This window comes from Actinia tenebrosa, unplaced genomic scaffold (genome assembly GCF_029948245.1).
Source record: "Actinia tenebrosa isolate PJP-AT-01 unplaced genomic scaffold, QUT_ActTen_1.0 PGA_scaffold9__36_contigs__length_13948895, whole genome shotgun sequence".
NCBI lineage: Eukaryota > Metazoa > Cnidaria > Anthozoa > Actiniaria > Actiniidae > Actinia > Actinia tenebrosa.
In genome coordinates this window covers 4,228,458-4,299,482 of record NW_028292586.1, presented here as the reverse complement: position 1 = coordinate 4,299,482, position 71,025 = coordinate 4,228,458, and the positions used below count along the sequence as shown (strand labels likewise).

At 37.5% G+C, this 71,025-nt stretch overlaps 9 protein-coding genes and 1 long non-coding RNA gene across 21 annotated transcripts in view; 5 read left to right on the top strand and 5 right to left on the bottom strand.

Annotated features, from left to right (window-relative positions):
- The window catches only part of LOC148904543 (uncharacterized), a 7,711-nt gene extending 6,395 nt beyond the window's left edge, over positions 1-1,316 (top strand). For all 11 annotated transcript variants that reach the window (XR_016118791.1, XR_016118788.1, XR_016118790.1 and 8 more), the window contains one exon: positions 469-1,316. Coding sequence is in view for 1 of the 11 variants with exons in the window: in XM_089024654.1 (XP_088880780.1) it covers positions 469-547 (79 nt within the window). In the remaining 10 variants the exon portion in view is untranslated. The remainder of the gene's footprint in view (positions 1-468) is intronic.
- The window catches only part of LOC148904542 (uncharacterized), a 6,517-nt gene extending 1,575 nt beyond the window's left edge, over positions 1-4,942 (bottom strand). Inside the window, exons 1-2 of the mRNA XM_089024652.1 lie at positions 4,729-4,942; positions 2,697-3,357 (exon numbers count right to left, since the gene is read on the bottom strand). Of these exons, the coding sequence (XP_088880778.1) occupies positions 2,697-3,342 (646 nt within the window). The 5' untranslated portion in view covers positions 3,343-3,357; positions 4,729-4,942. The remainder of the gene's footprint in view (positions 1-2,696; positions 3,358-4,728) is intronic.
- A 2,393-nt stretch (positions 4,943-7,335) lies between these two features.
- Positions 7,336-23,569, bottom strand: LOC116287904 (uncharacterized). Of its 2 annotated transcripts, none has more exons than XM_089024836.1 (8): positions 23,500-23,569; positions 21,539-22,298; positions 19,531-19,593; positions 17,481-17,594; positions 17,297-17,359; positions 17,106-17,168; positions 15,133-15,255; positions 7,336-14,350 (listed from the first exon to the last, which is right to left on the bottom strand). In XM_089024836.1, the coding sequence occupies exons 1-8, from the start codon at positions 23,566-23,568 to the stop codon at positions 13,953-13,955; spliced, it is 1,653 nt and encodes a 550-aa protein (XP_088880962.1). In that variant the 5' UTR covers position 23,569; the 3' UTR covers positions 7,336-13,952. The 2 variants fall into 2 exon arrangements, with proteins under 2 accessions (XP_088880962.1, XP_088880963.1); XM_089024837.1 differs by having other exon boundaries at positions 14,288-14,993.
- Positions 14,378-15,282, top strand: LOC148904541 (uncharacterized). Its single transcript, XR_016118833.1, has 2 exons — positions 14,378-14,508; positions 14,643-15,282. It is a non-coding gene; the product is annotated as an uncharacterized LOC148904541 (long non-coding RNA).
- Positions 23,570-33,057: 9,488 nt separating the features above from the next.
- LOC116287898 (uncharacterized) lies at positions 33,058-34,696 on the top strand. The gene has a single exon (XM_031694603.2). It carries the CDS (start codon positions 33,354-33,356, stop codon positions 33,804-33,806), a length of 453 nt encoding a protein of 150 aa, XP_031550463.2. The 5' UTR covers positions 33,058-33,353; the 3' UTR covers positions 33,807-34,696.
- Positions 34,697-35,239: 543 nt separating this feature from the next.
- On the bottom strand, positions 35,240-38,516 carry LOC116287901 (calcium-activated potassium channel subunit beta-2). The gene is made up of 2 exons (XM_031694606.2): positions 37,841-38,516; positions 35,240-36,605 (listed from the first exon to the last, which is right to left on the bottom strand). Exons 1-2 carry the CDS (start codon positions 38,249-38,251, stop codon positions 36,363-36,365), a joined length of 654 nt encoding a protein of 217 aa, XP_031550466.1. The 5' UTR covers positions 38,252-38,516; the 3' UTR covers positions 35,240-36,362.
- Positions 38,517-39,238: 722 nt separating this feature from the next.
- Positions 39,239-61,591, bottom strand: LOC116287899 (uncharacterized). Its single transcript, XM_089025254.1, is given in 3 exon segments — positions 39,239-41,435; positions 41,438-44,374; positions 61,501-61,591. Coding segments are annotated over 2 exon segments (3,735 nt in total). The 5' UTR covers positions 44,331-44,374; positions 61,501-61,591; the 3' UTR covers positions 39,239-40,593.
- LOC148904540 (uncharacterized) lies at positions 45,642-49,182 on the top strand. The gene is made up of 4 exons (XM_089025325.1): positions 45,642-46,625; positions 46,752-46,817; positions 46,893-47,273; positions 47,397-49,182. The coding sequence occupies exons 1-4, from the start codon at positions 46,368-46,370 to the stop codon at positions 49,149-49,151; spliced, it is 2,460 nt and encodes an 819-aa protein (XP_088881451.1). The 5' UTR covers positions 45,642-46,367; the 3' UTR covers positions 49,152-49,182.
- Positions 52,462-55,995, bottom strand: LOC148904539 (uncharacterized). The gene is made up of 4 exons (XM_089024991.1): positions 54,988-55,995; positions 54,796-54,861; positions 54,340-54,720; positions 52,462-54,216 (listed from the first exon to the last, which is right to left on the bottom strand). The coding sequence occupies exons 1-4, from the start codon at positions 55,243-55,245 to the stop codon at positions 52,462-52,464; spliced, it is 2,460 nt and encodes an 819-aa protein (XP_088881117.1). The 5' UTR covers positions 55,246-55,995.
- On the top strand, positions 57,125-60,373 carry LOC148904538 (uncharacterized). The gene has a single exon (XM_089025266.1). It carries the CDS (start codon positions 57,190-57,192, stop codon positions 60,244-60,246), a length of 3,057 nt encoding a protein of 1,018 aa, XP_088881392.1. The 5' UTR covers positions 57,125-57,189; the 3' UTR covers positions 60,247-60,373.
- Positions 61,592-71,025: the final 9,434 nt, after the last annotated feature.

Below are 71,025 nucleotides of genomic sequence, written 5' to 3'. Positions count from 1 at the left end.
GGTGTTTTTTAGCTGTTAGAAATTGTTTAAACTGTTGCGTATCTGTTCTGTTATCGGCTGGCTTGATTCGCTAAGTTTCCTCATCTATACACACTACCGCATCCTATATCTGCCTCGTGACCGCTTACACAAGTGTCGGTTAATAAGTTAATCCAAATCCCCTAAATAACCAAGAGTGAACAGGTTCATTCTTGGTTATTTAGAGGATTTGGATTAACTTATTAACGGACGCTTGTGTGAGGATGCAGTGGTTCCTTACGTACGATTGAACCGTTGGTCACAGCAGTATTTTGAGTATTTTTAGTGTATATAGACAAGGAAACTGAGCAAATCACGCAGAACAGAACAGATAAGCAACAGTTTAAACAGTTTCTAACAGCTAAAACCACCTATATGACGAAGTTTAATGGCTAAAAAAAAACAATGTTTGACCTAGTGCCCTTGTTCTGATTTTTATATCTTTTTCAGGAAAATGATGTCACAAGTTTGGCACCAAACCCAAGTTTATCCTATGACCAAAATGACAGTGTCATTCGAAAGAACTTAACAACACAATCTAAAATTTGAACACATTCCACTTTGAACATATTCCGCTTTATATATCAAAAGATTGATATCATCATCTTATTGTCATCCCTTATGCTAGTTTAAAACCTGGTTTTGGGGGTAAAATTATAAGATGTTGTGCCCATTTGGATGAGGCTCTGGTACCTTTTAGGGGTAATTTGCTATGAGTATCCAAATCCTATATACACCTACTGGTATATTACTGGTATACATGCTACTAGTCCACAATACGCAACAAAAATATGCTGTGAATAAATTTACTATGCGAAAAATTCCCAATATATTTTGCAGTCTTAGGAGTGTGGACTGTGCTTCGGCTGTGACCACGATTTTTGAAATATATGTATGTGAAAGAGCCACCACCTGGGACTCTGAGTTTAAAGGCCCTGTTACACGTTGAAACTTTGAGCTGCAACTTGTATGCGACGGAATTGCGAGACAAGTTTCTCAGGGGTAATTCCATCCTGAAACTTGTTTGCGACATAAGTTTCGGTTGCAAAAACTTTCTCCCAACAAAAGTTTCACACAGCTTGGGTGTTGCACGGTACAATTGCTTCTGAAACTTGTCTTGCAACGCTGTTGCTCACAAGTTTCAGCTAAAAGTTTCAATGTGTAACGGGGCCTTAAGCAGTTTCTCTCATTCTATTAGAGCAGGATCACTAACTTATAAAAATAGTACTCCATGATCATTTTTTGAGTATTACACTGTTATTTCTTGTTAATAAATAAATATTAGAGTTCAGTCTCAACTCACTGCTTTGTAATCGTCCAAAAATATCACACTGCGTCCGTTTGTCAATATTGGGACTCTATTTGCAAGTCATCAAACAGTTAAAAGAAAATCTGGTTTGCACACTACAAACTGGGGACTATTGGCAGTGTGGGGCAAAATGGAGACCCAAATTTTTAAAAAAAGCTCAAAAAAATGTTTTCCGGTCACTGCACCTTTTGAATAGATGTTTTAAGAGCTTTTTGGAATCAAAACGACATTTTCTTTGAAAACAATTTTTTCACACTTATTCACTCGACAATTTGGGGACCTGAACTTTAGAAAGTGTGCTTTTCCAGTTAAAAATAGAGTCAATAATTTGCATTGCTTGATTGAAGATGTTTACATTGATAAAAGTCATATTGTGTACTGTAAAGTTAAAAAACTGATTTTTGTTTTTGCACTTATTAACATGAAAAGTGGGGACCTACTAGTTTGCACACCAAAAATTGCAATCTGAGGACTTGCTTAAATTTCTTTGGAAAAGTGTTTTCTAGCTAAGATAATCCGTTTCCTGACTTTTTCAAAGTGGGGACCTGATTCAAGTCCCCACTTTGTGAACCATCCCCAGATTGTTGGTGTGCATACACATTGAGGTCCCCAGATTGTTATGTGGGTCCATCCACACACACTTGCACACACATTCATTCATTCATTCTTCCGAATGAATGAATGAATGAATGAACAAATGAATGAATGAATGAATGAATGGATGAATGAATGAATGAATGAATGAATGAATGACTAACCACCCAACCAACCGACTAAATAACTGAGACTCAATGACTGATGACAAAAGAAAAAATAAATAAGCTAAATATATTTATGGTGGGATTGAATAAAATTTAGTAAGTCTTTTTTGAATACTGGTTTCTAATACTCCATTATACTGTTCCGTGACCGTTCAGTGACCACAAATAATAGTTCCAAGCTGAGGCTGGAGTTGCAGAGCATGACATAAAGTATAGTTTTGTTGTGCATGGAAACTCCAACCTTGAATTGGAACTATCATTTGTGGTCATTGAACAGAACTTTAAAATGCAGTATTGTTGCCAACTTCCAGAAATGGCTAAAAATCGACAGGGAGGTGGGAGATCTAGAAACAGTGCAAAAAATTTTACGGAGAAGGGAGAGTCGGCATAAATATCAGGGAAAAGGGATAAGATCACTATTATTCAATTTACCGGCAAATTAGTTTGAAGAGGAAGAAATGGTCAAAAAAATTGGAAAGGGAAAGATCAGAGGTGGCATAAAAAATAGAAAGGGGAATATTAAAATGACTGTTTCTCTCTGCTCTATTATATACTAATGATTCATAAAAATACTTAGTAATGTGATTTGATTTACTTATTTACTTTACCTTTTAAAAGGAAACAATACTTATTAATTCTGCCGTTCTCCTTCTTGTAGCATCCAATCACATAGCTTTCATTTGATGAACGAATCAGTAGAACACCCTGCTTTTCCAGCTTGTCAAATTCTTTGTCAAACCAACAATACTTGAATGAAGTCTCGCCTTTTTTGAATCCACAAAAGGAATTCTCCCTAAGTGAAATTTGCCTTGAATTGTTGTGTAAGAGGAGGTCTGAGCTCCATTTTTTAAAAAAAGAAGACTTTTGGAAATTTTTTAATTCTGGACAAGGAATGACAAAATAGTTATCACTGTGGTAATTTTTTAAAATTGTTTTACTGTCCTTCTTATTTACCAAAAACTCTTTTCCTTGTTCCTTTTGATAACGGTGAAGTTTCACCTCAATTTTCGTACTGTTTTCATTCACTTCTCTTCTACATGAGTGGAACCAAGGCACAAAAATGAAATACTCCATTTTACAATTTGTTTCCACTTTAAGAATATTTCTGAGGCTTTTATCTTTCTTTGACAGATGTATAACACAACCCACCAGCTCTGCTATTAGGGTACTTCGATCTATCAGTCCAACTTTGGCTATTCCTTGGGTACCATCTGGTTGCAGATTTCCAGCCATAGTTTCTGCATAGCTCGGCATATTGAGTGAATAAATCTTCAGATGGGTATGCAAATAAGAATACAAATAATTTTACATTGAGGTAATAACATTCTACAGAGTTTATTACAGATCAAAGGCAGATTATGGGATGGTTTGAGCCATGCAATTCAACCAGCCAGGCTTCCCCATTAGACCTCTTTACCTTGAATGTAATGTTTTATAATAAATTTCCCATCTCAGTCCAGGTAACATTCTCTAGAGTATCATTACTTTGTTTAATGGTTGCACATGAGAAGCCACATGAATATAATTTATAGATATATTCTTGAGAATATAATTCTTTGTTTAAGTTGTATCCATAAATTCATGCGTTTTCTCATGCACAACCGTCAAACAAATGAACAATACTCTATATAGCAAATGACACAGTGTGAAATGGGAAAACATTTCACCCAAGGTAAACTGAGAGGTCTATTATATCATATCCACAATCCACGATTTAAAATGAAGCTTCTTCAGTTCTGAATTGTATTGGTCTTCCTGTGTTCAATGCAGAAATGGTTCAGATCACACTAGCTAGGAACCACAGAGGGGGAAGAGGCTAGGGTGTTTTAGTCTCCAAACTTTTTGTTAACATCCACTAAATAATCAATCTACCTTCACCCCCCTTCACAACCCATTTTAATCTTTTGAATATGAGCCTTTTACATTTTCCAATGTACAGTAAGCTACGGCCCTGTACACGGTCCCATACCTCAATGCTAATGAGTCTGAGTAGAGATGAATGGAACATGTCTTAGTCTGCATGTGTTGTTACAAAAATTTCATGGTTTGACTGCTGACCTTCATTCAATAATGTGACAACCCCTTCCCTGACTCCATATTTTTCTAAAAGTAGAGGGGAAGGGACAGCCCTCACCTTTTGCTATTACTAATGACCCTCCCATCTGAATCCCAACCAACCTCCCCCCCCCCCCACCACCCCCACCATATAAAGAACGTGCTCTTCCCTAACAAGCTTTCCTAAAAAATGTACCACCATTTTAAAAACAATTGCTAACTTGTTCTCATGTTTAAAAAATTTATGACGCAAATCTAAGAGTCAACTCTCAACTTTTAGTATATTATTAAATGCATAATTTATCATTCCCCACCTTGTAACTTTTTATAGTCATTGGAACGACAAGTCGACAACGAAAGCTCACTTCTTTCCGTCCCACCTCAAGTAAGTCTTAACAGGATAAGTAGAAAGAAAGAATTCAAAGTTTTTTTCAACCAAAAAGAATAAATCAAACGAGAGAGACGTCTTTTATATCTTTAGTTTTGAACAACCAAGTCACTGACAAGTCTGAGACATGCTTGTCTTTTCGTTCTCTTCGAATCGGCGCGGTTTCCCCGAAATCAATATTATTTTTAAAGGCTTACCTTCTTTGTGCTTTATCAATTGCAAGACAGAATATAAAGTGTTCAAATAGTTGTATTTGAAGATGTGTGAAGGCTAATAAAGTTTTGGTTTCCCAGAAATCTAACGGGCTAGAATCGGTACACACAGGTAACCCAATGATAAATTATGTGCTTGGAATTTGTGAAGTATTTCCGGGCACAAAACACTCTGAACCGGAAATAGTAATCATTGTGAGCCTTAAGTCCATTGTGGCCGGAAGTAGAACTTTTGCACTGGATTAGCATAATTTTTTCTCATTTTAAACATTTATTATAATCTAAGATATTATCAAATAGATTATTTACTTTGACGAAAGAAGAGCAACAACAACAACAACAACAACAATTTATTCGTACTTAATTACAATTACAATGATATCATATATATATGATGCAATTACAATTACAATGATATCATGTATATATGATGCAATTACAATTACAATGATATCATATATATATGATGCAATTACAATTACAATGATATCATATATATATGATGCAATTACAATATTACAATGATATCATATATATATGATGCAATTACAATATTACAATGATATCATATATATATGATGCAATTACAATATTACAATGATATCATATATATATGATGCAATTACAATATTACAATGATATCATATATATATGATGCAATTACAATTACAATGATATCATATATATATATGATGCAATTACAATTACAATGATATCATATATATATGATGCAATTACAATATTACAATGATATCATATATATATGATGCAATTACAATTACAATGATATCATATATATATGATGCAATTACAATTACATGATATCATGTATATATGATGCAATTACAATTACAATGATATCATATATATATATGATGCAATTACAATATTACAATGATATCATATATATATGATGCAATTACAATATTACAATGATATCATACATATATGATGCAATTACAATATTACAATGATATCATATATATATGATGCAATTACAATATTACAATGATATCATATATATATATGATGCAATTACAATTACATGATATCATATATATATGATGCAATTACAATATTACAATGATATCATATATATATGATGCAATTACAATATTACAATGATATCATATATATATGATGGAATTACAATTACAATGATATCATATATATATGATGCAATTACAATATTACAATGATATCATATATATATGATGCAATTACAATTACAATGATATCATATATACATGATGCAATTACAATTACAATGATATCATATATATATGATGCAATTACAATATTACAATGATATCATATATATATGATGCAATTACAATATTACAATGATATCATATATATATGATGCAATTACAATATTACAATGATATCATATATATATGATGCAATTACAATTACAATGATATCATATATATATGATGCAATTACAATTACATGATATCATGTATATATGATGCAATTATAATTACAATGATATCATATATATATGATGCAATTACAATATTACAATGATATCATATATATATGATACAATTACAATATTACAATGATATCATACATATATGATGCAATTACAATATTACAATGATATCATATATATATGATGCAATTACAATATTACAATGATATCATATATATATGATGCAATTACAATATTACAATGATATCATATATATATGATGGAATTACAATTACAATGATATCATATATATATGATGGAATTACAATTACATGATATCATGTATATATGATGCAATTATAATTACAATGATATCATATATATATGATGCAATTACAATATTACAATGATATCATATATATATGATACAATTACAGTATTACAATGATATCATACATATATGATGCAATTACAATATTACAATGATATCATATATATATGATGCAATTACAATATTACAATATCATATATATATGATGCAATTACAATATTACAATGATATCATATATATATGATGCAATTACAATTACAATGATATCATATATATATGATGCAATTACAATTACAATGATATCATATATATATGATGCAATTACAATTACATGATATCATGTATATATGATGCAATTACAATTACAATGATATCATATATATATGATGCAATTACAATTACATGATATCATGTATATATGATGCAATTACAATTACAATGATATCATATATATATGATGCAATTACAATTACAATGATATCATATATATATGATGCAATTACAATTACAATGATATCATATATATATGATGCAATTACAATATTACAATGATATCATATATATATGCCGCTGGTATCTGAACACAGAAATGGGAAATGAAGACAAGCAGAGAAAGAAAGTTGTTTTACGTACTGCATTAGATTTGAATAACATTGGTAACAGCCTACTGGTAGGGACAACAGATCTAGAGGATGGGCTGTCGGGCCCTAGCAACCAAACCTATATACCACACCAAGGCTTTCCCACAAAAATCTCTACTCTATCATATAGGCACTCGGTAGTGCCACCCAATCAAAGAAACACCAAGTGCCTCCCCCCTCCTAATTAATAATACAATGGGATGTAAACATGTACAACTTTATTATAATAATAATAACATCTTTATTTAATGAGGGTGGCACTAAATAGTGTACTACGTACACTAATAAACTTGTGGCCCTCAATATAAAATAATTACAAATTAAAAAATATAAAATATATGTAATAACTATCAACACGAACTTATTAGAGAAATTGACTATAGTATAATAAAACATTACATCAAGATTAATATGAACTATATATAAATTTAACTGTGAAGCTCAGCAACACCACGCTCAGGCGGACGACACAGCTGAACATAAAATATATTTCAGCAACTTTGAAACACCGCCCCATGAACACGACGCTGCCAAACTTCACAGCCAAATTAAATAGGAATCTATATCTATATCATATTACATATTATTATATTATCTATTTATTACAAATTCAGACTAGAAATATACATATGCATAGCACTTACATTATAAGTTGTCATACAACATTTTACACTACAGACTTTTTTATTTTATGTATTCAGCCAAGCATTGAAAAACATTTTCACGTATTACAATTGGATCCAGCCAAGATTGTAAAGCACGTGTAAATGCAAGCTTTGACTTTTTTTTTAGTTTCATTGGCAAATTCTATAGCCAAAAAGCCAGCTTTCAGGCATAAAATTGATTTGAAGAACTAAAAGAAGAATCAATCTGCTTGCATCATTGTCTAATACCTCTATAAATAAAGTCATTCATCAATTACATTAGTTATTGTCACAAAAATAGGTTAAAATATTAATCATCATATTTTTTCTATTTTGCATTCATGAAAGATAACGACACACACACATATATACACCACACAGTCTTTTCAAGTGTTACACAATTGGATCCATCCATTGTAAGGCTTTTGTAAATAGCACAACATGCAGATTCTAAAAACAGCTTAAAGACTCAGACAAACATTTGCAATCTGTTTAACCATATGTTGAGTATTACACAAACCAATCTAATATTATTTTTACTTTGAATAATTTCTTTAGTTAGAATAATAACCCAATTAAACTAAGTTCTACTACAAACAGACTAGGTATGAAAATTATCTGCTAAGAGTAAGTATAAGTTTGTTTGTCTGTGTTTTTGAGATGACAATCATCTGCATGCTTTGCTATTTAAATACAAGCATTGACACCTTTTATTAGTTCATTGGTAAATTCTATACTCAAAAAGCCTGCCTTTTGAATTTACAGGTGATATAGAAAACTAAAAGAAGAATCATATGCTTGCATATATCTGTCTGAATGGTAATTAAATTATATTAAAATAAATATAAATCTTCCAAATTTTGTGTGGTGCTAATACATGTTCTTATTAATGTCTTATTATCAGGACCGTATCTACTACGGATAATTTATTCCTATGGATAATTTCTGGTAATTATATGATTGTACACATTCCTAGGTTTTATATAGCTCCCTTACGTACATCTACATGTTAGTCAAAAATGGAGATACATTGTAGTTAAAGAAAGTAAAATTAGTGTAAAATTTTAAAATGTGGCTATTTTTGTTTGTTTGACTACTCATGTTCTTATTTTCTTTTTTTTTTTGTTCTTTTTCCTTTTTTTTTTTTTTTTTTTTTTTTTTTTTTTGAACAAATAGTAAAACTGTAATCGCCACTACTACCATTTTTCTATAATTTTTTTTCTTTTCGCTTTTATATGGTAATTTAACAATTTATTATCTGATACTTATGCGTGGTATTTCCTCTCGCTTACCATATCATGTTGATCATCATCAACAGTTGGTCAAAATGTCATGTACTCGCAAGGTTTAGTAAAAAAAAAACTTGCAAAAAGTTTGAAAGAAACTGGTATTGCTGTTATGTTCTCTTATTTAATCTTATCACCGCTCTCAACAAAGACGAAAAAGACAAAATTAAGGGTAAAACAAACATCTTAGTATAAATCCACTCTGGCAAACTTTGGGAAACCTCATATAATCACAGCTCAAGCAGTGATTATCCTCTAATAATCACTGATTGCTCAACCAATCACATTGTGTGAAACTCTATATTCAAGTCTAAAATTATACTAATTACTATAATATACATGGAAAATTTACTCAATTCTATATGATTGGCTGAGAGCAGTGCTGTTAACTAATAATACTGCAGAAAAAAATTATTTCCACAGCAGTGAAAATTAAAAATTGTTTATAAATTTTTCATGCATATCATTTTGAGCAATATACATACAGGCTTCTCTTTCAATTTGTTATAGTACACTCAACAAAATTACTCGACTCTGATTGGTCGAGAGGAGTACAATTATAGCGTTAATTACTTAATTACTTGATTACTTCCAGCGCCTAACATGGCAGCCACATATTCTTTGTCTGTATATACGTTATTGTTTTTTATGGTTTGTCGCTGTTATGTAGTCCCTTTTTCTTATATTGATAATTATAACATTAATCGTCATTTGGATCTTGAAAGAAGTAAATCTCTGCACTTTGGTTTAGTGATTAATTCAGTGGTTTCAAGTTCATCTCCCTGGAATGTTTGTCAGTTAACTTCGTTTCGTCTCAAGTCTGGTTTCTACAAGTCTCGTATTGCCGTTGGAAAAATATCTAAGCATGGTTATACTTCATTATCTATTCCTGGTCATGATCCTCCAACTGATATTACTATTTCTATGGATATTCATCGTAATCCTGGCCCTTCTTCGTTTAACTCTGACCTCAAGACTACGGTTCAACGACTTCATATGGTTCATCACACAAATAATTATCATCGTTCATTGGATATGCCTCGTCTTTCTTTACAACATTTAACATCTACACCTGTGTTATCCCATGTCTTTTATGGCCATAACAGAACATCGGTCCTTAATTACAATAAAGAAATCCTGGATTCCACAGCTGGAAATTCAAATCTTAACCGTCAACTGCCGTTAATAACATACTCAAGAGCAAATCTTTTCGAACTTCGCCGTAATACAAAAGCTCCTTCATCTTGCTGCTCCTCTGCTCTTAAGGAATTAAAGCTTTTTCGATTTCGTGGCAAGCGAGGTGGTCATCGTACAGATCGTTCTACAATTTCATCATCACCTGCTTCAACAACAAACATTAAAATTCCTGCATCACTTGAACCTGCTTCAATTTCTACCTCAACTGCAAACTACATGAAATTTTGTCTCTTAAATGCTCGTTCAATAAACAATAAATCTCTTTTAATTAAGGATTATGTTGTTGAAAGAGACATCGATATTCTCGCTATAACTGAAACCTGGCTAAAAAATACTAATTCTGATTTTATTGTGCGTGATATTTGTCCTACTGGTTATTCGTTTTGTCATGTTCCTCGTCAAAATCGTACTGGTGGAAGTGTTGGCATAATGTATAAAAATAGCCTGAAAATCAATCATCATGTAACAATGTCTCACACGTCTTTTGAATTTATGGAAATGCTACTTCATCATCAATCGTCTACTTATCGTATTGTTATTGTTTATCGTCCACCCTCTTCAAATAGCTTGCTATTTAATGATGATTTCACTACTCTCTTGGAACGACTGGTTACATCTTCTGGCAAACTGGTAATTTCTGGAGATTTTAACTTTCACATCAATGACACTAAAGATAATAATGCTAATCGCTTTATGGATTTACTCGATTGTTTTAATCTGACTGTCCTTGATCCTGTTTCACCTACACATAAAAGTAATCACGTTTTGGATCTAATCATTACAAGATCTGATGAAAAATCTGTGACCAACCTTACTGTACACGATCCTGTTTTATCTGATCATTATGCTGTTCATTGTATGTTATCTGTAAACAAGCCTCTACTTCAATCAAAAAGCATTTCTTATCGCAAGCTTCGTGCAATAGATGCTGATTGTCTCCAACAAGATATTATGAACTCTGCACTATATCAATGTCCTGCTACTCAACTATCTGATTTGTGTACTCAATATGACTCTGTTTTATCGTCTATTTTAAATAAACATGCTCCTTTACGTTCTCGATCCATCTCCCTTCGCCCAAGAGCTCCATGGTATACTGACGAAATTCAAATTAATAAAACAAAGCGTCGTAATCTAGAAAGACGTTGGCGACGTTCCAAATTAGAGGTTGACCGTGAATTATATGTTGATCAATGTAATGTTGTTAAAAAACTGATTTTTGATGCAAAAATGAATTTTTATTCTAATTTGATTACTGATGCTGGTTCTAACAGTAATGATCTATTCCGTTCTATTGATCGATTGCTACACCGTATACCTGAGAAAAAACTACCAACCTCAACTTCATCCACAGATCTAGCTAACAATTTTGTTTACTTCTTTAAAAACAAAATCGTTAACATCAGAAATGGCTTCGTTCCTACGTCACATCTTTCAAATGATTTCTCTTATCTGGATTCACCTAAACTGGATTGTAAAATTGATTCATTTTCGCCTATCTCTATTGATGAATTATCAGCCATTGCGAAAAAGATGTCATCTAAATCCTGTAGTCTTGATCCTTTTCCTGCAAGTCTCCTACTTGGACATTTTGGTGCATTACTGCCTACTATATGTGAAATCGTTAACCTGTCACTTCAAACTGGTGTTGTTCCATCTTCTCTTAAAGTTGCTGTTTTAAAACCGTTACTGAAAAAACCATCTCTTGATCATGAAATTTTTGGAAATTATCGCCCTATCTCTAATTTAAAGAATATCTCCAAGATTATTGGAAAAGTCGTTTCCCTTCAGCTAAATGATTATCTGTCTCTGAACAATCTCCATGAACCATTGCAGTCTGCATACAAAACATTTCATAGCTGTGAAACTGCTCTTCTTCGAGTACAAAATGATATCCTCCACTCCATTGACAATCGTTCTTGTGTTGCCATGCTACTCTTGGACCTATCTGCTGCATTTGACACAGTTGATCATCAAATTCTTCTAGATCGTCTCCATACAAAATTTGGCATTTCTGGCATAGCTCTTCAATGGTTTAAGTCCTACCTCACTGATCGCTTTCAATTTGTTTCCATTGATGATTTTTCTTCTGAAGCCCTTCAACTTGATTGTGGCGTACCTCAAGGTTCTGTACTTGGTCCTTTGTTGTATCTCCTTTATACTTCTCCAGTAGCTGATATCCTCCGAATACACAGAATGTCTTTCCACCTTTATGCTGATGACACTCAATTATATATTCCTTTCTCCTGTAATGATGATTTGTCCCTTAATGATTCCATGAATCTGATTGAAAACTGTCTATCTGATATTGATGCTTGGATGACTACAAATAAATTGAAACTAAATAAAGGCAAAACTGAATTCCTGTTATTTTCTTCAAAGCACAGCCCACAGTTAACTCTTCCTTCTCTTCAATTTGGTTCTGATGTGATAATGCCCTCAATGCATGCTCGGAACATTGGTGTCATATTTGATACGCATCTTACTTTGGTTCGTCATGTGAATAATATTTGCAAGTCTTCTTTTTATCATCTCAGAAACATTGCTAAAATAAGAAAATACATCTCTTTGAAAACAACTGAAACTCTCGTCCACGCGTTCATATCCTCCAAACTCGACAACTGTAACTCTCTGCTCTTTGGCTTACCAAACAAACTCTTAGATAAACTACAATCTGTACAGAATGCTGCTGCCAGAATAATCACTCTTTCCCATAAACATGACCACATTACACCTATCCTCGTTAATCTGCATTGGCTACCAATTGAATCTAGAATCAAATATAAAATCCTATTACTTACTTTTAAAGCTTTTCATGGCCAATCTCCTATCTATATCCGGGAACTCATTTCAGTGTATAAACCGAACCGTAATCTTCGTTCTGCATCACAAGTTCTTCTATCAGCACATTCTTATAATCTTAAATCTTATGGTCATCGCTCCTTCTCTGTGGCTGCTCCTGAACTCTGGAACTCACTTCCAATATCTCTCCGAAATGCATCAAGTCTTGCCTCATTCAAAACTGAACTTAAAACTTATCTCTTCAAATTAGCATATTCTTTGTAAATTATTTTATTTTGTCGTTGTCTTTGTCGTTTGTTTACTAGCGCTTAGAACAGATTTGTATTTGCGCTTTATAAATAAATATTATTATTATTATATTTTATATATTAATTGTACTCCGTAGGAGTACCGAATTAAGTCGCTATGGCAACACTGCCAAAACAATGTCAAAACAATTATTTTCTATCATTTTGTACTTAAAAAGCATAAATAAAATTTTAAAGCCGTAAGAACTAATCTTTTTTATGCATTTCAGTTGCACGATGGACTGGAAATCGGCCGCCAAATAGACAAAGATGAACGGCGTCACTTTGCATTTTTTACTGAAATTTTGTTGAGTGGACTATAAACAAAAAATCACACGATCTTCTCGTACAATTTGGAATTAATAGACACTCGTAATGTTTTGAAAGTTCTTTAATTGTACTCGCCTAAAGGCTTGTGCAATTACATGAACTTTCAAAACATTACTCGTGTCTATTAATTTCCAAATTGTACTCGAGATCGTGCGATTTCCTATACAAATTCCAAATTTTCAATCTGGTGTTTTTCAAAAAGCTTCAAATAGCATTCAACCTATCAGGCTCATGCTATTTTGAAGCTCTTTGAAAAACCCTGGCTCATGCAAATTTAATTCCAAATTGCACCCAAACCCATATGATTGCCTATGCTATTTTTTCTTATTGCCATATCATATAGTGTTTGTACTACATCACCTCTGGAAATTTCATAAAGCTCATTCACAAAAGATTCAAGAGTTATTAATTCACTAGCCATTAAATCAATAATATCCTCCATTGGACTTTCCTTTTTCTCCAGCCCCTTTTTATCCCAGTAACTCAGTTTGCAAAAACGATCTAAATTTCTATAGTCCTTGTCATGAATTGGAATGTTGAGCATCTTGCACAGTGTAACAGTGACATCATGTTTTAGATCTCCAATTTTTTCACCAAGTGTTTCACAAATGAAAGAAATCTCTACTTTGTTTAATCTTTTTGCTGGCAGTAAAGGTTCTACTTCATTGCATGCTGACAAGTAAAAACATAGAAAGTGATAAATGAATGAATAAAATATTTCACTCAAATGATTGACATTATTTCCCACTAGGGAGGAGATATGAGAATCAAGTGTTGTGTAGTACTGGTACGTGCAATTTGAGGTTTGATTCCTGGACTTGGCAACACATGTGAGTAGAAGTTGTTTAAAGTTCTCTCCCTTAATTGATTCAAGGATTCTCTGCAAAACCTTGAATTGTAACATCCTAAATTACATCCCAATCAATGAATTGAAGTAAGATCAGCCATAAATTTATTGTTTTAGGGTTCGACCTGTGAGTTAGCCATGCCCTGACTTAGATCAGCCAAGAGGTTGTTTCAGAGTTCAATCTGTGAGTTAGCCATGCCCTGACTTAGATCAGCCCAGAGGTTGTTTCAGTGTTCAATCTGTGAGTTAGCCATGCCCTGACTTAGATCAGCCCAGAAGTTGTTCCAGTGTTCTATCTGTGAGTTAGCCATGCCCTGACTAAGATCAGCCCAGAGGTTGTTTCAGAATTCAATCTGTGAGTTAGCCTTGGCTTGACTTAGATCTGCCCAGAGGTTGTTTCAGGGTTTAATCTGTGAGTTCGCCATGATATGTCCTGACTTAGATCAGCCCAGAGGTTCTTTTAGAGTTCTACAATATAAAATTATAATTATTGTGAGTTAGCTGTGCCCTGACTTAATTAGATCAGCCCAGATGTTGTTTAGAACTTGATATAATAACCAAGAGATCTATAAAGAATAAAATAATGTAATAATGACTGTAGACAGACCTTTAGATTTTGCATGAAATTTAGCACTTGAATCACTTGGCTGTAAATTAACTACATGTGCTTCAGACGTATTGCTGTTATTGTCTCCAACAGGCCTAGGTTTCTTTTCAGGAAGTAGTGTAGCTAAAGAAATAAAAAATGTCAACATAATCATTTTAGTATCAAACACACATCTTCATGCCAACATCTAGGTGTCCTTTGTTGAAGGGTTGTACAAAATGATACGCAGGTCATCCTCTAATCCACCAAAATTTAAGATCCCACAATATTATATAATTGGGTCTCTTCCTATTGTTGATTGCACCAATAGTTTTTCTCTCTCTCTGAAAAACCTTAAGGAGGCTGGAAAGTGTTTTGTGCCTTCATATACACTCACAATTATTATGAACTAAAATAATTAATATGGCTATAATATGACAGCAAGTAAACCTGGAAAGCCAAAGACTATAAACCAAAGATCACAATGAACATGAAAAAATGACGTAAGACGTTGCCATGACAACTTCAGAACCCTTGGTATGCCATCAAAAATGTTCATCATGTTTAAAAAATCATAACTCAGGAACCAAATGGTGAAATTTTTTAAAAACTGGAATATTTAAACTTTGTATTGTAATCTTCTTTTTGACTGAAAAATGAAAAAATTCTGTAAAATGGAATTTTTAAAATCAATAAAATTTGTTTGGAATAGTTCTCTCTTACAGAATTTTTAAAATTTTTCCTTAAGTTTTCAAAAACATAAACCAAAGCCATAAGCAAAATTTGAAGAAATTTCACCACAGAGTTTTTTACTTTTTTTAAGTTTGAATATTAAAATTTTTGAGGACAAAAATTTCCTTGAGCTAGTACTACATCATCGGATCCCGGAACTATAGCGCATGCGTGCGCTCAAGAAAAACCATTTCAAGCCTCCTTAATAGTGCTTATTACAATTTGATCTGCAAGTTATAAATGACCATGCTGTGATTTAGATCTATTCAAAAGTCATTTTCAATATTAATTGATAAAATTTGCAAAAAAGACTGCAAAGACTTTTCTAGTAGAAAAATCTAAGATTTAATATTTTCCTCTTACTTATTTTCTGTCTTTGAAATCGTGTGTATTATCAGTTATTCAATGACAATTTTAACTAGCAACATTTTAAAATTTAGTCTATAACTAAACTCCTTTCTCTGATCTTCCTCTTAGAACGTGTCTAATTAGAGGCGAAATATTGTCTCCCCCCTTAGCAAAAGTTGACATTCAACCAAACAATGAGGCGATCAAACAGTTAAAACAAACATGCAAAATGTTGTCATTAAAAACTTAACCTCCATCCGCTGTGCTAAGGAAAATTAATAATAATATTAATAATGGAACTTATATAGCGCACTTATCAAAATTCATGGCGCTTCACAATGAGAAATAAAATAAATAACAGACGTATGTTACAATATTAATGAAATGTCATAGTTATTTGGTGTTCACTTTGAACCAGAGGAGACAAAGTTTTTGAATAAATGAGTTTTCAGTTCATTTTTAAATAATTGGATTGAAGAACTTTTCATAATTTGAAGTGGGAGGTCATTCCACAGTTTAGGGCCAGCAACGTAAAAAGATCTGTCACCATAGGTCACCAGATGAGATCTTTTTTCTTCTAGATACTCCATGGTTGTAGATCTGAGAGGGCGCAAATTTTTCCTTGATTTTATAGCATTCAGGTATGGGGGAGCCATGTCATGTAAGCACTTGTACACAATGAGCAATATCTTGAATATAATTCGGAAACGGACAGGAAGCCAGTGCAATTTTATCAAAACTGGAGTGACATGATCAAATTTACTCGCTTGAACTACTAATCTAGCTGCACAGTTCTGAATATACTGAAGCCTTTTCTAAAGATATTTCGGGAGACCATAGTAGAGTGAGTTACAATAGTCCAACTTGGAGGTAATAAATGCATGAAAATTAATTAATTAATAAGAAAAGATTACCTGAGCTTGATGCATTGGAAGTTGATCCACTATTTTCACCTGAACCACCATCAGCAGAATTGCCTAAAAAAAAAAATAAAAAAAAAAAAAAAATTCACCAAAATATGATCATTAAAGAATTGATTTAACTGCAAACTTAACCACCATCCGCTGTACTAAGGAAAATTAATTAATTAATAAGAAAATGTTACCTGGGCTTGATGCATAGGAAGTTGATCCACTATTTTCACTTGAACCACCATCAGAAGAATTGCCTAAAAAAACAAAATAAAAAAATATCAAAAATAAATAAAATTCAGATGTTGTTTAGAACTTGATATAATAACCAAGAAAGATATAAAAAATAAAATAATGCAATAATGACTGTAGACAGACCTTTAGATTTTGCATGAGATGTAGCACTTGAATCATCACTCGGCTTTAAGTCTACATGTTCTCCAGACTTATTGCTGTTAACGTCTCTAACAGGTTTTCCGTTAAGTAGTGGAGCTAAAGAATTGAAATAATAATAATAATAATCTTTATTGCACAAAAAATTGTTTTATGCTCCAGGAAAACTTGCTCGCACTGGTGATTCTCAGAGAGGTCCTGGAAATAACTTAAATGAAATAAACGGAAAAATAGGACAATACAGTATATTAAAATACCTGATCATAAAAGCATAAATAATAAAATATAAATTAGGCTAATGTATATAAAGCTAAAATTTGTAAAATATATCGTAAAAAGAATATATGAATTTGTAAGCCTAACTAAAGAAATTGCATTTGAAGACTTGAACACTATATATACTAGTATAGAGTTCTTTAATTCTTGACTTAGATCTTTCCATTTGTTAACGGCCTGATATTCAATCCTTTTATTTCCCCAGTTTCTTTTACAGTTAGTTTCACAAAACTTCAGCCGCTTTAATTCCGAAGTTAGTTCTCAAGTTCTCCAAGTTGGTCCGAAACTTGCAAACTTTTTGTGAAATTGGTTCAATCAACCGTGACTTGTTTATGTCTAGAATTCAAATATTTACTGGAATTGACCTTCTTTAAACCATATACTTTTCGTAAATCGTATTCCAGATAACATACAGAGTTAAATTCCTTTTGTCGCAATAAAATTCACTTTGAAAATTGAATTTGAACAGTAGATTTGATGAGTTTTAGAAGCTACTGTGTTATCAGTTTGAAACATCACCGACAACTGTCGGAACTTCAGAGTGAACTTGATTACAATTAGTTGTGAACTTGCTAACGAAGTTCAGACACAGAGTGGCCGAAGTTTTATGAAATCAACTGTAACTTTAGGAAGCCTCAAGTTATCTTTACTCCTAATGTTAAATATAAATATATATATAAATACAGCCATTTACTTTTGATGTACTTGTATGTATATTTGAAGTGGCCATAATTTTTGCAAATGGCTGTATATAAAAATCAATATATATATCAGCATTCTAGAGTCTAGTGAATGTAAAACTATGCGAGGCTAGATTTGCAATGCACTTTTAAATATATAAACATCTATATATGTATTCTTCAACATTCCTCCAGGCGAACCCAACCCAGTGCCTTAAGAGCATCAGTCGCTGACGAGTGCAAAGGTCTGTCTAAAATAATTTTAGCAGACTTATTTTGTAATATTTGTAGAGATTTCATTATTTCTATGTTGGAAGCTAAAGATACAGTATGAACAAAATGTCAGCATAATTATTTTAGTATCAAACAAACATCTACATGCCAACATCTAGGTGTCCTTTGTTGAAGGGTTGTACAAAATGACATGCACCTCTATAATTCACCAAAATTCAAGATCTCTCAATATTAACTAGTTGGGTCTCTTAATTCCTATTATTGATTGCATCAATAGTTTTTCTCACTCTGCAAAACCTTTGCAAAACTGCTTATTACAATTTGATCTGTGAGTTACAAATGGCCATAACCCTGATTTATCAACCCAAAAGTCATTTCAAGATTAATTGATGAAATTTGCAGATCGATTGAAGGTTTGCAATATGTATCCAATAACAGATGTTCATTAAGAAATAAAACAGCTTTTTCTTGATAGTAGATTAATTTGTTTGTTTGTTTGTTTGTTTTTTTTAACAAGGGAAATCACTCAAAAAAACAGTCTCTGCAAGGACTTTTCTAGAAAAAAACTAAGATTTAATATTTTCCTCTTACTTATTTTCTGTCTTTAAAATTGTGACAGTGTATTATCAGTTATTCATTAACAATTTTAACCAGCATTCTCTGACCTTCCTCTTAGAACGTGTCTAATTAGAGAAATATTGCCTCCCCCCTTTATAGCAAAAGTTGACATTCAACCAAACAACAAGGTGATCAAACAGTAACAAACATGCAAAATGTTGCCATTAAAAACTTAACCGCCATCCGCTGTACTAAGGAAAATTAATTAATTAATAATAAAAGATTACCTAAGCTTGATGCATTGGAAGTTGAACTACTATTTTCATTTGAACCACCATCAGAAGAATTGCCTAAAAAACAAAAATATCAAAATTGATGGATAAAATGAATACTTTTTTTTGACCACAGCCAAACTTTGTGTATATAATAACTAATTACATCATTTCTGCATCATGTAGTAATACTTACAGCTCTTATTTACCTTGGGCACAATGCTTTCCGATGATCATACCACATGTCATTCCCTAGAGTATCATTTCTTTGTTTTGGTTGCTTATAAGACTCATGAATATGGATACAACTCAAACAAAGAATCTTATTCTCAAGAGAATGGCACACGGTCGTCTGAAATGTGAAAACATTACACCCAAGTTTAAGAGATCTATTATAAAATGTTTCAAATATAATAATGAATGATATTGAATGCCTCCTTAGATAGGGAGGTAACTGTAAAAAAAAATTTTTTTGAACTTAGCATATAAAGTGTGACCTGCATGACAATAATATAAAGCAATTACAGTGCAACTACTACAACCCGAGCCACCTAGACAGGGAGAACCAATCAAATTGTAGAATGAAAGCAATACATTCCAACTTTGGATAGTGGAGCTAATCAGAAACCGCCAGTAGCTTGCAACATATCCTTTTATTAAAGTGTATATGACACGAAAACATTTCATCGTTTAAAATGTATAGTTTGTTAGTCGTAATAAATATATCGTAATAAAATGTGTTTCAAAAGCTTATTTCTTGAGATACATGAGAAAATTAAGCCCAATTTGTGACGTCATTTTGTTGACACATACTCTAGATTCAGTAGTAATGCACAAAATATAAATTGTAAATCGTATAAAATAACAACAAAAGGCATATTTTATTCAACTTCATTTGATAGCTTGCGTAGTACTCTCCAAATGTTGGGAAACTGAAAAGTGTACAACCTGAAATTAAGATTCTACATTCAAACATATTTCGTGTATTTGCAACTAAATCTGGAGACTTGTAAACAAAATGACGTCACAACTTGTGCTAAATTTTCTTATATTTCTAGAGAAATACGTTCTTGAAACAAATTTAACCGTGATATTCTTATTAATGCCAATAAAATACACATTTTTAACATTAAGTTTTTTTCGTGTCATATGCACTTTAATGACAATAGCTATCTAGTTAATTACGTGTAGCATCAGGGTCAAATTACCATTTTTGTGCAATCTAGGTTTCTGATTGACTGAACATTGGCTTTGCATTGTTTTCAAATTCCTTCTACAATTTGATTGGTCCTGATTGTAGTAGTCTCACTGTAAATGTGAATAACTACAGCTAGCAATTACAGTGCAATGCGCAAAAGTATGATCACATTCAAAATCTATTAATTGCTCCTAAAACAGTCAGTAAGACATAAGGCGAAAGGTCTTTCTTCGCCGCTGCCCCCAAACTCTGGAATACAACCCTGCGAGCCATCAGAGACTCCAACTCCCTTGCTTCCTTTAAATCTAATGTTAAAATGTATTTATTTCCTAAATATTATAATTTATAATTAGCACTTAGCAAATTAATCATATTTATTTATTTATCTTCATCAGAGGCAATATTTTTTTGTAACATTGTACATTTTGTAACCTATATTTTATATATTTAAATCATATATTTTTAATTTCTTAATAGGATATGTAAAGTATTGAAACTTTGTGAAATACTTAATAAATAATAATTATTATTATTATTATTTATCATTATTATTTAATGCATTCACATACTTCTAGGCACTGGCTTTTTCCTGCTAAACGAGCGTTTGCATGGCTAATTTGGTAAAATCAGCCAGCTTCTCATTGAAATATGTTGGCTTAATGTACAGAACCTGCACAAAGAAATATGAGAATACATTAAATGTGGTCATACATTTGAGTATTGCGCTAAAAGCATAAGTGTATAATAGCTGTCAAGAAAGGTGGTACAAGATATTTTTACTGCATAGTAATAATTTAAAATAGGTAAGTAGGTTCAAAAACTTACTTCTTCTTTTGCAGCAACAATATATAACCAGAGCAAGTAAAATAATCAGCACTACTACTATAAACGACAATAAAATTTGTAGGACCAATCCATTCTTTTCGCTCTTTTTTCCACCGCTATGTTCCTTTTCAGTTTTTTTAGAATCGTTGGGAGTGACAGTCTTTTCTGAGTCATTGGTGAAGGGATAGGATTTGTTCTGTGATTCCTCTGTCCTAGGTTGTTTTGCTGTAGGAACCGTTGTTTTTGGTGCCAGAGTCGTTGGATCAGCTGTAGTTGTTGGTGCAGAAGTTGTTGTTGGATCACATGATTTTGCATTATAGGAACATTTCTTTTCCAAATGTTTACATTCCTCTACATGATCATTACTCTTGTCTCCACAGCACCAGCTGCATGGCTTGCAGTGTCCTCTGTCCCTATAATATCCTAGTTTACAGACGCATTTTGTGGTGTCTTTATCTGGCAAACATTGTCCACTCTTAAGTTCATTTTCCTGACACTTTTTACATTTTATGCACTGTCCATTGTCATTTGAGTTTGAGTATGATGTACCATTCTCACAAGGAACACAGTGCACTTTCAACAGTTCATAATATATCCGCCCACATTGAATGGATTGCCCTAATCCATGAGGACATTGCATACACTCCCATTCATAGAAAGAACGATTAGAGAGGCAGAAACCAACTTTATTAATGCCTACATTTCTTGGACATGTAGGTGCTGCATGAATATGACTTATCACCAGACACAGTACATAGATCTGAGGAATAATAAAAATTCCAATCATATAACTTGGTACTTTTAACACATGCTAAATGACTACATTAACCAAGGCCAACCAAACCAATTTTAAATCAATTTTTGGCGCTGAATACCAGGCTGGTGGCCAGTAGAGTTGAAACTTTTTGATCATACACGTACACGTATCACACTGCAATGCGTGATACACATAATTCATACTACTGGTAATAAAAATTAAGGCATTTTGGGTTATAGAGATGATGATTGAAAGAGTGATGGTGAATGATCTTTATATTTTCAAGGACTTTTTTTCAAAGTTCAAGAAAAAATCAAATTCTCAAGATTGTACGAACCACATAATGTCATTCTTTTTTTTTATTTAAACATATTTATCATAACATTTGCCCCAAAAGCAACGAGACTTAACAAGGGGGCTTACGTCTATTTTACAATATAAATAATAAATAGCAAAAGCGGAAATTAGAAAATAAGTACAATAAATACACAATAAATACAAACTAAAATAGTACAACAATCTTATAATGAGATAACAATAGGGGGAAAAAAACTATGTAGCATCAAAGTCGGATTGAAAACGATTAGTGGCTAGAATATATTTTTGAACTTCAGAAAATAGTTTATAATTACTTTTTAAGTCTAATTCCTTAAAGCCATAAAGTAAACAATTTAATTTTTGCTTTTTTGAGAACAAATTTGTCCACAATGATCCACAAATCTGTGCAGTTGAGGTAAGAAAAGAAGAACGTTGAGCAGCGAATCGAGGACATACAAAGAAAAAGTGCATTACTGTTTCATTCGAAGTCCCACAAACACATTTCGGAGAAGGCGAACAATTGATACGAAACAAATACTCATTTAAAGCACACGCTTCTAGTCTAAGCCGGGTGTGTAGAATAGACGCTGTTCTGGAAAAGGAATAATCAAATAATTTGTTATATTTTGGGGAAAAGAATTTGTCACAAATCTCGTTTTTAAAAGTTTGCAAAGATCCTATATTCCTAGTTTGTAGATCCAAAGAATTCCATAATTTAACAACCGACGGAAAAAAAGACTGTGCAAAACGTTCTGTCCTACAAGGATAACATCGTAATGTCATTCGATGTTATGTGAGTTATTTTAGAACACAGAAAATTTTTTTAAAGAATTAAAGTATCAATATGTAATACAATCAAAATGAATGAAAAATTTACTTCACTCACCGTCAATAATATTAAATATCCCAAATATGTCAAAAGTTTCAGTCGAGCGAACGAACTCATCTTGCTCATCTCGGCCTAAAAGCAGATAAACATGAAAAATAAATCAATCATAAAGCCTTTAGCTCTATTTTTTGTTGATAAAACCATCATAAGACATCCTTCATTCGCCCGAATAGGAGTTTATTTATGAGATTCAATCAGTCATTTTAGCATACGAAGGTTTCTTAGCTATATATACTAGCGGCTTACCATTGGCTGAAAAGATTTAGGTAAAACCTGTTGAATTCTTATCCTCTGGATCTGAAAAGAAATCCCGAAAGACTTTTTAAACATTATCTTAACCAATAAAGCAAATTTTATACCAATCGATAGCTTACTTATGATATTTTGGACATTTGATTGCGATGAATATTGAAGGTGACATAAAGCCATGACTATGCATAAGCTTATTATTACTATAAACTCACGCGTTTTTATAAGTTGTAATCTTGTTTAGATGCTTGTTTAGTATTTAGAATTATCTTGAGATAGATCGTAAGTAGTGGAACCAAATAAGGGGACGTGGGATTACCCCTATTTAACACCTTCTTCGTCGAAGAGGCCAGCGAAAATAATAAAAGATTAGCAATTCAGCAAATTTTCTTTGATCTTTTTATGCATGTAATGATGTAATGCATATGCTCAATGTGAACACAGGAAGCCCAAATAAAACGTCAAATTATAAAACATTCAGCCAAAGGATATTATAGATACGATATTTCTTATTTTCTCATTCTTATGAGGTTTCATCATACCTGTAGTTCAAAACTCGATAAAATTTAATTTATTAATTCAGAAAATGGGTATGGAACTGAGTCAGCGAGTACTATTGAAAGACGCTTGAAAATAAATAGATGATGGCTAGTAAACACTAGCGTGGACTGCGTCGGTGTTTCTAATGAAACAGTTATCGTAGATTGATATGTTTTACACCGTAGTGAAAATAGGAACTGACGTTGACTCCGACGAAGGACTAACGTCCGAAACGTCAGTTTCTATTTTCACTACGGTGTAAAACTTATCAATCTACGATAACTGAAAATAAATAGGAAAACTGAAGCAACAGTTGCATGTCAAGCTTCAATAAATTCTTTTAAAACATTGACAGATTGCGTGCATAACTTCACGTACTGATCCAAGTCAAGTCTAGTCTGCGTTCAGCCTCAAAAGAAACGCAGGCTAATATAAATCAAGTCACGATCATTCTGGATCATTCTGGATCATTCTCGTTCTAGCCAGCGGAAGGCTCTAGAAGAGTCACGCCTCCTGTGGACTATTGGCTTCCGAGACATTAGAATTAAAAATTACTGTGACTTCGAAATCATCATTGCAATAAAAAAATTTACCCTATATGGATATGTTTTTGTGGATAACGAAGGCTATCCATTACATTTCAGCCGTCGATAAGATCGTCTATACCACGTCATCTTTCTCAGGGAGGGTCTGCTTTTGAGCTTCTTTACGGCAAGTACGAATTGTTTACAGTTATCGTGGAACTTGAAATCTTCATTTTGTGAAAGTTGAATATCTCTAGCCATTACTGTACGTGTTTTTACTCCGTTGATTATGGCGAGGGAAGAAGAATACCAGCAGTGCTCGTGACCGAAGGAAAAGCGTGAGTATATGCGGAAGTAAGGGAATCTTGACCTTCTTGGAAAATGTCAATCTCGTTCCCAGAGCCCACGTGCCTCTTGGTCAGCACCGCCAAACGAGAGGCCCTAGGTGTCGATCGAATTACAGCAAATGTATAGAATTTGTAAACGATATACGGCTGAAACCGATTTTTAATTTTTATTTTGATTGGAAGTAAACACAGAACTCTGTTTTAAAGCATGATTTTCACTGATTATATTCCACTTCCGGAAAATTTACGCATGCGCCATAAGATAGATTATGCCAGAGCCCTCGTTTCGCCAGGCTAGAAGAAACGTAGGCTCTGGGTACGAGATTGAGCTGTCGTAGGGTCGTTGCAGGGATATTACAAAAATCTGCAAACTTTTTATAACAGATTAATCCCTAGATTAATTGCTTTTCTCGATTTTTTTTACCACTTCGTACGGTAAGTTAATATAACTATTTGTGAGTATATTACTATTTTCCCGCTCTTTTTTTACAATTAGCGAATGAATTTCCGACCGGTTTAAATGGTATCACCGCTCGTTACCCATCCACCATTTTCCACACATCGGTTCACTAGTCAAACACAAAGCATTCAGACATAATGAATCTTCGTAGGGTTACTACACCTTTTGCCGTTCATTAACAGAAAATGTACATTCATTTGTGCCAATAGTTGTATCAATAACGTGTAATGTACTTTCATCAACACCACAAGTAACATCATTAGCGCGGATCAACTTTCAATAACGACAATTGAATATGCGTGTACATTCATAGGCATCAATGGACAATCAATAGCGCGTTTGTACATTCATATGCGCGGAATGTATTTTCTTGTGCGCGAAATTCAACTTCAATAACACCAAATGACAAACAATTGCATTTATGGACAATCATTTACCCAAAAGTGAAAATTCATTAGTGCTATTAGCATAATCATTGACAATCTATAACGCGCTTGGACAATCATGAGGGTCAACATTATATTCTATAGCGTGGTTCGAAAACATTTGCATGATTCGAATAAACAATAAGAGAAATAAAACAATCATTAGCGTTTTTTTTTTTTAATCACTTTAATACATATAAAAAACTCAGGAAACTGCCTACATAATAGCGGCTGCGTAGGAGAATAGCAATTAGCTCACTTAAAGCAGCAATTAAAGCCGACATCAGCCGTCCAGAGATCCAACAACATACGAACTATTGGGCTGAGGCAAGACGACAAGGGATTGCTCTAGGTCTCTACAGAAAGCAGTTGATAATGGAAGGGTTCCAGAGAAATGTGGCAACCATCACTATCGCTAAATGAGATCAGTGGTTCAGATATATGCAAACGTATTTGCCACGATGTGTAAATGGCGAAGAAATTGAAGGCTAAAATAGTTTTTTAAAAAATTGCTAATGATTGTTTTATTTCTTTTATTGTTCATTCGAATCATGCAAATGTTTGTCGAACCACGCTATAGAATATAACGTTGACCCTCATGATTGTCCAAGCGCGTTATAGATTGTCAATGATTATGCTAATAGCACTAATGAATTTTCACTTTTGGGTAAATGATTGTCCATAAATGCAATTGTTTGTCATTTGGTGTTATTGAAGTTGAATTTCGCGCACAAGAAAATACATTCCGCGCATATGAATGTACAAACGCGCTATTGATTGTCCATTGATGCCTATGAATGTACACGCATATTCAATTGTCGTTATTGAAAGTTGATCCGCGCTAATGATGTTACTTGTGGTGTTGATGAAAGTACATTACACGTTAATGATACAACTATTGGCACAAATGAATGTACATTTTCTGTTAATGAACGGCAAAAGGTGTAAAGTAAAGGTGCTCTTTCCAGTACATGTATTGCTTTTTTTAATTTAAGGCATTTCAATTTTCGGCCGCCATTTTGGCAAGGGGTCTATTATCAATATTTTAAAGAAAGAGTTAAAAACTTACCTATATTTCAAAACGGTTGTATAACTCTTAGTACATTTCTCATTTTTTTTACATAGTATTTGTTATAGAACTAGGATCGTTTCTTGTTTCGATTTTTCCGTTATATTTTTTCTTTCTATGAAAATTTTGGTATTTCATCTTATTTTTCAACAATTTAACTATTATATTCCAAGTGTTTTGATATTAGTATTACGTTGTAATTAGTCTTATTATCTACGTATGAAAAAAGCTGTTTGAGCAAACTAGTGGATATAGCGCTGTATAAATCACGTTGTTATTTATTTTTTATTATTACCACGATACAAGCACTGCTTCCCATAGTAAGGGGATACACATTTGCATGTGTAATCATTGGTTTCATCCGTTTGCACATCCCGCCATTCAGACAAGGATTTGAAGCACATTCATCAATATCTGGGAAATAAAAAAGACACGTCATCCATTCGTCCGTCCCGTCCCGTCCCGTCCGTCCCGTCCCGTCCCGTCCCATCTGATCGTGTTGCGTTCCACGTTCATGTTGGGCTCGTGTTTTGGTCGTGTTAGCTCGTGTTCGTGTTTGTGTTTTGATCAATCGGGCTCGTGTTCTTGTCACGTGATCGTACAATACGTTCCTGTGAAGCCTGGTCTACATGTACACGTAAAGCCATTGAACTCATCAGTACATGTTCCTTGGTTCCGACAAGGATTCCTTGCACACTCATCAATGTCGGCAATGAATAATTTCAAGATGTGGTCATATCAAACATTGAGTGTCGTATTTCCCTGTGTCTGTTGTCTGCAAGGCAGACCCACGAGTTTTTCTTTTTCACTTGTCTTTTTTTTTTCCTTTACTTTTTTTCTTCAAAAATGTTCATGTCGAATTCGTTATAAAACGACGGCCTTTTTGTTTGCCGCTTTTCCGCATAATCCAAATATGGAATTGATCATGCCATATATGGAGAAAGCTTTCTCTCCAACTTCGACACTAACATATTTAGAGTAAAGCTTGATATGAAGTCGATATTAGAACATCGTCATCCATTGCTGACTATAAGCTGGTCATGTCTTACCAGTTGCACAGTTTTTCCCGCCGTTTCCAGGAACACATGCACACAAATAGTCATTAACTAAATCTGTGCAGGTTCCATTGTTGACACATGGATTACTTGCACACTCGTCGATGTCTGGAAGAATTGATAACAAAAGCAACGATGCATGGGTTGTTCTGTAACTAGCTGTAGCATGATCAGTAAAATGCAACTAGATGTTTGCAAACCACACCCATTCCACCAAGTGCAACACATAACATATACAATACCACTAAAACCACACACTACAAAATTAACATACACCACACCATCACACCACACCACTTCCCACCATACAACGCCACACGCCAGCCCACCCTACACAATATGCATCACACCATACCACAGTACTAACGCGTATATGCCACAGTAAGTACTTACACCATGTGCACCACACCACACTACACCACACCTCAGTCCAGCACAGCACAGTACAGCACAGCACAGTACAGCACAGCACAGTACAGCACAGCACAGCACAGCACAGCACAGCACAGCACAGCACAGCACAGCACAGCACAGCACAGCACACTGCACTGTACATCCTTTTTTTGTATTAATTTCTTCATTCCTGTTTTTGACGATTTTCACCATTTTCGCAGCGTGTTCCATTGTATCCTGCAGCACACGTACATGAGTAACCATTGACCTGATCTGTACACATTCCGCCGTAAGACATAGATTACTAGAACACTCGTTGATATCTGAAAAGGGATGATCTCATTATTTTGCACAGTCCTACGAATATTTTATGAGGTAAATATAAAGTACTGGACAATTGGTACGAAAAATGGGGGTTCAACCAGAGATCGAATGGTTCGAAAGACAGAGCAAGGTGCAGGGACGTAGTAGGTGGCAGGAAAATTTCGTTTTAGTCGTAGGACGGCTGTATTAAACCCTATTCCCCATCGGGGATAACATTCGGCATGTTGTGGGTAAGGACGGTGAGTGTCAAAGAGTGCTTTTGTTGCCCCCTCTTCTTTGCATATAACAAAACTGAGGGGGGAGGTAGGAGGGGGTTCATTTGTTGATTCAAGAATGGACATCCCTCCGGATGGGGAATCCTGGCAACGACCCTAAATTGCAAGACATGTGGGATTATTTGATTGTACATTAACAAAGCAAAAAGTAAATTCATATACTTACTGTTTTCGCAGTTTGTTCCGTTAAATCCTGCTAGACATGCGCACATGTAGCCATTGAAATCATCTACACATGCTCCATTATTACGACACGGGGTGCTTGCACATTCGTCGGACGTTTACTTCAAATTGAGTGAAAATATTTAAATGTTTATCAATAGTTTTAGAAATCTAGTTAGTTAAAAACATTTTTTTAATTCTTCGTACCATTCCCTTTTCTTCCTTTTATTGGCTTTTGTTTATTTTTCTTCCTGCTCTATTTCATTTATTTATTCTTATTTCCTTTATTAATCTTTGGCTTTACTTGTCTCTTTTCTCTCCCTTTCTTTCCCTTTTTCTGTCCTTTATTTATTGTGGTTTCTCTTTTTTGTGTGATCATTTTCTCTGTCTATTTTCACCTTCGCATCTCTTTCCTCCGGTTCCTGGTGGACAACGGCATTCCGCCATAAGGGTTGCGCAATTCATCACGCAATTTCCACCATTGTAGCAAGGAAGGTTGGAGCAGCCGAACTTCGAAAAAAATATAATCAACCCTCATCATCATCATCATCATGCATCGTCATCATCGTCATCAACATGCATCATCATCATCTTGATCGCCATGCATCATCACCATCACCAACATCCATCACCATCATCATCATCATCATTGTTGCCACCATTCCGAAAATGATAATGATAATCATCAGCACCGCCGTCATCAGTATCATATAGAGTTATCACTGACAGATTAAGCCTCTGCCCGTTATAATCAAAAGTTGTTCATCCCCATGCAACACAGGTCAGAACCAGCTCGGGAGCATGGTCAACTTGTTATAAATAAGGTTGGGAAGTTCAGCAAACTGCTGAATAAAGTTGCATGCTCACAAAATTTGATGAAAGTAGTGGTTCTTGTGTTAACTGACGTGGAGTCGGAGGGGATCGAGATATCGAGATTCCCATACTCAAGATAACATGCGGGTAGAGTTTGTAATGTCTTTCCATTAATTCGAGCTCGCTTTTTTAGGGTTCTCTAGTTTTCCTTCCTAACATGCTAAATCCCAATTCATCCAGTGAATTAGCCGTGCCCTGGCTTTAATCAGCCCAGAGGTAGTTTCAGGGTATCGATAAAAAATGTGAAGGTTTTTTAGGAGGAAGAGGAGAAAGGGTGATAAAGAACAGCAAGCACGCATTATCAACAATAAGACTAACAGTCGACAAGATCCAATGAAATATAATATTCAAATATTATGATTTACTTACACTAACTGGCCTCAGTGGACTGTAGATATAGCCTGGTCTTACTTCAAATTTCTCTGATGAAAAATCTCCTTCTTCAACACCATAGTCATTCAGTTCACAGGTACCTCTTGGGCTGCTAATCTCATGATTTATCGATAAACACCAGTCGTTCTGCTGACAATGGAGACCGCACTGAATGAAAGTGGTAGAAGCTAGAGTCCTTCTAGTGTGAGCTTTCAAAGCCACCCCATGTTTGGTAAGGAGAGCTCCTTTAAGATTTTGGAGCAGGCAATCTTCCTTGACTCAAGGTCTTAGCGACCAGAAGCACCGTCACATAGAGCATTGAAAGATATTTCATGTTCGAAGAGTGAGCTTCTCTAAATGTTTCAGTTCAATGTTATGTGGTTTTGGTCTTAAGGCCGTATCGAAGCTTTCTCAACCCCCAGGCTGGTCGTTTATTGCCCCTTTTTAATTGATATCTAGACAACCATTGCATAGACATCACAGAAAACAAGTCGTTAGACATAAACAGAAAACAGAAACTCCTATATAAAACTCAATGTCAGACTAATGAAGATAGTTTGGTCATGGTTTAATAGACCTCCTCGGCTCTGACGTAATATTTTCCCATTTCAGACCACGTGTCATTCCCTAGAGTATCATTTCTTTGTCTAAGGTTTGCGCTCGGTTGCACATGAGAAGACACATGAATATGGATACAACTCAAACAAAGAATCTTATACTCTTGTAAATGACACATGGTCTGGCATGAAATGGGACAACATTACGCTCGAGCGCTCCAGAGCCGAGGAGGTCTATTCGGACCAGTATGTCATTTTTGTTTTTGACTATATTTCTTTCTCTTCCAATATAATTATACCTAAAATATATCATAGAGATAAAGTTCAAACCATCGTTGTTGTTGTTAATTGTCGTTTGTTTTTTCACCAAAGAAATTTAGAAATATAAAAATTTCCAAGCAGGTTATAAATGTTTATCCAAAAGAAATGAAACATGCAGTTGCTATGGTGATAGATAGCGATTAGTCGGGTTTCTACAAATTGGTCGTATTTATGTGTTAGTCAATTGGGAACTAATGAAGACTGCCCTAAGGGGTATAACACTGGAAGTAAAAACAATAAAATTATTGAATGGTGTCCTTCAGTAGCGATTTGTGAGTTTTGATTGAGTTAAAATAAGGCCTTGCACTACTTTAAAATGATGAAAACTTGGGCGAGATTATTTTAAAATCATGTGATGTGACGCGTGACGTGATCTTGAATATGTCGCGTGACTGTTGGCATTCCAACTGGATGAGCGGCTATGATCTTGCGCACTGTGATTCGATAAAAGTCGTTAATGGAGCGATAGAGTGTCCAACCAAACAATGGATAGTTTTCCCAATGGGATACAGAATGTCCAACCAACAAACTCGAATTCATAAACATTTGGGATGTTATATTTTGCAATGTATCTTTAAAATGCATTTATCCTAAAACACCGAGAGAATTTCGATTTTCAGCAATCGGTGTCTGTTCCATGCTGCATATCAAAACTACATTTTAGCTTTGACATAAGCAACAGTAGCTAGGGATATAAAACAATGAATGCTGGATCGGTGCATTCCATACCACTGTGATCGAGAATAGAATGAACGATTGAATTCAGTCATTAGCCAATTGATTTTACTTTAGAGTTCCGGGAAAGGAATTTTTTCTAATGTAAAATGATCACGTGATCATCCCGCCGAGATACAGACAGAATACCGAGTGCAGAGACGGGTTCGGGCTGAAATCCCAGTTGCAGAAAAGTTATCTGGGTACATACGGAAACCCCGGATACCGACGGAAACCCCCAGTACAGACAGAAATCCCGGTACGGACAGAATATCCGGGTACAGATAGAAACCCCGTACGGAAAGAATATATGTAAGTACGGATAGATACCTCGGGTACGCTTGAACAAAATATGCAAGGTAAGCCAATTCTTTTTCGAATTCTTTTTTATAATATCTATATCCAAACTGAAAATCTATCCAACTGAAATCCATTCTTGAATGAATTAATGATTCTTATTTTTCATGGTCGATTTTGTACCAATAAGCTGCCTGCTATAAATGATCAAAGAAACGATGAAAACCAATGATCAAATAATCGTACTACTTTACGAGGTTTCACAGGCTGCGAGCGTAGGCGGTATGACTAGCTAAAGTTGCCATCGAGTTTTAACCAATCACTGAGATCCTCTATGACATCATCTACCAAAATACACCAATCAAATTCATTCATGGAAGTGGCGCCACTACGGGTTTTAGCGTACAGTGACTAAAAATAGATTTTTTTTCAAAAAAAATTCAGGTGCTTAAAATACGAAAGCCTTACATATAAAAAAATCCTCCATAAAAAAAAAATTATCAATACCCAAATTGGCTTTTTTAAAACCTAGTTTCAAGCATTTTTTCAAGTTTTTTAAATAATTTTGTAGTAATATATCATATATCATAGTTTGGTAGCTTGCCAGACTCCATCACTTTAGAATTTTTGTATTTTGCATACAAATAAGAGCGTAGGCGTTCTATCTTTTCACTTTTCGGTGTTTCAAAAGCTTCACACTGTCATTCTAGTCGTCAGGTTTTCCGTGATTGCGAAACACTCCTAAGAGAAATACCAAGATGTTTTAAAGGCAGCAAACCGATATTTTTCACGGGTTAAAGTCATGATGGACTCTCGTCCAAGACCGGAATGAGCGTACTTCTCACATCCGAATGAAATTAGTTCGCGAGGACCGACCATCACATCTAGGCCAACATGATTAAATTTACAAGTTCTATTCCAAAGAATATTCGCTTATCAAAGCCGTTCTGTTTGGCTCGTTTCTGGAGCCAAAAGAAGGAAGATAGCGGAGCGGACCAGTGTGGGTCGTACATCAAAGAAGGATATTTGTGGAAAATGAAAGATGGTTTGCCATCACGGATGTGGCGCTGGAAGAAACGCTACCTTGTGCTTTCGGAAGATAGTATCTGCTTCTTGAAGGAAAAAGGGAAGGCAGGAAAGACACCAAAGATTGTCAGAATTCTCGATGTTGTGTCGCTAATGATTGAAGATTTTGGAATTCGAAGGAAAACGTTTGGCATTCGGTTGAAAGCTGGTAATGACAGAGATTCGTTTCTCTTGAGATGTCGAAGTGAAGACGAGAGAAATGACTGGGTTACAGCAGTGTTGACCGCCAAGTCTGCAAGCTTGCTTACTGACGAGAGCTAGAAACAATAAACTAAATTTAGCTACACTAATGGAAGAAATGCAACTTTCTATTTTATTAAAACTTAAAGAACATGTATAATTGTAAACCTGTATGTTAGCCGTGCCCTGACTTGGATCACTCAGAGGGCCGGGGCCGTATCGATAAAATTTAAAGATTTGAAGAGCAGAGCAAGATGAACTCTTTCTTGGAAACAATGAACGACAGTTGCTAAGCTATAAAACAATATCTATGGTTGCTGGAAAACATAAACCATTTACAAGTATCTCGTTTTTATAGTTAGCTATTCTTGTTATCAATTCTGCTAAACACACAAAAGCTGCTAATAGAGAATTATTTTTGTCTTACTCAAAGGAATTATGACTGAATTTATGAAATAATAAATTAAAGGCAAAATTTATTGAACATTTAAAATAAAACTGGATACTTTTAACATTTTTAGGAATTCAAAAAACAGCGTACTGGAATTACCATGCGAAAAAGTATTATATTTTTATTCCTTTTAAGAACCAGTTTTAGTTTATTGGTGAAAGTTGAAATTTAGAATTGTAAAAAAGGAAAGAATTTCAGTGGACAAATGAAATATGAATAACCTGAAATTCATCCTATAAGTATTATAATTTCGGAATATTATATGAGAAGTATATAGTAATTCAATTTCTTAGTTTATAGGAAAAAAATGTTTTTGTGATTTCACAGATAATAGAATCGTGTTTCACGATTGTTGTGAGCAAAAGTAACACAAGTGATAAAATACAAATGCAGAATTTCAATTAAACTAGCTCACTGCTAGTTCTAGAACAAGCTGTTCACCTGAGACCTAATAATGTACGTATAATGAATGTAAGTTTTTGAAAGTAGTTTTTAAATAAAACTGACTAAGCATCGAGGAGCCACTCAGGTTGAATACAGACTCAATGAGTTTAACTTGAAGGATTCACATCGTCCATCAATCAGTTTTTTTCCCTAAAAAAAGAGTGAGAAAAATGAAAAAGAAACGAAAAAAGTTTTTTTTCAGGAACGGCTGCAGACAGCGAAAAAAAAAAAGAAAAGAAAAGAAAAGAAAGAAAGAAAGAAAGAAAAAGATTTATTTTCCCAAACAAAAGTGTCTGTCGTTTCTCTGTATTTACGATATACATATAGAATATATTCGAGCAGAATATTGGACATTTCATTTTTCATTGAATATTTCAGTTTTTCTAAAGGTTGTCAAGTACAAACATGAATTCAAAGATGCCACATCATGCATAGTTGGAAGATGGCCTGATAAATCGTTAAGTTCAAACCGGCGTGGGCGTTAAGACACTAAAATACAATCCTGCATTTTAATTAGGGAAGGTACTTTGTTTTAGGGGGGGAGGTCTGGGGAATTGGCAGTAAACTCGAAATAGAAATAAAAAATTTTTGTAGCCCCCCCCCCTCCCCCTGAGTAAAAAAATTATGACCATCTATTAGTCAATAAGGATATACTTTTATCAAAATAAAAAGGTTTATTTGACCCTGTCAGCAAACAGCTATGAAAACTACGAACAGAACTAATGAATTTCCGTTGGACTGCTAAAAATAGAAAGAGGTATAGTTTTGAATCCTAGAATCGTAGATGGCGGGTTGTGTCAGACAGGTGTTCGTGCCTTTGTTATGTTGTAACTTTCTAATTGAGGATTTTACGCAATCTCAACATTTTGCAATTACAATCGCCGGGTTATTGATAGATCGATCGCATCTGATTTTGAATAGAATAGAAAATCTACCACTGAGAAGACCTGTGTTGGCATTGTTAAAGATGTAACGAACGAATAGATTAGTTGTGTCGGCATATAAAAGAAAGAAAAAAATATTTGTTGGTTGTGTCCCTTGATTCGAGGGTCTTTCTACGAATTTCCGGGCTTCTTCATTAAAACTTTGATATGCTAAATCCCAATTCTATCTGTGAGTTAGCCATGCCTTGACTCAGATTAGCCCAGAGGTTGTTTCAGGGTTCTATCTGTGAGTTAGCCGTGCCGTGACTTAGATCAGCCGGCCAGAGGCGGTTTTAGGATTTCATAGAAATCGAAAATTCAAGGTTTTATCTTGGCTAAATATCGTGGAAATACAATTATTTTTTAACATTATGCCAGGTTTTCGAGCGATAACACGTTGCTAATAATTTATAATTCATAGTGCGCAAATATCAATTAGAATATAAAAAATTCAAATGCGCATGCGTAGCTAAAGGACGTAGTTAATTAACTAACAACGAAAAAGTCTTATAAATAAAAATGAATCATGAAAATTAGAATCGTCCTGAATCAATATCTTGCCCACCTTTTTCAGTGAGGAATATAGCGCGGTGTTATTGGACAGCAGACGCACTCGTTTTAATGTAAAGTCAAAATTCAAAGATGCTAGCACAGATAGCCCATGCTATTCTTCTTCGATGCTAAAATGCTTGAGTTGCAACGTATGTCCATGGCCAGAAATAAAGCTAATGTGATCCATTCCTCATCCTCTGGCTAAATCAAATAAAACCCTCAAAAGGAAAATCTTCGAAAAATTACTCACATTTGAAATAATTTTTGCTATTTCGACCTAAAAAATTTACAAAACATAATAAAACCGATGACAACGAACAAGAAAGGCCAAAAGATAGCATGAAAAAGATCGCTCACGTGACTGTCTCGATTAAGTATGACTTGTTGCTGGTCAGCGGGGTTAAAGTAACAAGCGACCTGGTCACTATGGTTACGGAATTTGCTGGTGAAAGACTCGACAGCTTGTAGATTATCTTGGTAATTCCTTTTACATGGAGGGCCAATGGAACACTGTCAAACAATAAAAAAGAAGTTTTAGCTTTTTAGTTGAATATTGTTTTTCTTTTTTAAAAATTTGCTTTAATTTTTTAAAGAAATTCGATTCTATTTCAACTTATCGCTTTTGTCTCGATTGGGCTCCCTGTGGAGTAGTTCTTTTACGTCTTCAAAGAAACATCTAAATGGCGGGGGAAGGGTATTTTGCTGCATACTGAGTCCAGCAATTCCATTTTGCCTTTCCGAAGTTCGAAGATAAACCGGTTATTGCATACGATTGTCGGGATAAGATCAAAAAGGAAAATGCCGCCTTATGATCATGGCCCTGTGCATAATATAGTTCGGACGTCCATTCTCTACTTTCACATCCCCATAATACTTTGCGTCTTTGGGGGGTTACCAGAGGGTAAAAACCCACTTATTTTGCTGAAGGTTGATCAGACAATGTTGACAATGCCTTGTCTGGTATCCAAAAATAAATTGAAGAAGTAAAAAACACAAAATGATAGAAGCTTGAAGACGTTTAAGGTAGATTTTAAACATTTTTTCGTTAAGTCAATACATTTTCTGTAAGACCAAAACTCTTCATGATCTGTCCACGCAAAAATAACTTGGAATAAACTGATAATCAGTATTGTAAGATAAAAGCAGGTATAGTATAAATTCAATTAAGAAACCTTTCAATTTGGGACAGTTTTTTGATTGGTTACCCCCCCCCCCCCCCCCCAAAGACGCAAGGTATTATGGGGATGTGAAAGTAGAGAATAGATACCATTTTTATTATATAACCTCGCTTTTATGTGGAGGAGACATGGTGGCCTTTTAAAATGGTAGCCTCCAAAAAGTATTTTGAAACAAGTGTACACTTTGACCATGCTTGCAGAGCTGCCGCTCAGCCCTATATACGAAGGGGGGGGGGGGGGGGGGGGCAACCTCTACTCGCAGGGTATATAGCTTAGAATATAGAGGAACATGACGGTTGAAACATAGACCATCAAAGATATTTAGTTTTTTTCAGTGATAATAGTGTCACAACCTCTCCAAAATACTACAAATTAAAAAGAAAAGATCCCAATTGCCAAAAATTCTAAGGGAGAAATTCAGTAAATCAAAAATTTATTTTGACTATTAGTATATGTTACTTGCTTGTTTCAACTAAGTTATTTTCTTTCCCGAACATAAATTACCATGATTTTACAATACTGTTTAAAAATGAAAAAGAAGTTACTTATTTTTCTGTAGATATTTACCTCAGCATTGAGATCGTAGATACTATCGTAAATAACAGTCTGAAGAACAGATTCATTCAAGTTGCTCCTCAAATCCTTGACGACGATATTAACTTTCACGCAAGGAAACTTCGACTGACAGACAGATCTTCCTTCGCATTGGCAGCTTTGGTTTCTCACTAGAACTACGCTTTGGTTAGCCTGGCAAAGGCCTTCTTGAAAATTGTAAGCTTTCACAATCTTATCAACAGCTTGCGTACCAAGAACGCTCCACAATATTACGCCAAAGGCTATAAACGCGAACCCAGCCGACAAAAACCTCGTTCGAGGTTCAAGTTCTTCGATATTTTGCTCTTCTTCAAGCAACTTTAGTGAAACTTTTATTCCGTTTACATCAATTTGTTCGTCAACTAGTTCTCTTTTCAGTGACATTATTCTTGAATTAGTTGGAGAAGTCCAGTGGTTAGCGGTATGACAGATTCACAATGTGAACTACAACTGTATCGCTGAGAATAAAACTTGAAGCATGAGATTTTAATGACTCGAATCCAAGGCAACGATGGCGACATGCAGAATGTGGTCTGCTTAAAAAATAAATTTTCTGAACTTTCCACTCATTTGTGCTTCAAAAATTTGGCAAATTCTAACAACAGTGTAAACAGAACAGGTTAAGGAATAGCTTTAAAACTCGATTCCATTTAAGTTTTCCAATAATGTTATCAAAATAAGAACTTGCGAACACTATAAAAAATGAAGCTTAGAGTGGTTTGTATTCGAACCCACAACTAATCGTTAGAAATTTTCTTTTGTTCTTTCGGCGTATCGTCGCTTAGAAAACAACTCAGCGAACAACTCATTAATATTGAGAATTTTAGTTTAGCGAGTTTAATTCATTCATATAAATATATAATAATTTGCCAAAACGAAAAAAATAATTGGTCTATAGTTCACAATTTTGGCAATATTTCTCTTCTTCTCCAAGAAATATTCAAATTCAGGAAATCTGAGGAGTGGGAAAATTTCGGAAACAAAAATTGGTCTTTGACAAAAGAAATTATTTCAAGAAAACATTTAAAAAGTCATTAATACCCCGTTTCCAAACTAATTTCTTCACGAGTTTGAAACTCTTCCAAAATATGAATTTACTAGGCTGCTAAAGCCGCTAAAGTGTTACTTTTTCTTGGAGAATTTCCATGCTAACTGCAGGGAATAAGGAAAAAAAGAAACTTAAACTCTTTCCATTATATATAGTAGAAATATTTATATTCAAGTCGACGTAAGTATATGAAAATCGAAATTTTGAAGGAAAAAAATCAGTTGTTTGCAAGACTGGGCATACTTTTAATCACATTTGTTATTTTATGAAATTTAGAATTATTTATCATTTATTTTTATTTATTAGCTATAATATTAGCAAATACAAACAATAAAAAAATAATAATTGAATAATGACAAAACTAAGGCCCCGTCCACACGTATCCGGAAATTTTTGTATCCGCAATTTTTTTTTTCGGATAAGAAAATGTTCGCGTCCACACGCAGCGTATTCGAATCGTTTTCACTGTCCACACGTATCCGGAAATTTCTTGATCCGCCCTGATGAACGCTAGTGCCTAGTCCCTTTGACGGATAGCTTTTCTTATTGAGCATGCGCAAAATCGTGTTTACGTCAGCGTATTCGAAAATTTGCGGATACGACCGTCCACACGTATCCGTATTCGCAGCGTATTCGAAAATTCCTACTCTGGAGACCGTTTTCGAAAATTTTCCGGATACGGATACAAAAATTTCCGGACACGTGTGGACGCAACCCGTATCTGCAAAAAAACTTTGCGGATACTCAAAAATTTGCGGATACGTGTGGACGGGGCCTAAGAACAACAAGCAAAAAACACACCACCCCTATTGATTGTGTTAGAAAGAAAGAAAAAATCAAACCAAATGAACTCAAAAAAATGTTAGTATCAAAACTACTAATAGTAATTGCCCTATTCCACTATGACGTCACTGCTTGTTTATGTGGGGGCTAGAATCGACAAATCCAATAGAAAATTCAACAAAATTTACTCCTAGCGAAACAGTTTAATCTAAAATGGCCTGGTTTTCAAATATAATATGTGTTAATATGTAGTAAAAAAATATTCTGAGCGTTTGCTGGCTATTCTACTTCTCTTCGTGGATTGATACGAGTTTTAGGACAATTTTCGGTGAATTTGCGTTGATTTGACCCCTTCCGACGACCATGATCCTTTGCGCTTAAACAATAGATTGTTGAAGATTGTTTTAATGTGACGTCATAGTGAAATAGGGCAATTCTAGTTTTCTTTGGCTTTTATATAATTTCGAATATATGGTGACGAAGAAGTATTACATTAACAAAATCCTCTTTGGTGTCTTATCCGGGTTCGATTCCAAGCCTTCTTTCATTTCACTGAGCGAGGGTTTTTCGTAGAGTCTACGGTTTTACTACCTCTGCAAAACAGAAACAGCCAAAAAAATTCTATGAACAAATATATTTGTTTGGCCTTTCCCTCGATTCTAAGGGTTTCTCCGGGCTCCCTCCGATTCGATAAACCTAAATTCGTATTCTATCTGCTGTGAGTTAGCAGTGCCCTGACTTAGATCAACCTACAACAGGTTTGTTGATTCAATCAGTGAATTAGTCATGCCCTAACTTAGATACCTCAGAGTTTTGTGGTTTCACGGTTCAATCGATAAAGTTTTTTTTCTTAAGATTCAAGATATTGAAAAAAGTCTGAAAAGCAGTTTCCATACTATGGAGTCGAAGATGCTCGCGCTCGTTTAGCATGTCCATACTGAGGAAAGTCAACTCTCCAAGATTTCTTTATCCTTTCAAGATTAGGAATCGGGATTTTGATACTTTTTTCGTAGTATGAAAACCGATGCTTTTTTCCATTGACTTCGATATCCTTGTTGCCCTTGGTGTGTTTCTTGGACGCCTTCCATATCAGAGGACGCAGTCCATTGATAATGACAAATAACAACCCCAACACGTCGGCTACTACAGCCATCCACAGATCAAGGTATCCACACAGAGCAACTATTACGGTAGTTATTTTCAAGAGTACAGAGAACACGATATTTTGCTTCACAATCAGACTGCAGAACTTAGCTAGACAGATCAGCTCAGGGATCTTTTCAAGGTCGTTACTCATCAATGCCACGTCTGCAGCCTCCACAGCTAGGGCAGTGCCCCCTGCACCCATAGCCATCCCAACATTCGCCGCGGCCAGAGCAGGGCCATCGTTGACTCCATCGCCAACCATCCCCACCATCAATTGTTGAACACTTGATCGTTGCCATTTATTACGTGAGACATTGTAGCCTAACGCCATCTTACTGTTTTGCTTTTCTTGAATCCATTCAAGTTTGACATGGGGTTTCATCTCAGAGACGCATTCATCTAGTCCAAGGTTCCTGCTCACGGCCTCTGCTGTCCGTGAGTTGTCTCCAGTGATCATGGAGGTCTGGACACCGATGTTCCTCAGCCAATCGAGGCTGGTCGACGTGTTGGGGCGTATGGCGTCAGCTAGAGCTATCATGAGGGACAATCTTTCATTGACACAAACGAACACCACAGTCTTACTCTGCTTGACCACAGCTCATACTTCTCCGCCATTGCTTCAGTTAGAGATGCCCCGCATTGATCAACTATTTCCTTATTAACAACGCGGACAAGTTTACCTTCAATAAGCCCTGATATTCCTTTTCCTTCGTACATCTTGAATTGTGTAACTTTGGGCAGAGTAATGACCTGATTCCTAACCATCTCTGTGACGCATCCCGAGAATTTGTTGACTATTGCCGCGGAAATAGGATGCACAGATTTGCTCTCCAACCCCGCTGCTAAGCGTAGGACATCCCTCTCATTCTCGCCATAAGTGCATTCCATATTCATCACCTGAAATTTCCCTTCTGTCAATGTTCCAGTTTTGTCGAACGCAAGTACCTCAATCTTGGACAACGTCTCCAGGTGTTCACCTCCTTTTATCAGCGCTCCTTTCCGCGCAGCCGCAGTAATGCTACATACGACAGCAATCGGGGTGGACATGACCAGAGCGCAGGGGCAGGCGATGATTAACATGACCAACGCCCTCCGGCCCCATTCTCGGATTTCCTCTAAATAATTGCCAACACCTGCAGCACCCAAAATAGCGGGTACGACAACTACTAGAGCAGCAACCACCACGACGAGTGGTGTATAGTATTTGGCAAAACGATTAATGGTCGCTTCTATTTTTGTAGAGCTTGATTGTGCTTCTTGAACCATCTGCGCAATTTTCCAAACAGTCGAAGTGGAAGAATCTGAAGTAGTTTCAACTTCAATGTAGCCATTTTGGTTGACTGTACCGCTGTAGACCTCAGATGAAATCGTTTTTTCTACGGGTAAAGACTCTCCAGTGATTGAGCTTTCGTCGACCGCCGCTTTCCCCTTGACTACCACTCCATCAAGAGGTATGAGTTCTCCTGGCCTTACTGCTATCAGTGTTCCTATAGCAACACTTTCAATGGGTACACTTTTTCCCGTTTCGACCAGCACCGCGACTTCTGGTCTTTTGAGCATGAGCCTGGAGATAGTCCGCTGTACTCGAAACATGCAGAATTCTTGTAGAGCATGGGCAAAGGTAAAGGCGTAGACTACAGTAACTCCTTCTATCCATTTACTAAGAGTCATTGTTCCTATCATAGCGACTATCATTAGAATATTTATGTCGATTTTTCGTTTTATGACAGCAAAGAACGAGCGTTTCATTATAGGAGCACCTCCAAAGATAATCTCAGCGATAGCGACCTACATATACCATGGCTGTTTGAGAAAAAATCCCGTAACAGCGGTAATAAAAAGACAAGTTTGTAGAAATACATAGATAAAGCCAATTTTGAGAAGCAAGGGGATTTTGTCGTGATCTTTATCGTGATGCGCACCCATTTCCATCACGGATGCTCCAAGGTGAACTCGGTTCAGGCTCTCAACGAGTTCAGTGGATGACGTCACATCGGGGTCATGACGTACGAGCACGACTCGTCCAATGACGTCAATGGCAACATTTTCGACCCCTTGCAAGGGCTTTAGGCATTCTTGAACCAGTTCAGCCTCCAAACCGCAACAGATGTTTTGTACGCGTAGTTTGGTGGTGTGTCGTGGAGGAAGGGTTCCCTTGGCTTTTACTGCTGAGCTAGAACTTTGAGAAGCCGGTTGCTCTTCACTCGATTGTGTAAGCAACAAAGTTCCTTCTTCATCCTTGCAGCAACTTGCTTCAACTTTGGTAGATCCACATTCCCCTTCGTCTTCCTTTTCACAGCATTTGTCATCGTTATCAGTACAGCAGGTTGATCGGCTCTTTTCTCCACTCGGTTCGAGAAATAACACAGTTTCTTCTTCATCCTTGCAGCAACTTACTTCAGCTTTGGTAGATCCACATTCTGCTTTATTTTGCTTCTTTTCACAGCATTTGTTATTCTTGTTAGAACAGCAAGTTGCTTGGCCCTTTTCTTCCCTCGGTTCTGACATCAACAAAGTTTCTTTTTCATCCTTGCAGCAACTTACTTCAACTTTGGGGGATTCACATTCTTCTTTATTCTGCTTCTTGTCACAGCATTTGTCATTCTTGTCAGAACAGCAAGCTGCTTGGCCCTTTTCTTCCCTCGGTTCTGACATCAACAAAGTTTCTTTTTCATCCTTGCAGCAACTTACTTCAACTTTGGGGGATTCGCGTTCTTCTTTATTCTGCTTCTTGTCACAGCATTTGTCATTCTTGTCAGAACAGCAAGCTGCTTGGCCCTTTTCTTCCCTCGGTTCTGGCATCAACAAAGTTTCTTTTTCATCCTTGCAGCAACTTACTTCAACTTTGGGGGATTCACATTCTTCTTTATTCTGCTTCTTGTCACAGCATTTGTCATTCTTGTCAGAACAGCAAGCTGCTTGGCCCTTTTCTTCCCTCGGTTCTGGCATCAACAAAGTTTCTTTTTCATCCTTGCAGCAACTTACTTCAACTTTGGGGGATTTACATTCTTCTTTATTCTGCTTCTTGTTACAGCATTTGTCAGTCTTGTTGGAACAGCAAGTTGCTTGGCCCTTTTGTTCACTCGCTTCGGTAACCAACATAGGTTCTCTTGTATCCTTGCAGCAGCTTTCTTCAGCATTGGTAGATACACATCCTTCTGTTTTTGTCTTTTTTTCACAGCATTTATCATTCTTGTCGGTACAGCAAGTTGCTCGGTTTTTTTCTTTTGACGACGTCTGAACTTTCCCCTTGTCAGATGAACAACAAGCCTTGGGTTCGGAGCAACAAGATTTATCTGTCGCCATTTCGTCTTTTCCCTTCCTTCCTTCCACGCCAGCAGGTTTACTAGGAGCGACTTGCTTACTTGAAGGACAACATTGCTGCCTTTCATAAGACATTATGGCTTCGCTCTCGTCACGAATGTTACTTTCTTTACAAGTATTACTGTCGTCTTCAAATTGTTCACCTTTACAACATGGAGTCATATTCGCACTTTCATCTTTTTTTCGGCAGGAATCAGCTCCCTCATCTAAAAATACAAGATACTTGGTTTTAGTAAGTTTGTTAGGTCTTTTGAAAGTAAGAGGCTATGTTTGGCTTTCATGCATTTGCAGGACCTCTCTGAAAAACGCCTTGTTGATGTGAGCCTCCTGCTTAAACTTTGTTGTTATTATTATTATTATTATTATTATTATTATTATTATTATTATCATTATTATTAATTGGCCTTTTCAAAAACGAGTGGGGGAATGGGTCGAGTATTGTCTCGCAAGGGTTTCTGGGATTGTTACTGGGGACGTGTGTGTTTGTGTACAAAGATTGATAGCAGGATGGCAAGGATTTTACAACCTAAAATTAAAGATTTTTCACCGAATAAAAAGAAGATGCCAGCATCAAAGTTACTGAAACCTATAGAGAAATTTAGCCTCCTCCTCATGCGTCTCTCGTCTTTCTTTCCTTTTTCGTTGAATTGGGATTCCTGTGTCGCGAATTGATATTCCTGTGTCGAAAGAGACTAGGCGAGAGAGAGGAAAGGGGAGACGCCTGCCAAAACCCGGTGCGTATGGAAATCACACTTCACCCAAGGGACATGTTACTTCAGCAGGAGTACCCACGGGACTTTTGTTATCAACATTTATCCATGTAGGGTAGACTGGGGATCGGTGTTGTTGTATGGAATGAACTTCGATCGGCCATGGCTGAAAAACGTAGATATGTCAAGACTGAAATTCCTGTTTGTAGCACGGAATACAAAAATGTTTTGAGAGCAGTTAAAGAAAAGCGATTAGAAGTAGAAGAAAAGGTCCCAGAGATAGAAGCGTTGAAGCATCAGTTCGAGAGTCTTCACGTAACGACGAGATCTAATAAAGACACAGGAAGCCCAATACTCAAAAGGAGAGAAGAGAGATGCATGCGGAGGAGGCTAGTTTTGTCTTACGTAGTTGGCTTCTTTGCAAGGGAAAAAGGTCTCAGAGATAGAAGCGTTGAAGCATCAGTTCGAGAGTCTTCACGTAAGACGAGATCTAATAAAGACATAGGAAGCCCAATACTCAAAAGAAGAGAAGAGAGATGCATGCGTAGGAGGCTAGTTCTGTCTCACGTAGTTGGCTTCTTTGCAAGGGAAAAAACTATTGGAAAACTACAAGTTACTACTTATCGAGTTGTTTCATTGTGTCGTGTAAATGATCTCTTCACAATCCTATGCTAGCCAGAACGTGACAAAACTTCAAGTTGCATTTTTTCATGATCAAGCAGTACTTTTTATACATCAAGTCAGTTGATTTTCATTACACCAAGACCCTTGTGTTCTATGTCTAGTCATTTGTTTCGCTTGTCTAGTCATTTCTTTTTGATATCAAGTGCAATGTTTAAGTTGACAAGCAGCCATCGCAATCAAGTCATTCAGGTCTTTGCGATTTGAGTAGATATGAAGTACCAATTCTACGCCATGTGGATCGTGGATCATGTGGATCGTGGATCAACCCCCCACCCCCATCAGGGTTTTTACAGAGGTGACGTAACGGCTATTCTAAGTGAGGTTCCAGTGAGGTAGGGGGAGGGGTGATCTACATCCAACCATCATGGGAAGACCGGCCGACCGCCCGAGTAGAAGTTCTGATCGAAATCGGGGCCTGGAAAGGTTTGGGGAAGGTGTTTTAAAACACAAATCAAAATCCTTTGTTTAAAAAACGAAGTTTTTGAATTAATGAGCTGACTTCCTTTGTTGGAATGACATGTTTAATTAGCAGACTTAAATAAGAAGCTGTACTTATGTTTTAATTGGTTTATATCGCCTAAACCGCCTTTGTCAGAATCACTGACTAATGTTTAGTTGGCAGGAAGCTTTTGTTGGAGAAGATTAAATCCTGTGTTTCGGCGACTGGTGGTTAGGAGTTATGAATTAATGAGTCTAGCCTTTAGAAGTCATTTTAAGGACTATAAAATCGAAAAATTTCAGACTTTTAGTCACTACAAGCGAACCTTTGAAGAGTGTGGATCAAAACAAGCAAGTAAGTAAAAGGATGGCTTTTCACTGCGACGCATGCGACAAGTCCTTTACAGAAGAGACGAACTTAGTAAGGCACAAAAAGGCTATTCACAGTGGGCGATTATTCACCTGTGAACGATGCGGGAAACAGTTTAATCGGAAGGATGCCCTAAAAAGACATGAACAAGTCTGCGGAGGTGGCTCTTCAAAACGGAAAGTAGAGGAAAAAGAAAACGCCCCACCGATGAAAAAACAGAAGACAATGACCGAGGCAGAAATTATTGAATACGAGGTGAATATAATTCATAATCTAATTTTTGTTATAATCATGTAAACCACAGAATATGTCAATACCTCTACTAACCATAAGATACATAGTTTTTCAAGTCGTCTTATATACCAATTTTTTCGATTTCAGTTAGCAAACATACCGGCGGAGATGTATGAAGAATACGACGGAGAAATTCTGGGGGATAATGAAGTGGTAGGTAAGCCTCTATTATCTTCATATCGGATCTTTGTAGAGTAACTTTTTCTAAGAACTAATTCTTTTCTCTAGGATGATGTACAAATAGGTGGTGGAGAGACTGAAGAATGCGCGCTTGGTGGAAATGTGACCACGTTTAAATATAAACCCAACAAGAATGAAAAATATGATCTGTTGCTCACCCTGCGAGGAAAACGAAAGACCATCATCAAAAAACTGAAAACCCTGCTCAAAAAACATCGCGGGATCAAGTGGTTTCTGTGTGTTAAGGTGAAGATGGTTAAAACGAGCCCCGACGGTCAGGACCAGATCTCAACCCCCCATTTTCGCACCAAATGCTACACTACAGTCAATGATACAGAAATTGAAAAAAACTACGTGCATGGAATGGAAAAGATCAAGAACTCTTTCTTGGAATACCAGAGAGAAGGGTCTGGATGGTTATTGGAAGAGGTAATTAAATTGCACCATCGTTATAGCACAAAGGGGATCACTCGACCGGCGATGATTTTCTGCTGTATGTACATACATTAAAACTGTATATCACCGCTTAATAAAGTATTGTTGCTATCATAGGTGTTGGAAATCGATTTAGGAGTCGCTGCTTACACTCCTCTCGAGGGATCGAGTTACATACCTCTACCCAAGAAGATCAAAGACAAGAAAGCGGTGCTCAACATTCAAAATGAAGATGAAAAATGCTTTTTATGGTCAGTACTAGCGGCGAAACACCCCACTCACTGGAGCCATCACGCAAACCGCGTCAACAATTATCAAAGGTATGAAGCTGAACTAAATATGTCAGGAATCGAGTACCCCGTTAAGATCAATCAAGTGAAAAAATTCGAGAACCAGAATAGAGAAATTAGTATCAATGTCTTTGGGTATGAAAATAAAGAGCTATTTCCCCTTTACATTACGAAAGAGAAGAAAGAATTACATGTGAATTTGTTACTGTTTTCTCAAGATGACACGCGTCACTACTGTTTAATCAGGGATTTAAGTAGATTGTTGGATAGTATGAGTAGAGATGGGCATAGAAAGTACCATTGTATGTATTGTTTGCATGGCTTTGTCAGGCGAGATTTGTTAGAAGATCACGAACCTCACTGTAGAAAACACGGACCCCAGAAAATCCGACTGCCTGACGAAGACCATACAACACTGTCATACAATGACGTACAAAAACAACTGAAAGTACCTTTTATCATTTATGCAGATTTCGAATCGATTTTAGTGAATTGTGATGATACAGAATTAGACCCTAGTACAAGTTTTACACAAAAAACGCAACATCATATACCCAGTGGGTTTTGTTACAATGTAGTATCTACTGTCGAGCAATATTGCTTCCCGCCTGTTCTCTATCGCGGAGAAGATTGTGTCGATAAGTTTTTAGACTGTTTGATTGAAGAACGAAAGCAGATAGGGGAAATCTTGAAGATGGTAGTACCCATGGACATTAGTGAAGAACAGGAGCGGGAGTTTCAGGCAGCAACCCTTTGTCACATTTGTAATGAGGAATTGGGTGCGGACAGGGTAAGGGATCATGATCATTTGACAGGGGTGTACAGGGGGGCGGCCCACAATGACTGTAACTTGAATTATAAGTTTACAGGAAAGATACCCGTTGTTCTTCACAATCTTCGTGGGTACGACTCACATTTAATTCTACAAAAACTCGGAAAAATCAAGGGGGAGAATATTAGTTGTATACCCAATAATACGGAAAAGTATATTTCATTTTCAGTTGGGGATTTAGTATTCATAGACTCACTTCAGTTTTTGAATAGCTCACTAGAGAAATTAGTAATGAATCTAAGTAAGGAAGGAGATGATAAGTTTAAGACCCTGAAGAAGTATGTGGAGAGTGAGAAGGTATCTCTCTTGTTGAGGAAGGGGGTGTACCCCTATGAATACATGAATAGTTTTGGCAAGTTTGAAGAAACCTGTTTACCCCGTATCGATTGCTTTTATAGTTCGTTGATGGGTAGCACGATTTCACAAGCAGACTACGAACATGCACAGAATGTATTTAGAGAATTTCAGTGTAGGAATCTAGGAGACTACCACGACTTGTATTTGAAATCGGACGTTTTACTGTTAGCAGATGTGTTTGAAAACTTTAGAGAAGTTTGTCTGGAGTACTACCAACTCGACCCAGGTCATTTTTACACCTCTCCCGGTCTTTCTTGGTTAGCATGTTTAAAGATGACTGGCGTGGAGTTGGAATTACTCACAGACCCCGATATGTATCTGTTTTTGGAGGAAGGGTTAAGGGGTGGGATTTCGATGATTACACATCGATTTGCAAGAGCGAATAATGATTGATACGTGTAAATAAACAATTGTAAAGTACAAAGTGATGTCTATTGTCTCTCGCACGCTTCAGCCTTCATACAGATGTAGCCGCATAAATTTCGATCTCACTACCACTAGATTCACTGCTTGCACTACGGAAGGGTCTTGTTTCCTCAAGTGTGTAGAGTTCTAGAGGAGGGTCGATGAGGGGATGAGGGTTATGTAATTTCCAAAGATGATGAATAATGCTAGAAATGATGATTACCACCACGATGATGAGCACGGTTCCCACAACAACATAGATGTATAATGTTTCTGACATAACTTTAGAGCTTTTTGGTCTTGAAAACGGAGAGGGTGTGTTGTATTTAGATTTGTGAACTGAAGATGACTGTACAGTACATGAAGAGCTTAGGGTGGGTTGAACTATATTGATGGTTGTTTTCTGGTTGGATGTACTTGGGATGGTGGAAAGAAATACTACAGGAGATTGAGTGTTTGAATTCAGACTTGAATAGGATTGTGAAGATGTAACTATGTATGAAGGACTTGTAATTGGATTTGATGATGTAGGTGAAATCATATTTATCGACGAGATGGAGTTTGTGAAGGCGCTTGATGGTGTGGTAGAAATACAATCTGTTTTGAAAGTCAAGAAAACCGGGAACTTCTGATTAGAAAACATAAGACAATCCAAAGGATTACCTCTTAGATCGATGAATGTGATGTTGGAGTTTTGGAGGCTGGAAGTATTGTTTAAGTAGATAATATGATTGTCTCTTAGAGAAATGCTTGAATACTTGTCCAGTGTTTGAAAACTTGGAAGTTTTGCCAGGCTTAATCCGGAACAGTCAATCAGACCAAGACTTGGTAGACAGATGCACCTTTCATAACAATCACTTCCAGCCTGCGCTGGGATAGCAAATACCAACAAGGGGGCTAAAAACAGCATATTGAGTGTGTCTTGCTTTCCCACACTTAGTGATAAAGTTTACCGAAAGTATGTAAGCCGAGTAGTCATTCATCTTCATAAAAACATGTCAATCAATTTTAAGTTAGAGATACCGATCTGATAAGAGCCTTTGTTATTTTTATTTAGAGTTTTTAAAAACATGTCCCGGTGGTCTCAAATTGTCCCTATGATAGTACTAAATTGTCCCTGTCTTAACAGTTAAAATGTCCCCGTTTTATCAAATTGTCCCTGTCTTAACAGTTAAAATGTCCCCGTTTTATCAAACTGTCCCTGTAATTTCAAAATGTCCCGGTTATCAAACTTAAACAAAAAGTAAAAATAAAAAATAAAAAATTATAACATATAAAATGTCATGTCCCCAAAATATTGAAGCATTCATCATGGTAACACGATACCCTAAAGATTGTCCTGTACCAGGGTGTTTAAAAACAAATCTAGTCAAACTTTCTAATCATTTAGCAAATGTGCATTTCATGTCTAAAGAAGAAAGAAAACCCTACCTTCAAGAGGCAAGACTTTTTTTCAAAGAATATAAAAATGTGAACACTTTAGAGAGTAATCTAGTCCCTCATCAACCTCTGAACGTGATGGATGTTACTTTAAAACACCCAACAAACATCCAAGTGTGTGGTCCGACGTTTTGCGGCAAGTCCTACTGGACTGAAAAACTTTTAAGAAATGTGGATGAAATTCACCGTAGCAGTACACAATCTTTTCAATCTTTTCACTAAACATTTCATCCACATTTCTTAAAAGTTTTTCAGTCCAGTAGGACTTGCCGCAAAACGTCGGACCACACACTTGGATGTTTGTTGGGTGTTTTAAAGTAACATCCATCACGTTCAGAGGTTGATGAGGGACTAGATTACTCTCTAAAGTGTTCACATTTTTATATTCTTTGAAAAAAAGTCTTGCCTCTTGAAGGTAGGGTTTTCTTTCTTCTTTAGACATGAAATGCACATTTGCTAAATGATTAGAAAGTTTGACTAGATTTGTTTTTAAACACCCTGGTACAGGACAATCTTTAGGGTATCGTGTTACCATGATGAATGCTTCAATATTTTGGGGACATGACATTTTATATGTTATAATTTTTTATTTTTTATTTTTACTTTTTGTTTAAGTTTGATAACCGGGACATTTTGAAATTACAGGGACAGTTTGATAAAACGGGGACATTTTAACTGTTAAGACAGGGACAATTTGATAAAACGGGGACATTTTAACTGTTAAGACAGGGACAATTTAGTACTATCATAGGGACAATTTGAGACCACCGGGACATGTTTTTAAAAACTCTAAATAAAAATAACAAAGGCTCTTATCAGATCGGTATCTCTAACTTAAAATTGATTGACATGTTTTTATGAAGATGAATGACTACTCGGCTTACATACTTTCGGTAAACTTTATCACTAAGTGTGGGAAAGCAAGACACACTCAATATGCTGTTTTTAGCCCCCTTGTTGGTATTTGCTATCCCAGCGCAGGCTGGAAGTGATTGTTATGAAAGGTGCATCTGTCTACCAAGTCTTGGTCTGATTGACTGTTCCGGATTAAGCCTGGCAAAACTTCCAAGTTTTCAAACACTGGACAAGTATTCAAGCATTTCTCTAAGAGACAATCATATTATCTACTTAAACAATACTTCCAGCCTCCAAAACTCCAACATCACATTCATCGATCTAAGAGGTAATCCTTTGGATTGTCTTATGTTTTCTAATCAGAAGTTCCCGGTTTTCTTGACTTTCAAAACAGATTGTATTTCTACCACACCATCAAGCGCCTTCACAAACTCCATCTCGTCGATAAATATGATTTCACCTACATCATCAAATCCAATTACAAGTCCTTCATACATAGTTACATCTTCACAATCCTATTCAAGTCTGAATTCAAACACTCAATCTCCTGTAGTATTTCTTTCCACCATCCCAAGTACATCCAACCAGAAAACAACCATCAATATAGTTCAACCCACCCTAAGCTCTTCATGTACTGTACAGTCATCTTCAGTTCACAAATCTAAATACAACACACCCTCTCCGTTTTCAAGACCAAAAAGCTCTAAAGTTATGTCAGAAACATTATACATCTATGTTGTTGTGGGAACCGTGCTCATCATCGTGGTGGTAATCATCATTTCTAGCATTATTCATCATCTTTGGAAATTACATAACCCTCATCCCCTCATCGACCCTCCTCTAGAACTCTACACACTTGAGGAAACAAGACCCTTCCGTAGTGCAAGCAGTGAATCTAGTGGTAGTGAGATCGAAATTTATGCGGCTACATCTGTATGAAGGCTGAAGCGTGCGAGAGACAATAGACATCACTTTGTACTTTACAATTGTTTATTTACACGTATCAATCATTATTCGCTCTTGCAAATCGATGTGTAATCATCGAAATCCCACCCCTTAACCCTTCCTCCAAAAACAGATACATATCGGGGTCTGTGAGTAATTCCAACTCCACGCCAGTCATCTTTAAACATGCTAACCAAGAAAGACCGGGAGAGGTGTAAAAATGACCTGGGTCGAGTTGGTAGTACTCCAGACAAACTTCTCTAAAGTTTTCAAACACATCTGCTAACAGTAAAACGTCCGATTTCAAATACAAGTCGTGGTAGTCTCCTAGATTCCTACACTGAAATTCTCTAAATACATTCTGTGCATGTTCGTAGTCTGCTTGTGAAATCGTGCTACCCATCAACGAACTATAAAAGCAATCGATACGGGGTAAACAGGTTTCTTCAAACTTGCCAAAACTATTCATGTATTCATAGGGGTACACCCCCTTCCTCAACAAGAGAGATACCTTCTCACTCTCCACATACTTCTTCAGGGTCTTAAACTTATCATCTCCTTCCTTACTTAGATTCATTACTAATTTCTCTAGTGAGCTATTCAAAAACTGAAGTGAGTCTATGAATACTAAATCCCCAACTGAAAATGAAATATACTTTTCCGTATTATTGGGTATACAACTAATATTCTCCCCCTTGATTTTTCCGAGTTTTTGTAGAATTAAATGTGAGTCGTACCCACGAAGATTGTGAAGAACAACGGGTATCTTTCCTGTAAACTTATAATTCAAGTTACAGTCATTGTGGGCCGCCCCCCTGTACACCCCTGTCAAATGATCATGATCCCTTACCCTGTCCGCACCCAATTCCTCATTACAAATGTGACAAAGGGTTGCTGCCTGAAACTCCCGCTCCTGTTCTTCACTAATGTCCATGGGTACTACCATCTTCAAGATTTCCCCTATCTGCTTTCGTTCTTCAATCAAACAGTCTAAAAACTTATCGACACAATCTTCTCCGCGATAGAGAACAGGCGGGAAGCAATATTGCTCGACAGTAGATACTACATTGTAACAAAACCCACTGGGTATATGATGTTGCGTTTTTTGTGTAAAACTTGTACTAGGGTCTAATTCTGTATCATCACAATTCACTAAAATCGATTCGAAATCTGCATAAATGATAAAAGGTACTTTCAGTTGTTTTTGTACGTCATTGTATGACAGTGTTGTATGGTCTTCGTCAGGCAGTCGGATTTTCTGGGGTCCGTGTTTTCTACAGTGAGGTTCGTGATCTTCTAACAAATCTCGCCTGACAAAGCCATGCAAACAATACATACAATGGTACTTTCTATGCCCATCTCTACTCATACTATCCAACAATCTACTTAAATCCCTGATTAAACAGTAGTGACGCGTGTCATCTTGAGAAAACAGTAACAAATTCACATGTAATTCTTTCTTCTCTTTCGTAATGTAAAGGGGAAATAGCTCTTTATTTTCATACCCAAAGACATTGATACTAATTTCTCTATTCTGGTTCTCGAATTTTTTCACTTGATTGATCTTAACGGGGTACTCGATTCCTGACATATTTAGTTCAGCTTCATACCTTTGATAATTGTTGACGCGGTTTGCGTGATGGCTCCAGTGAGTGGGGTGTTTCGCCGCTAGTACTGACCATAAAAAGCATTTTTCATCTTCATTTTGAATGTTGAGCACCGCTTTCTTGTCTTTGATCTTCTTGGGTAGAGGTATGTAACTCGATCCCTCGAGAGGAGTGTAAGCAGCGACTCCTAAATCGATTTCCAACACCTATGATAGCAACAATACTTTATTAAGCGGTGATATACAGTTTTAATGTATGTACATACAGCAGAAAATCATCGCCGGTCGAGTGATCCCCTTTGTGCTATAACGATGGTGCAATTTAATTACCTCTTCCAATAACCATCCAGACCCTTCTCTCTGGTATTCCAAGAAAGAGTTCTTGATCTTTTCCATTCCATGCACGTAGTTTTTTTCAATTTCTGTATCATTGACTGTAGTGTAGCATTTGGTGCGAAAATGGGGGGTTGAGATCTGGTCCTGACCGTCGGGGCTCGTTTTAACCATCTTCACCTTAACACACAGAAACCACTTGATCCCGCGATGTTTTTTGAGCAGGGTTTTCAGTTTTTTGATGATGGTCTTTCGTTTTCCTCGCAGGGTGAGCAACAGATCATATTTTTCATTCTTGTTGGGTTTATATTTAAACGTGGTCACATTTCCACCAAGCGCGCATTCTTCAGTCTCTCCACCACCTATTTGTACATCATCCTAGAGAAAAGAATTAGTTCTTAGAAAAAGTTACTCTACAAAGATCCGATATGAAGATAATAGAGGCTTACCTACCACTTCATTATCCCCCAGAATTTCTCCGTCGTATTCTTCATACATCTCCGCCGGTATGTTTGCTAACTGAAATCGAAAAAATTGGTATATAAGACGACTTGAAAAACTATGTATCTTATGGTTAGTAGAGGTATTGACATATTCTGTGGTTTACATGATTATAACAAAAATTAGATTATGAATTATATTCACCTCGTATTCAATAATTTCTGCCTCGGTCATTGTCTTCTGTTTTTTCATCGGTGGGGCGTTTTCTTTTTCCTCTACTTTCCGTTTTGAAGAGCCACCTCCGCAGACTTGTTCATGTCTTTTTAGGGCATCCTTCCGATTAAACTGTTTCCCGCATCGTTCACAGGTGAATAATCGCCCACTGTGAATAGCCTTTTTGTGCCTTACTAAGTTCGTCTCTTCTGTAAAGGACTTGTCGCATGCGTCGCAGTGAAAAGCCATCCTTTTACTTACTTGCTTGTTTTGATCCACACTCTTCAAAGGTTCGCTTGTAGTGACTAAAAGTCTGAAATTTTTCGATTTTATAGTCCTTAAAATGACTTCTAAAGGCTAGACTCATTAATTCATAACTCCTAACCACCAGTCGCCGAAACACAGGATTTAATCTTCTCCAACAAAAGCTTCCTGCCAACTAAACATTAGTCAGTGATTCTGACAAAGGCGGTTTAGGCGATATAAACCAATTAAAACATAAGTACAGCTTCTTATTTAAGTCTGCTAATTAAACATGTCATTCCAACAAAGGAAGTCAGCTCATTAATTCAAAAACTTCGTTTTTTAAACAAAGGATTTTGATTTGTGTTTTAAAACACCTTCCCCAAACCTTTCCAGGCCCCGATTTCGATCAGAACTTCTACTCGGGCGGTCGGCCGGTCTTCCCATGATGGTTGGATGTAGATCACCCCTCCCCCTACCTCACTGGAACCTCACTTAGAATAGCCGTTACGTCACCTCTGTAAAAACCCTGATGGGGGTGGGGGGTTGATCCACGATCCACATGATCCACGATCCACATGGCGTAGAATTGGTACTTCATATCTACTCAAATCGCAAAGACCTGAATGACTTGATTGCGATGGCTGCTTGTCAACTTAAACATTGCACTTGATATCAAAAAGAAATGACTAGACAAGCGAAACAAATGACTAGACATAGAACACAAGGGTCTTGGTGTAATGAAAATCAACTGACTTGATGTATAAAAAGTACTGCTTGATCATGAAAAAATGCAACTTGAAGTTTTGTCACGTTCGGGCTAGCATACAATCCTACATTGTTTGGGCATTTGTTGTAATGACATTGATTCCCGAAAGGTAATGGCACGGCGTATATGGTACATTGCTTTATATTGTTATCAATAAATATAGTGTTTAGTGATCCATGTGTTTTTTGACATATACATAAATTATCATACGCTGTTCTCCTTGATCAGTCAATTGATTTACTTTTCCCCCCATATTTTATTGCGACTTTCATAAACATGCGAACTCTGTTTCTGTGTTTGCTGCCGCCAGTCAAAAATAGGAAAGGTGCCGACTGATTAGGATTGACTGACGGCAGTAAAAACAAATTTCATCGTGCAGCTCGAAGACGCAGAGTTCGCATGTTTATGAAAATCATAGCAGCAGGCAAACAGACGATATAAAATCATAAGCGTGAAGAAACTATCCTCATTTGCATTCAATTTTAATATTGTTCTAACATCTACATCTACATTTAATAAAATAACTACTTGGATTATCTTTATTTTTTATTCAATCTATCAGTCCTGTACTTATTGGTCTCCATTGGCTTCCAGTCAAAGCTCGTATTGATTACAAAATACTCCTGACTTTTTAAAGCACTGAACAATATGGCTCCGGTCTATATAACTGAACTTCTTAAAAGATACAATCCAACGCGCACACTACGTTCTGCTATTCAAAATCAATTAATCATCCCAAAAACTGCCAGTAAAACTCTGGAACAAAATTCGCTCTCTGGAACAAAATTCCTCAAGAGATAAGAGCCTTCTTGAGCTCACTTAATTTGTTTAAATCTAAATTAAAAACTTATCTATTTCGTAATTATAGTTTTTACCTAGCAAATCATTTTATTCCATGCATTATATTATCTTTTTTTTTTATATAAGAAATTGTAATATTATATATAGTTGTTAACCTGTCATTTTTGGTGTAATTTCTTTCTTCTATTGTAAAGTATTGAAACTTGTTAAATACTCAATAAATTATCATTATTATTATTATTATTATTATTATTATTATTATTATTATTATATATATATTATTATTATGAAAATGCTACATGGCGTCTGGAGGTGAGGACGTGTCTTCTAGCTCTGGGGTGCTTTTTAATTTTTCTGTTGTTAATTGACCCTGAAAGGAAATGTCAAGGAAAGGAAAACGAACGAAATGGACAGAGGGAATGAACAGAGATGTTTTAGAATGTAAGGAAAGAGCATTCGAAATAATATCTTCGAAGGATCCACCGCTTAACCAAAATGGCAGAAAGAAAGGCTACATTCAAATAATGGCGGAGCTATGGGAAGAGAAAGGCTATGGAAGCCTTGGTTTAACCGGCCAAAACTTGAGAGATCAAGCCTCAAGACTGCAAAACACACAGAATTGCTCTAATATGACGATTTTAACACAAGAAACCGAAGAAAATATCGAACAAAATGAGGACGAATATGCAGCTAATCAACCAAGACCGACACCGAATTTGCATACTAGTGAATTGCAATCCCCTGAGGCATTTCTCGACAAAGAAGGAAAAACCTCAAGCAAAATTCAGCCAAATCTACCTGACTTTGATGTGCTTTCCTCTAAAATAAAAGAGAAAAGTTGGGGGACCATAACTCAAGAACAGTTCTGTAAACAAATCCAGGACATCTACGATGAAATTGTTCATTTTAAACGAAATATCTTCAATATACCATCGGGTAAAGCAGGCAAGAATTTCATAACCGAATTGACGTATTGGCTAAAGCAATTAAATTCTAATACAGATCTAAATTATATTGCCTTGAAAGCCTTTATGGTGCTCCCAACGTTGATTCTACAAAAACCCTCAGTGACATCTAAAAGCAAGGAACACAGTGAGGCTATTGAACGGAGGTTGTCCTTATGGAGAGCGGGGGATCTATCTCTCCTGTTGAAAGAAATAAGGTTCATACAGAGCAGGTTTAGCAAGACGAGGAAAGCAAGATCTATGGAAGATATATCCAAAGTATTCGCCAATCCAGTTATGCAAGGAAAGCTATCAGCCGCTATAAAACTTCTTGACAGAGAGACATCTACAGGTGTCCTTACTTTATCACCCGAAGTCTTAGAGGAGCTCAAAGAGAAACATCCTTCAGCTGCTGACATCGAAGATGAAAGCCTCTTGAATGGTCCCCTGGAACCTAATCCTCATGGTATCTTTGACTTAATCGATGAACAAATGATCTACAATGCAGCAATGAGGACAAGAGGATCTGCCGGACCTTCAGGAATGGATGCCGAACTTTACCGAAGAGTACTCTGTTCAAAGAATTTTAAAGCCGAAGGAAAACTACTGAGAGAAGAAATAGCAATTATGACCAGAAATCTATTAAAATCTTCATACCATCCAATCCTGCTAGAGAGCTACACCGCATGCAGGCTCATACCTTTGGATAAGAATCCCGGAATTCGACCCATAGGAGTAGGAGAAGTTCTACGGCGAATTATCGGTAAAACAGTGTCTGCATTCTTTAAAGAAGAACTAAAACAAGCAGCAGGTCCCCTACAAGTTTGTGCTGGACACAGTGGAGGGGCCGAAGCCGCTATTCATGCAATGAGCCAGATCTTTAGTGAAGAGGATACAGATGCAGTACTACTGATCGATGCAAGTAACGCCTTCAATCAGATGAACCGGTCAGTAGCCATGCATAATATCCGGATTACCTGTAAAGAAATATCCTTGTACGTAATTAATACTTACAGAAGCCCTTCCAGGTTGTTTATATGTGGTGGTGGAGAGATCCTATCTCAGGAGGGCACCACACAAGGCGACCCATTAGCCATGCCATGGTATTCGGTAAATACATCCACAATAATTCAAACTTTAAGAACTTTTATTCCTGAGGTAAAGCAGGTGTGGTTAGCTGATGATTCTGCGGGAGCAGGAAGAATTGTCTCTTTATTTAATTGGTATAAAAGCCTGGAACAAGAGGGCAAAAAGTATGGATATATTGTTAATGGGTCCAAAAGCTGGTTGATCATGAAGTCGGAAGCTTTGGCTTTGGAAGCGAAACAGGTATTTGGAGAAGAGGTTAACGTCACAAGCGAAGGCAAACGTCACCTTGGAGCTGTTATTGGATCAAAGATTTATAAAGACCAATTTTGCAACGAGAAAATCTACAAGTGGAAAGAAGAATTACAAACCCTCTCAGAGATTGCAAGGTGCCAGCCACAATCGGCCTATATCGCATTTACAAAAGGATACAAATCCAAGTTTACATACTTCATGCGAACAATTGAATCTTTTGAGGACTATACTGATCCTGTTGATAATGTGATAAATGAAATGCTTCTTCCAACGCTTTTTGGTCAGACGGAACCACTACCTGAAGAGCTGAGTAGGCTTTTTACCTTATCCCCTGCGGAAGGAGGCTTAGGGATGCCTGCACTAAAAGAAGAGGCTCCACAGCAATATGCGGCAACACTTCTAATAACAGCTTCACACACTGAGGCTATTAAAACGCAGAGCAAAACGATGTATACGACCACAGAAGATGTGAAAAAACAACATCAATCACTAAAAGCTGAAATCTCTAAATCGAAAATGGATGAAATCGATGCAGCATTACCACCTGACATACTCCGTCAAGTAACCCAAGCAAGAGACAAAGGAGCAAGCTCATGGCTCAATGCGCTACCAATTAAAGAACAGGGACTTACTTTGAATAAACAAGAATTCAGAGATTCTCTTTGTCTGCGTTATAATATACCGTTATCGGGTTTACCAAGTACCTGCGCTTGTGGTACAACCTTTTCGGTAAGCCATGCACTATCTTGTAAAAAGGGAGGATTTGTTGCACAAAGGCATGACAATGTCCGTGATCTACTTGCCATACTTTTAAACAAGGTTTGCAACAACGTTCAAAAGGAGCCACAGCTTATCCCATTGGATGGCGAACAATTTAATCTAAAATCTACTAGCACAAGTCAGGATGCAAGGCTCGACATCAAAGCTGGATCGTTTTGGGCACAGGGAGTAACTGCATTTTTTGATGTAAGAGTATCGCATGTTAATTCCAAGAGCAACCAAAACAAATCCACTTCTACAATCTTCAAGGATCAAGAAAGCGAAAAAAAGAGAAAGTACCAGCAAAGAGTAATCGATGTCGATATGGGAACTTTTACGCCCTTAGTTTTTGGTACAAATAGAGGAATGGGGCAGAATGCCAGATTTTTCTAAAGCACCTTACTGAGAAATTAACCAAGAAGACAGGGGACACATATGCAAGTACTATAACATGGATTAGAACTCGATTATCTTTTGAAATAATTAAGTCAGTACACATGTGTGTCAGGGGGACAAGAACCCCTTTTTTTATGGACAATGAATTCTTGAATGACTTTAATCTTAACGCCAATGTAGCGGAAATTTAGAAATATTTAGATTTTAATAATAATTGTATAGTTTTAATATAGTATTATATCAGTGTGAAGAGCTGGACTCGTGTTTTGAGCTATTAATTTATTTTACAAATATGTTTTCATAGATAAATAAGTATATATTATATAGATTTGTTATTTTATATTCATAATCTTTTCTTTTTTGTTTTATAATTATAGCAATATTCTTATCACGTCTCATATTATAATGAATTATTAGTTAATTATTATTGTCAATAAAGTTATTTATAATAATAATAATTATTATTATTACTATTATTATTATTATTATTATTATTATTATTATTATCGAAACTAACCGATATCGAATTTATTCACCTACGAATTTGCCAATGTGCGTAAATGCTAGTACGTGTCTCTTGGGCTAGTTTTCCCTCCTGTTGGACGAAATTCTGGAAAGAGCTTTGGAATGGCTTTTTGGATGATCGATCAACCTCAGCATCAGTTAGGGGGACCCGCGGAGGGGGTACCGTATGAGTCGGGTATTGCCCCCGACAAGTACCATCCGGCTCCCGCGGGTATTACCCGTAAGGTCCCTATGTGAATTGCCTGCGTAATTCGATTTGAAAAGCTCTCTACGGGTTTTATCGGTGCCCCGCAGTTCTAAGTTAAGATATTTTTCTTATATACGATGCACGAATGTAAAGAGTTTGCTTATGACTTTTGTGTAAAGTGCTTGAAACCCAAGTTTAAGCCTACTAAGCCAAATAAGTATATTTGTTGTGGTAAAAAAATGCAAATAGAAGATGACACGTCAGCACAGTGTTACGAGTGTGGTAAGAACATTCGCAATGCCGTACCTTGTGCTACCAGGGAACAATATTACTCTAACGGAGGTCGTAAGAAGACCCCATACAAGAGAATAATATACTTTAGAGACTGGATGAGTCACATCCAAGGTTTACGCCCGATATATCTTGACAAGCAAGTAAAGAAGAAAATCATAGAACACTTAGAAGAGCCAACCCCGCAAAGCTTAAGGAAGACATTGAAAAAATTAAAGCTAGGGAAATATTACAAAGGTATTCCCTACCTTTTGTCTGAAATTACCGGCAAGTCTATTCCAGAAGTGTCTGAAGATACTATGAGCAGAGACGAGTGGATGTTTTGTCGGCTGGATAAGGATATTCCTTATTACCCTGACGTAATTTACGAAATATTTTACAAAATAGACCCCAAGCACCCCATGTTAGGATGGATTCCGAGAAAATAAAAATGCAAAACTGGCGTTTGTTTTGCCAGAAACCCCACTGGGGAATGCATCGCGCAGAACACCAAGCTATCCCCAGTGGGGTTTTTTGCATTTTGGGCTTACGGGGCTTATTTCGTCCCGCGCCAGAGGCCCTCTAGTACACACATATATCTTTCTTTCGACCCCCCAGGGGGTGAACTCCGGACGGCGTCCCGAGACACCCCCTGACTTTTCCAACTTTTCCTCGCGAAATCCCCCGTCGCAGGGTTGAATCGCACTTTCTATTTTTCCTTATCCACCCCTCCCACGGTTGCAGTGAGTGGGGGAGGCTTTTTTTTCACTCACAGCAACCGGTCCAAATGTGTCTGCAGCAAGGCTTGAACTCTGGGCCTCCCCAGATCCAGATAAATAGAAGATGACACGTCAGCACAGTGTTACGAGTGTGGTAAGAACATTCGCAATGCCGTACCTTGTGCTACCAGGGAACAATATTACTCTAACGGAGGTCGTAAGAAGACCCCATACAAGAGAATAATATACTTTAGAGACTGGATGAGTCACATCCAAGGTTTACGCCCGATATATCTTGACAAGCAAGTAAAGAAGAAAATCATAGACACTTAGAAGAGCCAACCCCGCAAAGCTTAAGGAAGACATTGAAAAAATTAAAACTAGGAAAATATTACAAAGGTATTCCCTACCTTTTGTCTGAAATTACCGGCAAGTCTATTCCAGAAGTGTCTGAAGATACTATGAGCAGAGACGAGTGGATGTTTTGTCGGCTGGATAAGGATATTCCTTATCACCCTGACGTAATTTACGAAATATTTTACAAAATAGACCCCAAGCACCCCATGTTAGGATGGATTCCGAGAAAATAAAAATGCAAAACTGGCGTTTGTTTTGCCAGAAACCCCACTGGGGAATGCATCGCGCAGGACACCAAGCTATCCCCAGTGGGGTTTTTTGCATTTTGGGCTTACGGGGCTTATTTCATCCCGCGCCAGAGGCCCTCTAGTACACACATATATCTTTCTTACGACCCCCCAGGGGGTGAACTCCGGACGGCGTCCCGAGACACCCCCTGACTTTTCCAACTTTTCCTCGCGAAATCCCCCGTCGCAGGGCTGAATCGCACTTTCTATTTTTCCTTATCCACCCCTCCCACGGTTGCAGTGAGTGGGGGAGGCTTTTTTTTCACTCACAGCAACCGGTCCAAATGTGTCTGCAGCAAGGCTTGAACTCTGGGCCTCCCCAGATCCAAAGTCCAAGAACACAAGCGAACGCCAGACACAGGGCGCTTACGTATGTGAAAATTATTATATTTATGTCTTGCACTCTAATTTGCATATGACCCAGACAGCCGGCGTTCAATATGTAAATAGAATCCTTTCACGCCTTTTTAAAAGCAGATGTTTACTGAGCAAGCTTTCTTTGAAGCTCTTCTTTTGCCTCCTGGTAGATCTTTTTGCGAGATTCCTCGGAAAGATCTTTTACGACTGTTTTTTTATTCCTGATGTCCGTCTTTAGTTTCTGGTATTTGTCTTCTTCGGCTAAGATAAGCGAGAATTCTACGTCGTCTATCTTTCTGTCACGCAATGCCTTTGAAACAAGGTCGGTAATAGTATTTACTTTAGCCCTAGACAGAGCTATTGTCGTGTCGTGTTTTGATATTTTCGTGGATAGCTTTTTCATAATGCCCGTAGCAACAGCAGAAATGATACCACAGGCTGCCCCAACGCCGGCCAAAGGAACCCCAACAATTATTCCCGGCCCAGCAAGCGAAGTAGCAACGCCGGAGCCCGTTAACACTACGGATATGGATCCTGAAGTTATCGCAATCTTATGTAGCGTACTTCGGGCTCAAACGTATTTCTTTCTAACTTTTTCGTAGTGTTTCGTCTGCCCTTCCAAGTAAGCCAGGATTAAGTTTGCCTTATTGAGCCTAAAGTTTTCGGCATTCATTTCGTTAGGTGTAGTATAGGGGATATCTGGGTACAACTGAGGTGCCGATGGTATAACATCCATTATATATATACTAATGTACGACGCTTTTGGAAATGAGTTTGGGGAGCAGCCGCATTATGGGGACTACTTAAATCGGGGAGATCTTGAAAAGATGTTTGAGCATCGTCAAGAACCCAATAAGGTGTATGACGATTTGAAACCTACGCCAAAACATCCTAAGATTTTACCGCCCGGTTATGTTAAGCCAAAACCCGAGCATAAAGAAAGGCGAGAGGTAAGCAAGCAACCTAATTTTCCAAAGAATCTATTAATAACCAACCAGGATTACCCATTTTACGATGCTGAAAGAGGCGTAAACGACTTTGATAAGATGGTAACGCATTTGAAGATTCCAGTGGGTAAGCAAACGTTTGACGTAGTAGTAAGGAATATCTTTAAGGATTTTAACCTTACGCACACTTCACTTACGCCTGCGCCTGTAGCCTTAAGGGCGGATAGGATAACTCCTACTACGGTGCTAATAGCAACCGCAAATGCCAGCGGAACGCCATACTTCAAAAGGGCCCTTTTTACCTTTTCCTTGGCGGTAAGCCCCAACTCCTTTTCCAGGTTTTCCTTTTGCGCCTGTAATTCCGCAACTCTTACCTGAAGGGTTTCTACTTCCTTTTGGGCGGCCTCCCTTTCCTCTTCGGGGTGAGTTTGGTCGGTAATCATTTCCTGTTTTTCGGCTATGTTTTTTTCCAGGTCTTCAATGGCTTGATCTCTTTGTTTGATTTGCTCTTCTTTGGTGTTGATTTCGGCAACCAACTGCCGCCGTTCCTCCAAAGAGCCGGCTATGGTGATATGCAAGTTTTTGGCTTCTTCCTTACTAATGTCTAGGTCCCGCAGGGCGAGCTCGAAGGCCTTTTGGGCTTGGTCTCTATCGCGTAGGGCTTTGTCTGTTCGTTCTCTCATTTCTATCATTCGCTGATTCTTGTCGTCAAGTTCTCTCTTTTGAGCATCGAGAAGTAGTCGGTTTTGTCTCATGTATTCTGCTTCCCTTTCTTCCAACGTTTCTCGTAGCCCCTCGGTGTGTCTTTCTAGCGCGACCCTTTCGTTCAGGGTTTCCAATCTTTCTAAGTCACTCCTGGTAGCCTCTTTAAAGCCCCTTAATCTCTCCACGTTGACCTTGACCGAGCCGGCATCATCGAAGAGAAGTTGTGGTTTGGTCCAACGGTTAGCGTTGGGATATCTCATGTCTCTGACGCTTATAAGGACTTTATTACCGCGTTCTGTGAGCCTTATGTCGTCGGCCTCGAAGCGGGGATAGCGCTGCCTTAGCTCTTGTGTTGCCCACTCTACGGTTTCCCGCGCGGTTGCTTCCTGCTCGTTCATATTTCGAAGTTCCAAGTACTCGGGGACGGGGCTGCCGCGGTTCTTTGATTGCCACATGCGATTCAAGGAGGTCTTGAAGCTTTTCCACCTACTACCGTACTTGTTTTCTAGGGCCATGTCGTAGATTAGGAGGTCGGTCTCCGCGCCTTGGGTCCATGCGTCGAATTCTTCGTCGTTAATGTCGACTTGGCCTTCTTCGGTAAGGGGGTCAAAATCCGTTCCTTCTACTTCCATTATATATGATAAGCTCAAAGTTAAACCCCAACGTATTACCTAAGCAGGTTGGCGGACTAAAGGCAGAACGCACCTTTCACCGGGTCACCTTTACTCCCAGCAGCGCTAAACCAGGAGAAACCTTGTACGTAGGCGTGCCCCGCCTAACGGATAACCTAGTTTTAGTCCCTGGCACCTTGGCTTTAAGGTTTGACCTAGCGGTGCAGCCCAGTACTGCGGATGAAAGGTGTTGCGTCCATAACGTAGGCCGTAACCTTGTCTCTGAGATGAGAATCAAGTTTGCCGGGGAATCCCTCTTAGACTTAAATAGGTACGATCTGTACACCACGTACAAAGACTTATGGTTGACTGCATTTGACCGCGCGCGAAGGATAGAACAAGAAATTGGTAGCCTCATCCTGCGTAAGGTCCGCACGCCTGTTAAGACGCAGCCCACGGACTCCAGCGGAGAAACCGCAGTAGCAGATGCGAAGCGAATAAAGACGGCCTATGGTAGCAAGTATGTCATCCCGCTGGACTTTGAAGCGATTACGAACCATGGCGTGTATTACCCCAGGCAACTAAGTGAGTTACAGTTCGAAGTAACCCTGGCCGATACGACCAACATCCTTGGAGAGATGTCCACCGCAATTAGCGGGGCTGTTGATCCCTATTCTATCACCAACTTAGAGCTGCAGTATGAGACGGTATACAGCGAAGAGCTGGCCCGTAGCGCTGGCATGGAATATAGCGCCGGAAAGGCATTCCTTTACGACCACGTAGTGATGTACAAGACATTTAGCTTCCTGGATAAGACGGACGAGGTAATTAATGAAAGCATTAACCTCCCCAGGCGCAGCCTCACGGGGCTAATGCTGGTGTTTGCCAAACCCTACGAGGCTGGTAAGCGCGACTCCGAAGCCTTTCACAACCCCAACATTACTAACGTGGGGGTAAATGTCAACGGAGTACCTAACAAGGTCTACTCTCAGGGAATAAAGCCTGCAGACGTGTACAGGGAAGCCGCGCGCAAGTTTGGTGACCAGGTGAGTCCTGAGGAATTCTTTAAGGATAAATATGCGCTGTGGATTGACATGCGCACCATCAACGATGAAACCATGCACGGTCAGGGTCTGCGGCTGGTCAACACCCAAGACGGTATTACTTTGGAGATCAAGCGCACAAAGAATACCTCCGCGGGCGACGGCGACAAAATAAACTGCTACGTCTTCGTGGTGTCTGACGCGCAGCTAAGCGTAGAAATGAATCAGCTAAAGAGCGTTGCATATTAATGACTTCGCTGCGCTCACCCATCAAAGAAAAAAAGTTAAAATATTTCTCAGATATACCATGTTACGCGTCTTCGAAAACAACGGCACCAAACTGCAATGCATAGTGCAAGGCGAAACTTTGTACTTTAAAGCGAAGGAAGTGGCCGCCGCGTTAGGATATGAGCGCCCAAGGAACGCAATCAGAGACCACGTGTCTGAAAAATACCAGAAAAGGTTGGATGAGCTAAAGGGGGCATCGAAACAGTGCCCCTCTAATGCACAGCCTAATTCCGTGTACGTAACCGAGCCCGGGTTGTATGAACTGATATTCAGCTCCAAACTACCCAAGGCCGTAGAGTTCCGCGATTGGGTATTTGAGGAAGTCCTACCCGCGCTGCGTAAGACAAGCAAGTATGAAATAGAGCGGCGCTTCGACAGTCCTAACAAGCTGGTATTCAAAATAGAGAATGAATTCGACCTGCATAAGAAAGTCGTACATTACATCCGCAAGTATTACCCCCAAATGCTCGTGACCCCTGGTCTAGGTGAACTGCAGGACTCCGACGGTAAACGCATAAAGTGTTGGCAGAAAGGATATCAACGCGGTCAACCCGACTTGTTAATCCTCAATGCACACGTGCGATACCGTGGTTTCTGCATAGAGCTGAAGACTCCTAAAGGCATCGGGGTATTATATGAGGACTAACGTCGCCTGTTGCACGAATATGAGAGGAATGGTTATAAAGTAATGATCAGCAACGACTACGATGACATTTGTAGGGATATCATGGAATATTCCCAAGGTATTCGTCTACCGTGCGCCTACTGCTGCAAAAGATTCAAGTCCACGCAGACTCTGAAAACGCATTTGAAAATATTTCATAGGATATATGACGTTTAATGCTGTAAGGCAGATACACTGGCGAGACTTAAAGGAGGGTGTTACGTATGAAATAAAAAATTACGTAGCCTTTGAAGATATTGACAGGCTACGGTTGTTATTGGCGCATGAGGGTGTCACGTACGGCCTGTGGGCGCCGGATCGCGTCAGATACGTCATCGAAGGACAGGAGTTTACGCATCTGAGGTCGTATGGGAAGAAGGATGGCCGCTGGGCCTTTGACGTCGCAAAGTGCGTCCTTCCTTCGCCTCTATGTGGTTAGGCACGTCAAAAGTAGGGTCGCCGGCAGTCGTATCTCTGCTCGGCGACTCTTTTTTAACGATGCAATCTGCGGGGGGTTCACATGTAATACAGTCCATATATACTTAGGGTAATAGTAATCCTCCAAGGAATGCTGCTGCGTAGGCTACCATATATCCACCCCAGAATGTTAAATGGCGGTTAAGACTTTGTTAAGGAAGGCCGGAAACCCTCCTAGAAACCATCCCAGAATGTTAAGGAATGGTTGTTATCTTGTTAAGGAAGGTCGGAAACCATCCCAGAATGTTAAATGGTGGTTAAGACTTTGTTAAGCTACCCGCCAAACTCCTTTGAGAAATGCCTCAGAATGTTAAATGGTGGTTAAGACTTTGTTAAGAGACAGTTGGGTATGTGTTCCTCCTCTCTTACACATCCACATCTCTCACATTGCTGCCTCCAATATTCCCTATTAGTCCATGGGACACCTTCTAACGCGTCAAAGCGGGGTAGCATCCTACTTATCTTCCTAAAGTAGTCTATTCGATTCCTTAGGTAATCATCCTTATGTTCACAACGGCTCATAAGATCGCCGCACTGGTAACAATCCACTCCTTCCAGATCGTACTTCTCTGCAAAGAATTGGTATTTCTTCTCATGTCTTTTCTTATGCGTTTGAAGGCGCTGGCGGCTACGAAGAACCTTATCACAGTAACTACACTGCGTAGTTCTACGGCAAACCCCCTTTTTGACGTGGTACTGCAGCTTCTGAAGAGTGCTGAACTCCCTATTACAGTCATTGCAGACCTTACTGATTGGCTTCTTTGTGCAAACTCCATGCCAAACGTGGTATTGCATTCTTTGTTTGGTACTAAATACCTTCTTACATCTTAAGCAGTCCATATATACTTAACAATATTTTAACCTCCATTTAACATTCTGAGGCATCTTTTGGAGGAGTTTGACGGTAACCTTAACAAGATCTTAACCATATCTTAACATTCTAGGAGGGTTCCTAGGAGGGTTTCCGACCTTCCTTAACAACATTCTACATGGGATATCTCATAAAGTCCACGACGGACTCCTTTGCCCACGTTGCCATCGTTATCAGCGCGCCAAACCGCTCTGCGCGCTTTAGACCGCACATTTCCTCATATAGCTCCTTTACGCGTTCATTCAGCAGGTCTATCTCCTCCCTTTGCATTTCGACCGTCCTCTCCAGGTCTGACTTTTCTTTGACGACGTTAACCATTGCTTTGACTGCTTCCACGGGCTACATATATAAATATAATGAACCCGAATCACATGCCTTGTAACGCTCTGATAGTAGGACCCACCGGCTGCGGAAAGACCCAGTTCGTCGTAGAGCAGCTATTAGGACCCTTTAGATACCGTTTCGACTATATCGTACTGCTTTGCCCCACCTACGTGAATAACCGCACCTGGACGGGCGTGGGCGCGAAAGATGACGACTTCTTTGTAGATATCTTAGACCCTAACGAGTTATCCAGCCACCTTAAGTTCTGGCACAAACAATTTCCTAAAGATACGCAAACCCTCCTTATACTGGACGACATTGCCTGCGGGGATGACGTAAAGCGCCGCACGTCGGAGCTCGTTAAACTCGCCTTTAGCGGCAGACATGACAATATTAGCGTTTGGTTGCTCTCGCAGCAGCTTACCAGTGTCTCCAAGCCTTTTAGGAAAAACATAGGTTCACTTGTCGTCTTCTACACGCCCAGTAAGAGTGATCTGGAAACCATCTTAAGCGACTACGGCGGTGAAATATCCAAGGAAAAGTTACACGAATACATGCGGCATCTAAAGACGCACCAACATTCCAAAATGATCTTCTCTTTGAGGTTTCCGTACACAGTTGGAATCTATGATTCCTAATGTATATGGAGATTGAGCAGCTCATAGATGAAGTCCCCACACAGCTAGACGAAAGTAACCTTAAGGAACAACTTAACATCCTTGTGTCTTCTGGGAAGTGTAAGGAAATGATAGGCAAGGAACTTACCCATGAGCAGGTTAATAAGCTGTCAGAAGAGGAAGTCAAGAAGTTCCATAAGAGGTATGAAGCTGCCCTCGCAAGTAAGACCACCGACGCCGTAGCAGACTCCGCTATCCGACTTGCCACTAAATTGCTTGGACTTGCGCTGCCCATAGACGACGTGGAGCAACTGCGGAAGGACATAAGAGATGACTATGTCATCGCTCAAGAACTTAAGATAACCTGTGGGTGGTTGTCTTTGAAGTGCGGTAAGTTAATGGCGGTGGCAAGTGCGGCTTTGCACGTGGCTCAGCATGTCGACTTGAAGGAACTTACGATGTCTTGGAAGGACTTTAAGAAGAACAGAGAAGTCGAGGCAGCACTTGCTGAGGTCGACAACAAGTCGCCTCAAGAACCTGATCAAGTACCTAGTTAAGTCGCCACAAGTACTTACTCAAGTCATTCTCAAGTCGCCACAAGTACTTAGTCAAGTCATCAAGTCCTTCAAGTCCTTAGATATAAATGGGTCAAGCTGAATCGAAGGCGGAGGAAACACCTCAAGTAGAGGAGCAAAAGATCACCAAGGCCAAATCTCCAGGCAGAGTCGCTGCAGGAAAGAAGCTCGCAGAGATGAACAGGAAGAACAAAGCCAAAAAAGAAGAAAAGGTGGAGGACGAAGGCGAATCCTTTATTAATCCTGGGTACGTCATTGGCGCGTTGGGAGTTGCTATAGCAGCAGGCAGCCTTTACTTGCAATGGAAGGCAGCAAAGCCAAAAGTAGAATTGGAGAAGCAGAATTCCTGTGATGGAGTAATATATATATGGTCGCGTTATCTAAGAACTTTGGAACGGCTGTTGGAACTACTATAGGCATCGCTATAATCGGTTGGACGGGTAGGAAAGTCCTAGGCGAACCGCTCATAGACGACCCCAGTAAGAGCTTCGCTAACTTCGCAAAGATGGCTGCGTCCCTTACCGCCGCCCTCGTGGCAACTGAGTACTTGAAATCTTCTGACGTTATAATATAATGTCGTCCGCAATATTGAAAACTTTTGAAGAGGCTGCTATTATTACGGGTATCGTTGCGGGTATTGGTTGGGTAGGTAAGAAGGTGCTCAAGGAAGAATTTACCGAAGACCCAAGTAAGAGCATTGCCGGCTTTGCTAAGATGACCGCTGCCGTTGGCGGGGCTATCATGCTGAAGGACTATTTGCAGAAGGAAAAGTACATCCCTAATGTATAAATGGCTAGTTTGCTCGCAGGTGGGGTTATTGCAGCTTTAGCATTTACTGGAGCTAATTATGGCGGCCAGTACTTAGACAGATTAGTTAGAGGTGATCACAGCGGAGATTTGGCCGCCGAAAGAAAGAGACACGACTTAGCGCTGGAAAAGTATCAAAGGGACG

What these genes read in the sequence shown, in the direction of transcription:
- LOC116287904 (XM_089024836.1), bottom strand. Translation starts at nt 23,568, where the DNA reads ATGAGCAAGATGAGTTCGTTCGCTCGACTGAAACTTTTGACATATTTG. An exon ending in ATCTCATGCAAAATCTAAAG is followed by an intron (nt 17,360 to 17,480) that starts GTCTGTCTACAG and finishes TTGTTTTTTTAG; the next exon opens with GCAATTCTTCTGATGGTGGT. An exon ending in TTCCAATGCATCAAGCTCAG is followed by an intron (nt 15,256 to 17,105) that starts GTAATCTTTTCT and finishes TTATTTCTTTAG; the next exon opens with CTACACTACTTCCTGAAAAG.
- LOC116287898 (XM_031694603.2), top strand. Translation starts at nt 33,354, where the DNA reads ATGATTAAATTTACAAGTTCTATTCCAAAGAATATTCGCTTATCAAAG.
- LOC116287901 (XM_031694606.2), bottom strand. Translation starts at nt 38,251, where the DNA reads ATGTCACTGAAAAGAGAACTAGTTGACGAACAAATTGATGTAAACGGA. An exon ending in TCTACGATCTCAATGCTGAG is followed by an intron (nt 36,606 to 37,840) that starts GTAAATATCTAC and finishes ATTGTTTGACAG; the next exon opens with TGTTCCATTGGCCCTCCATG.
- LOC148904540 (XM_089025325.1), top strand. Translation starts at nt 46,368, where the DNA reads ATGGCTTTTCACTGCGACGCATGCGACAAGTCCTTTACAGAAGAGACG. An exon ending in CAGAAATTATTGAATACGAG is followed by an intron (nt 46,626 to 46,751) that starts GTGAATATAATT and finishes TTTCGATTTCAG; the next exon opens with TTAGCAAACATACCGGCGGA. An exon ending in TTCTGGGGGATAATGAAGTG is followed by an intron (nt 46,818 to 46,892) that starts GTAGGTAAGCCT and finishes TCTTTTCTCTAG; the next exon opens with GATGATGTACAAATAGGTGG.
- LOC148904539 (XM_089024991.1), bottom strand. Translation starts at nt 55,245, where the DNA reads ATGGCTTTTCACTGCGACGCATGCGACAAGTCCTTTACAGAAGAGACG. An exon ending in CAGAAATTATTGAATACGAG is followed by an intron (nt 54,862 to 54,987) that starts GTGAATATAATT and finishes TTTCGATTTCAG; the next exon opens with TTAGCAAACATACCGGCGGA. An exon ending in TTCTGGGGGATAATGAAGTG is followed by an intron (nt 54,721 to 54,795) that starts GTAGGTAAGCCT and finishes TCTTTTCTCTAG; the next exon opens with GATGATGTACAAATAGGTGG.
- LOC148904538 (XM_089025266.1), top strand. Translation starts at nt 57,190, where the DNA reads ATGTCAAGGAAAGGAAAACGAACGAAATGGACAGAGGGAATGAACAGA.